Consider the following 72,089-nt stretch of genomic DNA (forward strand, 5'->3'; position numbering starts at 1 on the left):
AGTCATAAAAAAAATAATAAACGGAAATCATGTGTACTTGTCGGGGACAAATTATTTAACCATGCATGTGCAAAATGTATTACAACAGTTATAAACTATATATTTATCAATCACAATTTATAAATATAATATTTTCCGAAACCAATAAGAAAATTTGGAGGATGTATCAATGTCGACTCTGACATTATTTAAGGTTCTGAATCGGCCAATATCAAACGTTCATTGATTAACAAACATTTCATCTTTGACATTTATCAGTGAAATCTTTATTCATTATATCGAAAGTTTGTTTGTCTACCATGGCCGAATGTTTGTTCACACTCACGAAAAAGGAAAACAAATAGTTAAAAGCTTTCACTTTTCTTTGATGTGAGCAAACACTGATGACATAGCGACTCGGTGTTAAGTTAAATGATCTTATATAATTTTGACATAATTTATTTCCTTTTAAGCCATAAATTGATTACATCTTTCTTTCTGGATTTTACAAAGCAGAGTGTGCTGTTCGATGAAAAGGATATATTAGCCCAGCAATTGTCATAAATGGACCGATCTAAGGTAAGGAATTGTATTAAAATCGACCGAGTTTGATAAATTTGTGTTTTCGTGAAAGCTCTTATCATTTCAAGGGATGTAAGGCGTAGCTCTCCGATAGCATAGTATTCATTTAGAAGCCTTTTGAGTTGAATAAAAAACCGCAAACGTTCCTATCCCAATGAGCCTTAGTTTGATTAGATCAAGGCGATCGTAACGAATTTAGCTCCCGAGAATCAATAACAACTACTTAAACATGATTGTACTAGATCTGAAATGTGTTTCAATTATGGTATTGTTCTTTTAATATTGATTAAGAAATGAAATAAAATAAGGTATTTAAAGAGCTGTTCCGGTCATTTTGTCAATGTTGAGGTGGGTTTTTTTAATAACATTATTCCGCGTTGAATAATCAATCGTGGCAATGCAATAAAGGATGTTTAGATTGCAACAGCAGGATGATATGAAACATGATATACAATCGCTTCATTGTATATCGATCTTGTAAACATAGTTACCATTGTCACGATTTTACCCCGATTAACGTCGATTATTGTTGTTATAGTTCAAAATATTCTCGGCATATTCTGATATATACGGACTCCACAAGATGCATGCTGATGCCATCACGTTTGTGCTTATTTCACACAAAAATAGTGTTGTGAATATAAAAACAGTTGAGAAGAGATCGTGGCTCAACTCGTGACATGATTAATTGAGGCTTTATTCTGACTCCTGCAGTTGAGCCATGCTATGCCGCGACATGTGCGTAATGTATCAATTTATTCATATGCGTTGCATTCTTAACTATTCGTTGACAACAAGGACGATTGTTAATGACATTGCTATTCTCAATGTCACAATTCGGGTAACATTCGGTCCTCGATTCAGAAAATCACAACGGAGCAAATCATAGGCACATATTTGACAGTATCTGAGTTGATACTGACCAGTTGCGCATGATCGTCGTCGATAAGGGGCACACATTTATCACAGACAAGGAATACATTTTAAAGAAATATATCATATGATTATGGAATATATTGGCTGCTATTTAGGACGCTGTTTTTGTCGCCATTTTGAAATTAGTTTTGTCTCAAATACTGTTTGAATACAGGTTTTTATTTATAATAGTATCAGTGAGCAAACTTCTGACAAACCTTAAACGCAGTTTGAACAGTAAATAAGACATTAAAAAGAGTTGTAAAATTTGGCAGCATTTTATTAAAAACAAGAAGGTCTGTACGATCGTATCGTAACCAGTAGCACTGTTAAACAACGTTTTAAAATTTAGTTGCATGACAAGATAGAGTTGGATGTTTTAACTTGTATACTTGTCAAAAAATGATACGTTGGGAAACTAAATGTCACTTGAGTATGCTTGAGTAAGAACTTCATTTATAAAGGTTAATATTTTTATTCTGAACCTAAATCATATGCTTTTTGGTGTAAATCATTTAAGTCAAATTAGTTCAACATGAAAATGAAATAGAATTTAAAAAAAAAAATAACTTTTATTGTGCGCCTAGAAAACTTTCGAATACCCTTTTAGTGCCATATGGCCTCGTTTGTATACATTAGTTTAAACTAAATATATACCCTAATGTTAGTTTATAATATAAGTTATACTATATATTTCATCTGTTACAGCATCTTAGATGGATGTTCCTAGCAAAATGTTTGATATGGTTTTCAGACGGCTTGGACATAGGTATATGCGTATCCATTCATAACATGAAATACCCTGTAAACATTTTTAATGATTTTGAAACATTGAATACAAAAATCACAATATGATGTAAAACATTGTTGAAAACTATGTCTTAAAGTTATCGGTAATTTTACAGTAGGGAAAACAGTATCGCAAGAAGCCCAGACTATAACGGTCAATAGTAACTAGCAATTCTTCAAGTTGTAGTAAATGTGAGGCAGCTATTCTATAAACTTTTCTCCTGTCTAGCCAAAGAAACTTCTGCATTCCGAAACATAAGTCGAGTACATATAACAGCATGTGCGCCCTTAAATTCCAGCAAGATGTCAACCTTTTTAAAATTACCTGAAATATAACTATTTTAACATCATTCATAGCTTAGGAATTATTCAGATACTACAAAATCCTAAATTGTAATTGGTCAAACTGTGTTTAATCGAGGATTATAAAATTTGATGTCGATGATACGAGTGACGTAATTTACCTCGCCGCTCTTCAAAAAGACAAATTTAGGGCATTTTCGTAAAATTACAGCGTGAATTTAAAAAGAAACCAATTCATTGGCAATTTGAATTTCAAACAAATGTAAATAGCAAGGTTTATCATTCTTGCAGGCATGCATGTGTGCTGACCACCTTTTTGTAAATCATCTATGAACGGAGATATTAAAATATTTAATCCTTATATTGGTTAATACATTATCGTCTATTGCTAAGGGCGTCCGCCGAAAGGGTAACGGATAAGGTACCGTCCCTGCCCCTCTCTCGTCACTTCTTCCACACAATAGTTGACAAATGAATGAGCAATTCATTTTGGTTGCTAACCAGATTTAAAATTTATGCTTGACTTTGTCGTAAACATCTCAGACATTCTACAGTAATATATAAATATGGCAGTTTTGTTCTTATGTGTGCCATGCTTCAGTCATATCTTACACGCAATATTTGACAAATGAATTAGCAAGTCATCTTGGTAACTTACCAGATTTAACATGGCAACATCTCAGGCATTCTACAGTTATATATATATAAGTATGCCATTTTTGCCAATGTATTTACTTGTTAATCATTTAAATATGTCCTCAGCTTGTCCTACCGGACATATGGAGCAGGTTGTCTGAAGAGTTGCAGATACTGTAGTGGGGAAAATACAACATGCAAATAAGACCGGCGGACATTGTCCACAAGGGTGTGCAGCTGATTATAAAGGATACATGTGCAAAACCCGTACGTTTATAACATGTAATTGTGTTCCTTTATGACTTCTTTCTATAATAAAAAGACATCTAAGACATTCTGTTATATGTTTTGTGTTTAATACACATTTTCAAAATAAACATATTATTATCTACCTATACATTAATAAATTATTTTCTTAAAATCTTATTTAAATAGTACGACAGTTTGTAACAACTTTTATACAAGTTATACTGAGCAATATCATTAGTAATTATAGTGGTAACATTTTACAGTCTGTGACCCGGGAGAGTATGGAGCAGGATGCACGTCTCGTTGTGGCTACCGTGAGTTAAACACAACATGGTACCATGACAATGGGCATTGTCCCAGCGGTTGCTTCCCAGGATACAAACATGACCTTTGCCAAACCCGTAAGCTCACCCGTTGTTGATTTGCATTGAACCAAATTTATGTTAGGACACTATATGTAGTTGCATTTCGTTGGGATTTATTTATGTTAGTCTGATATAGTTAACCATTATGCCTTTTAATGTAATTTATATTAAGGTTGTTACAGTTTTACCCGAGTCGGTGCTAGCTTTAATTGCTGTTATGTTATGTGTAAATATAAACATTGTGAATAATGACGTTCTCAATGCATATATCAATAAATTACATCTCTAATCAATTTAAATGTTTTGTTTGAAAACGACCAATTGTTTTACTGTCATGAAGTACATTTTGAAATAAACTCAAAGAAACACACAGACACATCAATTGGTTTACTCTTACTTATATTGTGTGTTATGTATTGTTTACAGTTTTTATAATATTACTCATTATTCAGGGGGCTTATTAAGGTCGAATGTCTAAAGAAGGGAAAGAACAATCCGATGCATGCATAAAGGGTAGTCTGATGTGTTTCACTTACTTAAAATATTAAAACAGGCCGTGAATGACATGGACCCATTGTCAACTTCTTTGACACTGAACGAAATAAAAAGGGCAACTTAAAACCAAACTGTCCTTGCTTATTAAAACGGTTCATTCATTTTACGATGTCATGAATAATTGTACGCAAAATAAACATTCTTAAGAAACTCTTACGTTTTAAAGGTCAGATTTATAACATAATGCATTTTGATTAGCTTACAGCGGCTAATATTAGTTTGATTTAATAAATGGAAAAAATAACTCAATATGAAACCTTTTGACAATATTCACTATTATAGTTACTATTATAGTTTGAAAAGAACATGGGGAAAGTGTGGTTAAAGAGTTTGCCTTGACCTTTCTTTTCATATTGAAACATATTTTTTTTTCGTATTAATGGAATATATGGAGAAAGAATCATTCATGTTGACAATAACACGGTAACCCTATTAGCAAATCCTATTTTTGTGACTAAGTCATCATTGATTTTGATTGTGGTTTCTATAGTGTTTTATACAATTTTATGTGTATCATTTTGAACGCTTATAATGGAAGACATTATGTGTTGTATTTATTTGTGTCAATATAAAACAATTCTTTTATCGGTTTTGCTTAGTAAATGTTTACAATTTCTGTTTATGTTTCAATGAACAAATAAATATATCCGTTTTCTTGCATACAGTCAAATCAATCTTTTAACAAGGTTCCTTGTTAATTTTTCTTTAATATGCTAGTTGACAACGTGATGTTTATCTACATCAATAGACAACTATATAATATTAGATCGTTAAGCCGATGGTTATTCCAACTTAGAATGACGCAGTTCGGTTTAAAATAAAGTCTCTCAAAAGGTTTTGGAAACGGGAACAAGCCTTTAAAAGCATTTCGCATAACTCTCTATGAGATAAACATGCTCTCTGAAAAATGGATTCTCATCCAGAGCAGTGCGGCATCCTTCCTCAAAACAGTATGGATGAACAACTGCATTCAGTATGGGCTACGTGGAAATAAAAATAACCATGCTTTGATGTCAACATATAAATTTAACTTAAGATTAAGATTTTAAATTTACAGTTTTACGTACAGACTAATTAGTAGAATTATGAATTGCATAGTATGACAGACTTAAAAATATACACAGATAACATATTGTTTATGCAACTGGTATGGTAACTAAGGCTCTTCTGTGCCTCAAAAACAAATATTGCACAATTTGTTTTGCTTTTGAAACTGCAAGGGCCATTTTTTTTTACACAATTTAGCATTAAATAATTATTTCTTTTCAAAAGATGTTTATTCAGCAGAAATTGAAATAAGTAATTATATTACACACCGACTGGAATAAAAGGCTCAAACGTTAAAGATGTTCGCGAAGTTACGACATAAAACGCTGTCCTATTCAGGCATATAAGCTGTAAGCAGCAAAACGACCAACTGTTTTGTGCGCACCCGATGAACCTTTCTACATAGTATCCATTAATAGGACACTATCTCATTTGTACACTTACCCCACCTGCAAATGCTGGAAATTGAGCAGCCGCTTAAGTATCAACATTAATTAATGTCATTGACGATTGGTTATACACTCCTGACACTGAAGGATCTTGAACCGTGACCTGTGACTTGCGGAATAAATGTTACATGACAAGATTGCTCCATGGCGATTGTTCCATGTACTTTTAAGGCTAATCTGTTTATGTTGAATAACTAAAATGCAATGAATTTGGAGTTAACCGTATTAAATAAATTTGATTTGTTTTGATAATTTCTTGTTTGGCATACTTAACGACTATATTATTTTTTTGCAGTGTGCCGATTATTAGCAAAAACACATGTTATCTATCTCTTTAAAGGTCTTTGTTAACATTTAGAGGTTATTTCTCGTGTTTGTGAAAATAAGACTGGATCTATAGAATACTACGTTATTACCGTATATGGAAAAGGTTAATCTGGCTCGGCTTATGACTTTCGACGCCTTGCCACATACACATTCTAAATCCGGTCTACTTACCTAATATAGTCTATGTCTTTGTATATGTTATGCATAACCATACAATTATCGAACTTACCGCTCGAAATCCGCAGCTGGCTCGATTTTCACATCATTTAATAAAGACAACCGAAAAACACCGTAAAATATCCTTTATGTCTTACACCTCGCTATTCGCAAATGGCTTGATATGCGCATTTGCTACATACTCCCATCAGTAAACAAATTCACAAACCAATGTGTGTCTGATTTCTGCATATATTCGAATATCGAACTCATATTTCGATATTCACAGATGGCTCAATATTCACCCTGGGCATTCAGCTATCACAAGCCTATGACTTTTGTATATTGTCGAATGTTGAGCTCACAGCTCACTGTAACAGGCTAAACATCAGCAAGAGGCACTGTCATGCGTATGCTCTGTCTGGTCCTTCGCCATCATCTGAAGGTTACGTCATGCTTGATGTTAACAGACGTTTGTTACAATGCAATATTGAATCAATGTTTGCTAGAACAAGAAAAATATGTTTATATCTTCAATAGATACTACATTCCACGCACTCCGTATTATAACTGCAACTGTACATTAAAAGAGTATTAAGAGACATATATTAACAACATTTCCATATTGTATTATTTTAATAATATACTAGTCTTTAATTGTTATTTGTATTTTCAGTAATTCTTGATGCAAAAGGCATCGGTTAATTAGTGCCCTTTAATTTAGAGATGTCTATTTTAAGAAAAACAAACTTGGATCAGCTTTAGAACTTTCCCCTTAGTATGTGAACATAAGTATCGTGTCTTTTTTATTTTGGAACATGGGTTTCATGTTTTTGTATTTTCTCTATATTGCGTTTAGGAAGGCCAAATTAGTCACTTATATCAGACTCGTTAAAAAGATGTTTTACATACAAAATGTAAATTACTCAAGCACTAAGCAAGATCACAAAAATAAAACCTCAAAAGGCACCACTTATTTCAAGACAAGACAAGACAAGAACATTTTTCATCGTCTTACCAATATCTTCAAGCAAACGTCATAATAAGCACCTCTTTAATGCAATTTATGCAAGACAATGAATTCAACATTTAATTGTGTGAGGCAGTTATGTTTAATCTATGGCCTATAACAACAGTCATTGATCTAACGCTCTACTGATCAGTACAGTACACAGTAAAAAAGTATTTCAGGTGAAAAAATTAAATATTTTATTTTATACAGTGACGAACCAATCATTGTCTTTTATCACCCAAAATAGGCATGCAATTATTGAATAAACTAATAAAGTGTAGATTTCAAAGCATGTTCACTGCATAACTTAAATGTTTCGGAGAGGCATGTACCATCTAACGTCACTCAAGTTGTTTCAATAAAATATAGCAGTAGGGTCTGAAGTTTTTGGTTCTGGTATATTAAAGGTATCTCTCAAAGCAAATATACATTGAATGCATGATAAAGCTCTGGTTAGCGAATAATCGAAATAATAAACCAATCTCATTGTTTTATCCACACAATAATAATACTGGAAACCAAACTGCTCCTTAATTTGGGGTCAGGAGCAGATGATAGCAGTAAGGAATGCTGTAAGTGGTATATGGTATGAATTCTAGAAAATACTGAATTAATATATCGTGCCACCTGAAGTGTAGTATCATTGGTTATCAACAACCCAGTGATTGCTTTGTTTGTTTCTTCTGACCGTTTGTCGTCCCTGTTTCGATGTTCTGTTGAATCGCCGTGGTTGTTTGGATTCTTTGGAACGATGGACGAGTGTCATGTTAATGCTGGTCGAATGCATGCAAAACAATTTTAGGTCCCAGTCAAGTCCGATGCATTCTCAAATACCGGTTGTAAATGCAACACAAGCATCTATTGACAAACAAATTATTGATATTGATGAATTAGTCGCCTTTTGTGCCCTTTGTTTGTTTACTAATTGTTTACTGACAAATACAAGTCGTAGTATAATTATGTGTACATGTTAATACATTTAAAGTTGAAATAAATCACAAACTTCTCAAATTGAAAAAACCATGCCTTTAAAAAACGCAATATTCAACCAAACATTCTAAAACAAACCACCTGCATGTATCACAGTTGTCAATCATATACTATGGAGCTTGATGGGCATAACTGTATTGGACTGAACTGTTTTGATACCAGGATTAAAACTTGTTTAACTTCAAAGGTAATGTTTGTTGCTACTGATTTAAGAAATACATGGTCACAGAAGGTTTCAGTATCCATCCCTTCTCTTGCATCAACAAAATAATTTCCCAAAATATTTTATATAATAAAGTACACATGTAAAAGCTATTCTTCATGCGTTTGGGGAACAATGCTAATTTTATTATAAACTTGATATGTTCATATCTCATATAATGAAACAGTATTTAAGATGTATAAATCTTACAATTAATCAAATTATTTAAGAATTTTGATTTTTAAATCGCGTGAAATCTTTCTCGTTTATTTGATGTTATACTGACTAAATCACATAAACAATTATTTCACTTCATAAGTGCAGATCGCGTAGATTTAAGATTGATTAGATTGATCCAAGTATTTGTTCAACTAAACTTAAAAAATATATTGCACTGTCAAAAGATACCGAAAGAGCTGTAAACATTCAAGTACTGCGGATATGGATTAAATGTTAAATCAATGAAGTACAAGATTAAGACAGGTTTACCAACCCTATCGTGAGGATTTTCTTGTGTTTGTATGTGTATATAATTTATCAATCGACGAACATAAATAGTTTTAATGCTTCCTTGTGCATATTGTTAGGAATTTTATAGTGCAGGACAAGGATTTAAACTGATAACATAATAAGGTAAGGATATTGTTTTAGCATAATGCAATGTAATCTAGGTATATTGCATACTTATTGCAACGGAGTACTTATATTAAAGGATGTTGATGAACATTATATTATAAATTCCTAAAGTTAAAAAAAACATGTTTCTGCTTGAAAACCAACAACTGTACTTTCTAAATTATATGAACGTTTTATGATATGTAGTTTGTTTAATATTTCGAAAAATTATAATGGAGATAGCTGATGTTTGCCATTTAATTTTGGTGTGGGCTATGGGGATATTAGCTTCAGCATAGTTATCTGGTAATGTAGACTTAAATTACGAAGCAAGGTGGAAAAATAATAGCATACATACCTTTTTAAAAGAAATCAATACAGATCTTACGCCACCGAACTGGTTGAAATGTTAGCTTAAGGTAACTCTAGCTAAGACATCTAGCTGTTAAAGAGATATTGATTTTTTATATTGATAGAATAGTGCAAAACAAGATTTTGGCGGATTTATTAGCATAAGAGAAATGCTGAAATAGTTCTAAAGATGGTATAATATGCCAAGAAATGCCAGGAACTGCTCGATTTGTTAAAACATACGTCCGCTGCTCGAAATGCTTTGACAAAATAAGTGTGTAATATGTACAGGTTGTAAAACAAACATTAAAGTAGCATAAAAGTAAAATGAACGTAAAATAAAATAAAATGTCAAGTACCTTTGCTTATATTGACGAATTAAACATCATAAAAATAACAGGATGTATTCAGCCTCGTTTCATAAGATTGCACCCTGTTAGCGAAGTTTCGATAAAAAAAAAGCTTTAAGAAAATGTCTGGACCGGGCGTATTGGTTACTAGGCCGTTTTGCCCCGATCCTAAATCACGTCAAATCATCAGTCATTTAAAAGCTAATGGACATCATGAGTACATGGCTGCAAATCTCATTTTAAGAATGGCATTTAAGAAAACGTAGTATCCGAAAGGTACTTTATACGCAACATATCAGTGTGACTACGTGATGTAGAAATATAAACACGTTTACACAACACACATTGAAATTGAAACAAGCATGGAAGTGGAAAATATAATTTAACAACGTGACAAAACTATAAATGCTATATTTCAAACATTTGTCAAAAAGCAGTTCGCGTAGAGTATTGTTTCCGCAACTGGTTGGTACAACAAGCACAACAAAGTATAATAAACATAGCCAACTTTAGTTTGCATTCATTAAAATGTGTCTAATTTTTATGTAATTCCGGGCAAAAAACATACTCGACAGCGCCACGTCTACTCGACAGTGCCATCACTAGAGCAACAGCGCTACCACCTGAATAAATGTGTGCTTATTTCCTTTTTAACAAGTGCTTATTAGTTTTACTGGGTGTCGGTGTGAGTACTATATAAAAAGTTATATTGTTGACAATTGTAGAACGTAAGCAATGAAGTGACTTAAAATGCTAGCTGTCGCGTAATGCGACTAAAATGTTGAGTATAAATGGTTTAAGCAACAGAGTCTCTTTTAAAGTAAAAGGATTAATTCATTTTATTAAACTAACATTGATTTAACAAAACATCTATTCAATATAACATTTAATGATCACATTAGTACCGATGTTGATGCAGAACTAATGGGTAATAAACTACTAATAAGCGCACATCTAAATTGTCAACAGCATATGATTGTCTAATGGAATGTGACCATTCAGAACAATTGGTAAGAACGTAAAATGTCAAAGAAACGGACTTTTGACAGTTAATTGTAAACATTTGTATAAAGACTTGTTGTTTTTTGTACGGAATATGTCGTTTAGTAACTATAAAAGCTTTAATAAGCGTAGGTTAGTTAATGTGTGTGTCAAAAAATATACTATGGCGAATTGTGTTTATGACAGTATTGACCTATATTCAGAGTATTTATACTCAATCGTTTTGTGTTTAAGGGAGTCGGGAGTAGAGAGTCGGGTGAGTCCGGGGGAGTGCGAAAGTGTTGGACTCACATGTTATATAGCTAGAGTTAGGTTTTGGTAAAGACATAGAGAACGTTATATTTTATCTAAAGTTATATAATTATATTAAGAAGGAACATTTTAATAAAAAAAATAACGTTTGAACAATTATGGGTTTGATGAGTTGGAGTTAGAGTTCTGCTGGTTGGACACTTAGAGTTCTAGAAAGTTCTGGAGAGTTCCGTGGCAATACGTCACATAGCATACCTCAAAATATGCACAAGTCCGATTCGGGAGAAAGGCTTCTGGCACCACAGTTCGCACACTATTCAAACTATTCAAATCGTAGCCAAGTATTGGTGAAAGTGTTCTTACACGGCAGACATTCTCCGATTTTCGAAATATGTCCGTTAAATAAAATGATCATTTTTTTTTAAAATCATACTCACGCATGTTAAGGTAAACACAGGGCACAGCTGCACCACGGAAGTATCGACAGCTCATTATCTTGACACCACCGATAAGTGATAGAGCTGGCGCTAAGCAGCCGTGTTATAGAAATCGATGGGAACTTTTATATTGTGCCTTTGTTCTATATTCAGGGCGCACACATTTGACATCGGTAAGGATGAAGATTAAAATAATATTTTCGATTTGGTTTTGTGGCCAGGTCATTCTGTCAGGTAAGAGTATGTTCAATGTACGAGGCTTATGCATATGTTTATGTGTTCGATTAAAAAGAATAGTTGTGTTTTTTTTATCACTGGCCCGGAAAAAGCCATGTACCTACGTGAACAGTTTTTTATAAATGGTATTTGGTATTTTCAAGTTTTGGGGCTTAACATAAGTCGCTGTGATGTATAAAAGTAACTAAGAATCAGTTAAAACCAATGCTTATTCGTACAATAGATTCGTACGTGTGCGTCTGATCACAATTTCTTTTCAATTATGTCGTGTTGTGTTAGAACAAGAAATATTTAAACAGGGGATACGGTTTACTTCATTAGTCCTTCTTTCAAAAATGGTTTAAATTTCGGCTTGATTGAGTGCCTCTTTCAAACTTATAAGATGCTTGAAAGGGAAATCACAATTCCGTTTGCAAAATTCTTTTGGAAAAGGAATGAATGAATTTGTTGAAGACATTTTCCTAAAGTTCATTTTAAAATTTCCATACGCTAAAAATGAATTATAATCCAACTTGTACTTAATCTTTGTAAAGGATATTGAGAAATGAATGGTGTAAACAAATACTTATAATTTTAAACATTAATTATTTGTCTGAATTAAAACTAATGTTGCAATGTATAATGAACACTCCTTCAGCACTTAATAATGTGTGATAAAACACTTGTAAAACGATAGCAAATTATATTAAACACCGATGTAGTTATGAAATGCTGCTGTTTATCTCGTGATCTACATGGTCAAAAATACATTATCCCTCTGTTTTCATTGAAGATCGTGATCTTCTAAACCAGCCAGGAATAACTCCTAACATCACAAGCTCACGATATTTTGCTGATTGGTCCGCAGACAAAATTCTCTCCGACGTCAGCCAAGAGGCTGACTTATGCCAGTGCTGTGCAGCAATTATAACAACGGGATATATATCCATAGACTTAATGCACAAATACGAAGTCAGCCGAGTTGTTGCACTTGGGCGTCGTGACAATGGCGGTAAGTATCTATGTAACAAATATTATCTTTCTAATAGCATGTATTGATCCAGTTTATTTATTTCAAAGATTTTGATACGCACATCTTCATCATACTCTTAATTTGTTTTAGGTGCTCAATTTGAAAACATTACATTGACAGTCAATGACGCAGAAACTGTGACGTTGACTTTTAAAAACGATACTTTTCTTGTGTCAGAATTTTTACCATACCGTCTCATACGAACAGTAACAATATCTGGTAGAAACACAAGGGCTGATGCTATGACCATATGTAACGTGAAGGTGTTTGGGCTCCCATATTGTAAGTATATTTGTACATAAACTGATGATTTTCAAAACATGTTATGGATATACTTCATAACGATGTATTTCAAATACCGTATTATATATGGGAACCGTTCAACAAGAATGTTGCTTTTCTATTTGGGTCATATTCATTCAAACGCATAACATCAATTATGCGATTGATTTAATATGTATTTTCCGATGAATATTTCAAAAAATATTGTGTAAAGGCTAAGAGCAGTAACACTGTTTAAAACTTAAAACAGTACAACTGTGGTGCATTATTTAGAGTGATTGTCTAAAAAAAAACAAATTCATTTTTCACTTTTCACACATGCTCAACTTTTGTAATAATTGACTGCAACGTTGCAAAGCCTATGCATTTGTTCTCTCTGCAAAACCTGGATATAAAAGCTTTTTAACGTTGTTGGCACCCTTATCCCAAAAATTTACCAAAATATTCCCAGAACGCCCGCCAGGGTTTCCTCGCTGAAGAGACAAAATGTACATTTTACTGTGCTATAGGCAACCACTTAATATCGGCAATTTACACGAAACATATGTATGAGCTTTCTCTGCTAATGTTTCGCATGTTTTAAAGATAAAAATGCAAACGTTTATTACATTCCGGGTGCGCATAGGATATAAATAAGTGCAAAAATGCATCGTTTTAAGACTAGACAACTGCGAGTACTCAAATGATATATTGTAATTCAGCAACGAATTATATCTAAACGGATATGTATACAAGAGTTATTGGATAGCAGTGCAACGTTTCACTTTGCTAGATTGAAGCCAATGTAGGGTTATGTGTTATCACTCGTGGAAACATCATAACACTTGACGTTCAGATTCACTGTAAGACTGTTCACATTAAACAATGAGTGGTTCAGAACAGCATCACACAGAAATTTTGAACTGCCAGAATATATCTGACAATACGTACTTAAAAATAAAACCGTCTCCAAAAGTGTTATTCTAAAAAATAAAAGTACAGTTATATTATTTATAATTAGCAATTTACCAAATACGTATATAAAAGGTTAAAATGTTTTATATTCATAACTGAAATCAGTTTGAGTTGAACTAAAGGTCAATGAGCTACAATTTTGAAATTATCAAATGGAATTTTGAAATTTATAAGTACAAAAGTTAGAAAAATACTGCTTTCAATATAAAAGTTACAAATACATATGTTGTCTTCAGCAGCAGAAATCGTACTCGCTATATTGTGTCTTGAGACAAACCAGTACCTACATGCAATAGAAGTATTTTTATGTTAACGGTGTTCTACGTTAAAGCCATAATTGAAAATTGCAACACTGTAAGAACTTTTGTCAATATTCAGAATGTGAACGTTTACTATTAAACTGAAAATGAACTTACATTTTTTGTTAAAAGGTTGTCACTGTTCTGTAGTAATTTAATAAAAATCGTCCAAATGGCCAAATAAACCAAATATCTATTTCATTATACGTGGTTACAGACAAATACACTGACCTAAGCCGAAAATTGACAAAGCCTCAGGTTGAACGTATCCAACGATTATAGTGTCAAGCACTAATGTTTGTATTGATATTTAACGTAATAACAATTAAGTCGTTTCATTATATTTCAAATATATGTTATCAATAACTAAAAAACGTATTACTAGCATACCACTCTTCCAAAGGTATAAGCTTTCACACGTTGTTACATATAAGCATGTGTCCCGGGGAATAACGAAGATGGATGTCCCTACCAGTGTGGTCAATGTCGGGATGGGAATACAACATGCAACAACGATGACGGACACTGTCCAAAAGGTTGTGCGGCTGGATACAAAGGATACTTGTGCAATACTGGTGAGTTTACACTTACGTAACATCTCGACTGAAATCAGTTGTCATTCGTAAAATGTTATTTTCTCACCACTGAAACCATTATCGTTTCAATCAAGCAACATTCAAATAATAAAAAAAGTATCTCTTTTGTGTGACCCTTGAGAGTAAGGAAGAACGTACGTTGTGGTACGTGAATTGGTGGAGGAACAAAGTACAACAGGGACATTGTACATTGTTTTAAAGTATGTGCACCCGGAGAGTACGGACCAGACTGTAAAGACTATTGTGGTCAATGCAGTAACGGGAACACGACGTGCAATACGGACAACGGCCATTGTCAACACGGGTGTACTGCTGGATTCAAAGGAGACTTCTGTAAAACTCGTACGTTCAACCTTGTCATATTCGTTAGTTATGGTACGATAACGGATTTGTTGCTTTATTCATAAAAAGCTTTCGCCTGGTATTTGTTATTTACTCATACTATTCAAACAAGCATTGATATCCATGTTGGCAACATTATCACACTATGAGTTTTCTTATTTGACAGTCGATCGCAACGAATACTTTATCTGTTTTTACAATAGACCACACTCTAAACAGAGCGTGGAAATTAAGCAAACGCAATAAATATATCGTTAAAAACATAGCGAAAATACTTATTTTGCATTTCATCATCGGCATGATTCAAACATAACCGTTGTATATTTTACCTCTTGAACATTGTAAAGCTACCTTATATAACAAATATATTTTAACAAAAGCAATGCAAAGTCATGTTATTATCCCCCGCCTATGAAATAGGGAGGGGGATATTGAAATGGCGTTGTCCGTCCGTCCTTCCTTCCGTCCGTCACCTGCGTTTTCTCAGTAGCTAGCTGGTAGAATTTCATGAAACTTAAAATAAATATGAACTACTATACTGGAATGATGCCCGTTCAAAAAAAATCGATTGGTCAATTGTCCTTGGAGTTATTGCCCTTGATTTTTTGAAAAATACACATTCACAGCCATTTCTCAGTCACTAGCTGGCAGAATTTCATGAAACTTAAAATAAATATGAATTACTATACTGGGATGATGCCTGTTTATTTATTTTTTGATTAGTCAATTGTACTTGGAGTTATTGCCCTTGATTTTTTGAAAAAACTCTCATTTACAGCCATTTCTCAGTAACTAGTTGGTAGAAATTCTTAAAACTTGAAATAAATATGAACCAACATACTGCGATGATGTCTGTTTATTTATATTTTGGAATGTGTAATTTCTATATGAGTTATTTGCCCTTGATTTATTAAAAGATCCATGTTTGCAACTGGGCAAAACATGTGCCGTTGTGAAGTCAGCTGAATGAATATGCTATCAAATCATTTACATTTATTACAACACTGTCTGATATATAATTATCCATGCATTTTAGCGCCACTTTAAGAAGAGTAAAGATATCTATTGTATTTGTGTCACTGTTGGTTTAAGTAGCAAAACCTAGTATTCACATGTTTCCTGTGTTATTTAAGTAATAATAAATGACATCCCCTTAGTTTTGTAATATCGATTTTTAACCCATTCACCGCATACCTATGTTGTTGAAAATAGTGCAGTTCCAGATAAGACGCCGCTTTTAAAGGTGGCGTCTTATCTTATACTGTACTATTTTGCAATGATTGATGTTTCCGAGAAAGCAGTTTCGGAAAAGACAGTTTTATTTAATCATCCCTCTGATTTATTTCGTTAAAAAAAAAATATCATAAAGTAGTCTCGGTCGATATTTTATAATTTGGCTCGGAAAGGGATAAACCAATGTGCTTATCTTATTCTTTCTGAGATTTTTTTAACCTTCAAGCACAAACAAGCCATCAAGCACAAACAAGCCATCGTTGGCGGGGGATATCTTTTCACCGAGAATGCTTGTTTATTTTGTTAAGTTCCATCGAATGTTTATACAATGTTACTAAATTATTATGCAAGTTTAGTCCATCGCAGACATTAATCTTTAATGCTTTAAAATTTATATTCTGATTTTGATTACAGTAAAAATCAGTATTAAGCTAATTTTGGCGGGAATAGTACGGCTAATGGTGACAGGAAATGTGATGAACACCATGTAAATATACATTGACCTCGGTGTGGAGTGGATTACAAAAAAAAGAGTACTTGTGTTAAATGGAAATAAAGGGTCTACAACACGCCATCTAGATCCATGGCGTAGTTTAGGTTTTTTTTCGACACTTCTTTGTTATTTTACAATTTACATCTCAATATTGAATTTAGTATTTCTATTTATTTCACGTGTATTGTATACGTCTTTCGCTGCATGTTAAGTACATCTCACGTTTTATTTATTGTCTATAACGTTGCAGGTGAATATCAAAATATAGATTGTAAGTGTCCAAATTAATTGTTTTTACCTATAACATATTAAACACAAAGATTCCATTTCAATCAAGAACACATTTCTAAGTTTACCTGCTGACGTTAAACAAATATGTTTGTTTTATCTTAATTTATGTTGTTTGTATTCTATTATATCCATTAAAAGGTAAAATATATATTGCCACTGGGTGATCATTAACGACAAAGAAAGCGTGCACGTTTCTTAAATAAATTCAACTCATAAATTACAAAAATCTGAAGGTCGTGATGAAAATACCATAACATAATGCAGCTATAAGCTACCTCATACAATCTTATGAGAAATGGAGTCATACAAAATAATTGTTTAATCTGGCTCAGAGGTTGGATTTTATAGGTAGTGTTTATTTGTGATAAAACGCTCACTCTGAAATATTGAATGCTGAAACAGTTCTGGATTCTCATTATCAAAACACTGCATATGATTATTGAATTTAAATGGATTACAAAACGATTTAATAGTTCGTTTCATGCAAATCCAATTAAGGTAAATGATATTTTCGCGGCTCAACAACTTAGAATCCTGCAATGTTGATTTTGACTAATTGGCTTGTTTGAAATTAGACATGATGTTGATATCCACCAGCACTTTAATAAAGGGCCGATAAAATGTCCATAGATTGACTTTTTCTGGTTTACTAGTTTGCACATTAAAATTAATATGTCATTGGTTAAGTGTTATTATCGGATTCATTCAACTTTTACCAGACCACAGATATAACAGGCTGCAGATGATAACGACTAACTCCCCGGTCTTAATTGCTTCCACTGGCGAATATCGCATCATCAATTGACATAATAATGATTTCATTAGTAACAATTTCACATTGTTATATTACTAATATTATCAACTACAATACACGAACACAGAACTGTTTAAGAAGTAATGTATTTACCCAAATATTTGTTTTACTGAAATGTATTGCATTGAAGAGTTAAACACTTGAGCTTTAAACATTGGAGTACAGAATGTATTGATTCAGTGAAGATAACATGGTAGTGACAGTTTCGGTCCTATATATCATGGTATTATTTCATGCATATACGACTTTCATATATCTGAGAGCGTTTTAAATCATAAAACCAGATCCAAAGCTTCCTTGTTCAATATTACTTGATCGTTGTTAACTTTAAGGTACAATTGAAATTCTAAAATTGAAAGACAAATAGGAATTGTGATATTGTTTTATAGTATGTGCACACGGAGAGTACGGACCAGACTGTAAAAGCCATTGTGGTCAATGCAGTAGCGGAAACACGACGTGTAATAAGGACAACGGCCATTGTCCGCGCGGGTGTACTGCAGGATACAAAGGAGACTACTGTAAAACTCGTACGTTTACCCTTGTCATATTCGTTAATTATAGGACGGTTACGGACTTGTAAGCTTTGTTCAAGAAAAGGTTTCGACTTGGTTTTTGTTCCATGCTCATACCATTCAACCAATCATTGATTTCCACTTTGGCAACATTTTCACACTATGAGTTTTCTTACTTGGCAGTCGACCGCGACGAATACTTTATCTGTTTCTACAATAGACCACACTAAAACAGAGCGTGGAAATTGAGCAAACGCGATATATCTTTCGTTAAAAACGCAGCAGAAATACTTATTTTGTATTCGATCATCTGCATGGTTCAAACATATCCGTTATTATTTGTTTTACCTCTTGGAAATAGTATAACTACCTAATAAAATAAATATATTTTAACAAAAGCAACGCAAAGTCAAGTTATTGATTTTGTTAAGTTCCATCGAATGTTTATACGATGATACTAAATTTTGATGCAAGTTTAGTCCATAGCAGACATTTATCTTTAATGCTTTATAATTTACATTCTGATTTTGATTATAATAAAAAAATAAGTATTGAGCTACTTTCGGCGGAAAATTATTTATTTATTGTCTATAACGTTGCATATGAATATCAAAATATAGATTGTTAGTGTCCATGTTTCTTGATTTCAACCATTACATATTAAACAAAAATATTTCATTTCAATCATAAATAATCCTATAATAATTGTACCTGCTGACGTGAAACCAATGTGTTTGTCTTATCTTAAATTATGTTGTTTGTATTCTATTATATCTATTAAAGGTAAGCATATGACTGCCACTGGGTGATCATTGACGACAAAGAAAGCGTACACGTTTCTAATAACAACATATAAATTGTACAAACTTACAGAATGCGACAGAAATCGCTTTGGGCTTGACTGCAACAGAACATGCCATTGTGATAAATGTGATAACGAGAATGGATCGTGTGGAATATATCCTTGTTTTAGTGGGTGGTTCGGCGAATCCTGCTCAGAACAATTTCAAAAAAGTACGAGTATATGCATACAAACACATCAAAGAAATGTATCAGTGCTAAAAGAAATGTTCTAATTTTACTTTGTTTGACAACAGTCCTCTGAAGGAGTTTCTTGTTTGTAAGTTTACCATGGGAGACACTACTGTAAACGGGCCGGGATGAAACAACACCTTTAAAAAAGTAATACTTAAAAGACTTATGCACGATATTTACGATTTGTTACTTTTTAAAACTCATGTCTTAACATACTTTTTCAGGTCAGAACCAAACAAAAGATAAGTCGAATCAAAACGGAAATACCACAGCTGTTGTTGTTGCTGTTGTCTCGTCAACTTTGCTGTTTGTTTCAATTGTAGTGAATTTGATCCAGTGTTGGAGAAAGAAGTCAACACAGAGGTATCATATTATGTTTCATAGAGCTAACACTTCACATTTTTGAATTGCATCTACCGAAACCAATTATGCAATCAAATGACAATCGTGCGTCGTCTCAATTGCATATAATGATGAGGTTGTTTGATATGCAACGTGAATGCTAATTTCCTGCTTACAGTGTGAAAATTTATATGAGCTGGGTCATTAACTCTTTCTTTTGAACTTGAAAGATTTTTAAAACATACACTACGATCTCTCAACACATACGATGATCGGTAGTCATTGTATTGGTTATAATGTCACATGGTTGTCATAACATAGCTAGTGACTAGATTTGGGTACTCATGATACTAGTTGCACCCAATGCTATACTGATAAATCAGTGACTGATGTCCGTCTCACAGCGCGTTGGTCGTCATCAACACTTACTCATGTGTGTCTTCTTCCCCCAAGACTTACTAATACTATATTGAACGACAACAATATTTGCCTCAAACTACCGCGGCAATTCTCCTTCTCTAAATATGTTAACTGTCTGTCTTAAATTAATGCCCATATTTTATAATATAATTAAAGTCTCAATAATATATTTTCTTCAAATAGCGTCGTCTAAATAGAATACCGATGGTGCTAGGCGGGCAATGTTGTTGCATTTTCCCGCACTATTCCGAACAATACATTTGATTCTGTGTTCTATGTACAGGAAAGAAATTGGGAAGACTGACACCAATTACTATACAACGCCAGAACAATCTGTTCCATCTCATTACGATAGTATTGACGTAACAGAAAGTAAGACAGTTATTTATTTCATTTATGAACATGAATGCATATATTATTCAAATTATACGTGTTATGTCAAGTTTATATAGTAACTTTGGAAGTATTGGTACATGTATGAATATTCATAACATTATGGTTACGTTGTACCAATGCATTAGCGTATACTTTTTAGTTCGCATTTAAATCCCGCTTTTAAGATATGTTTATATGTGTCTTTTCTTTTTTATGCCCCCCTTCGAAGAAGAGGGGTATATTGCTTTGCACAGGCATGTCGGTATGTCGGTCGGTCGGTCGGTCGGTCGGTCGGTCGGTCCGTCGGTAGACCAAAGCTTGTCCGAGTGATAACTCAACAATTCCTGGACGTATGGTCATCAAACTTCACATGAAGGTTGGGCCTGACCAGTACACGACCCCTATTGATTTTGGGGGTCATCGGGTCAAAGGTCAAGGTCACAGTGACCTTTAATGGTAAAATAATTTTAAAGCTTGTCCGAGTAATAACTCAACAATGCCTGCACCCATGGCCCTCAAACTTGACATGTAGGTTGGGCCTGACCAGTAGATGACCCATATTGTTTTGGGGGGTCATCAGGCCAAAGGTCAAGGTCACAGTGACCTTGAATGGTAAAAGGTTGTCCGAGTGATAACGTGACAATGCCTGCACCCATGGCCCTCAAACTTGACTTGGAGGTTGGGCCTGACCAGTAGCTGACCCCTATTGTTTTTTGGGCTCAATGGGTCAAAGGTCAAGGTCACAGTGACCTTGAATGGTTAAAGGTTGTTCGAGTGATAACTCAACAATGCCTGCACCCATGGCCCTCAAACTTGACTTGGAGTTGGGCCTGACCAGTAGATGTCTATTGTCTATTGTTTTTGAGGGTCAATGGGCCAAAGGTCAAGGTCACAGTGACCTTGAATGGTAAAAGGTTGTCCAATTGATAACTCAACAATGCCTGCATCCATGGCCCTCAAACTTGACTTGGAGAATTGGCCTGACCAGGAGATGACCCCTATGGTTTTTGGGGGTCATCTGGCCAAAGGTCAAGGTCACAGTGATCTGGAATGGTAAAAGGTTGTCCGAGTGATAACTTGACAATGGCTGCACCCATGGCCCTCAAACTTGATTTGGAGGTTGAGCCTGGCCAGAAGATTGTCCCTATTAATTTTAGGGGTCATTGGGCCAAAGGTCAAGGTCACAGTGACCTTGAATGATAAAAGGTTGTCCAAGTGATAACTCAACAATGCCTGCACCCATGGCCCTCAAACTTGACATGGAGGTTGGGCCTGACCAGTAGATGACCCCTATTGATTTTAGGGGTCAAAGGTCAAGGTCACAGTGACATTGAAAGCAAACTCGACAATTCTTGGACCTATGGTCATCAAACTTGAGATGAAGGTTGGGCCTGCCCAGTAAATGACCCCTATCGACTTTGGGGGTCATCAGGCCAAGGTCAATGTCACAGCAACCTTTAACGCAAAAAAGTTAACAAATCTTCCCCCACTGATATCTCAACAATGCCTGAACCTATGATCATTAAACTTGACATGGATGTTAAGCCTGACCAGTAGATCACCCTTATTGATTTTAGGATTCATACAGCCAAAGGTCAAGGTCACAGTGATATTGAATGGTAAAAGGTTGTCCGAGTGATAACTCAACAATGCCTGAACCCATGGCCTTCAAACTTGACTTGGAGTTGCATCTGACTTGTAGATGACCCCTTATGATTTAAGGAGTCATCGGATCAAAGGTCAAGGTGACAGTGACCTTGAAGGAAAAAAAACTTGTCTTGTGATAACTTGACAATGCCTGCACCCATGGCCCTCAAACTTGACATTTAGGTTTCTGGTGACCAGCTGATGACTCTGGATTTTGAGTTCATAGAGTCAAAGGTCATGACGGTCATAACACACTTTATCCTCACACTTTAATGGTCATAATCTTAAAACAGCAACAAATCAGCTGTCATTTCGGTCCATGCATATTTCATTTAATTGTCCATATAATCCTGACAACATGGCGCTCAGGGGGGGGGGGGCATAATGTTTGACAAACATCTCTTGTTCTGTTTTTTATTGCAGTGGATTTAACGCCAAGTAACAGGCGGTAGAGTGCATGGCGAGTTAGAGTTACCTCACTGCCTTCAACATATTTTATAATTTGTGTTATTCCGCGATAGTTACTACTATTAGGTTATATTTCATGTGTTTTGAAAAAATCATAAATACTTGTTTAAGCCTGTAAATACTAGTAATTGATGAACAATGATGTTGTTAAACTATTACGGACTAATAATAATGAAAGAAATCGTAACAGCACTTATATGAAATATTAAAACAGTGGCGTGACATAACAATGCTGAATAATAATTATGATTTAATGATACGGAACAGATGCAAAAGAGGAGAGGTTGAACCATTTTTATTTGCTTGCTAGACACATTTGAGGTGTGTTTAACGTATATGTATGCAAAAAAGATTATGCTGTATAAACTTTTAAAATATATTACAAATGGTTAGCGTTCTTTAAGCTAAGTCGGCATACCCATGATGAATTTTCGAAATATGATTAGGGAAATTGCATTAAACAGGCATTTTTCCATGTAAGTTTCAATGTTGGGATAAAAACCAAAATGAGTGTGAATGTATTCGCTTGTGTTATAAGATGTTATATAATTCAATGACGTTGTGTGTCTCTCATTGTGATTTGCTTTGATCAATGAGCCAGCGGTTTTCCTTGTATTGTTCCGATCTCAAGTGGGAGGGGGGTTGTTGTGACCCTTATCCTGAGTTAATCGTTAAAATATATAAAAGGATAATAATTAAAACAGGGACAAGCCAAGTAGTCGAACATTTAAAACTAACCTCTGTTTAGGGGCACAATGCAAGGGTCCAAACGTAAATGAACTATAGATACAGATCAAAATCACTTACACAAAATAATGCAAACACCAAAAACACACATACAAAATTACAAATACCACAAACAAGCCATACCATCAGCAAATTTTCTGTACCGTTAAATGATGGTATTATCGCCTTGGAACGGTCAATGAAACAAGACTTCACGGGAACTCGAGTTTACTGGGGTGTAAGACATTTAAAGAGAGATAAAAATATATCTTCCCGTCAAATCGAAGGTCTTTTTACCTAATTCATATCAAAAGTATATACAAACAATGTAATTTTTGTCGTTTAAGTTTACGAATTAGACAAAAAATTATTTCCCTTGTTTGTATGCCTCTGATAGGTGTCGCTAGTTTTGTACAGGAAAAGCACGAGGATTTCGTGCATTTGTAGCGTGTTATCTCCATTCAGCCTTTGGGTACAGCCGTATACAGACGTTATTTTTTTTTTGCTTATCGATAATGGAGCAAAACGGTGGTGAAACTCCAACACGTGGTACAAACGATAGTTCACACGAAATTTTGATAGAGTTGCGAGGACTTAAAAGGGACCTTTCGTCATTAAAAGACGAGGTACGTGAAAATTCCGTCTCAGCAAGTGATTTAAAAAAGTTGAAAACCGAAAAAGACATTAATTGGAGGTTTGAAGGAAACCGTTTGCAGTACGAATTTAACTCGGCAATTGACGATAACTTGAAGCAGTTGGATTGGTCTGTTAAAAATAATAAACTCGAATATGCTTCGGAACTGCTTTCTGAGGTACGTGAGAAGCTTCGTGTCCGGAACAAACACATTCGCATCGCCGACGGAAGTGAGGGCGGTTGGACGACCGTGCGTGAATACGAGTCGCACCCTCTCGCAAGTGACACGGAAGATGAATCCCGTCTCACTAAAGCTGAATCTCGAGCCATCAAAAAGAGGAAGAACAAGTCCATCAAGAAGAAGAAATCCAAACCTGCTGTTGCTTATGGTTATTCTGATAGCACTGGGTCTAGTATAGTGCTTGGTTCACAGGTCACCGGAACCGGGCATCCGTTTCTTCTACAGTCTACACAGCAGTACGGGGGGAAGCCTTATTCCTTTCGAGGCTCCTACGGACCCTGTTTCGCTTGCGGAGAAGCCAACCACATCAGACGAAATTGTCCATACACCAATAGGAGCAGCCAACCTGAACTACCCGCTAGAAAGTGAGACGTCCCATATAACAGGAAATCCTGACAGTGAGATTCAAGATGAGTATTCTAATTCAAGAACTTTTACTTATGATCGGGACCGTTTCACGGATGACTTTTTTGTTTACGAGCAAGGTCAAAAAGAAATCATAGTTAGAAAAAGGTTAAAAGAGCATTTTAAATTCTGGGAGAGTATAGGAGCAAGCCAGTTTATTCTAGACACTATATTGTTTGGGTACAAAATTCCCTTTTATTCTTTACCCATAAAATCAATAATGAGAAATAATGCGTCGGCATTGAAAGAGAGTGCGTTTGTTGCCCAAGCAATTAATGATTTATTGGATAGGAATTTGATTGAAAAATGCTTGCATGTACCTACTGTTGTAAACCCTCTTTCTGTATCCGTTCAAAATAACGGTAAAAAACGTTTAATTCTGGATTTAAGAATGGTGAACAGACATGTATGGAAACAATCTATCAAATATGAAGATCTCAGGCTTGCTTTGATGTACTTAGAAAAGGGTAGCTGGATGATTAAATTTGATATACATTCTGCATAGCACTTTTTAGATATTTATTCTGAGCATACAGAATATTTAGGATTTTCATTCACCGATAAAAATGGTGATACCTCATATTACAAATTTTTAGTTTTACCATTTGGATTAGGTGTGGCACCCTATTTATATACAAAATTTACTCGTCCCCTAATAGCAAAATGGCGGGGCGAGGGAAAAAAGGTGATTATGTTCTTAGATGACGGTTTTGGAACTTCAGGTACTTTGGGTAGTACTTGACAGTTAGATTTTGATATAAAACAAGATCTGCTGGACTCCGGCCTTGTGCCCAAATTTGATAAGTCGATCTGGGAACCAGTGCAGATACTTGAATGGTTAGGTGCAATTTTCAACATGATTGAATATACAATCTGTATTCCGCAGCGCAGAAAAGATAAAGCCTTGGTCACACTAAATGAGATTAATCATCGGTCACGTGTCCCTGTTCGGACTGTTGCTAGTTTTATTGGCCAGATAATTTCCATGAGCATAGTTATTGGTCCGGTGTCTCAAATTATGACCAGGTATTTAAGCATGGATGTTTTGCAAGCTCGAACCTGGAATTCATACATCAAATTATCGCTGGATAGCATTTTACAGTTAGAGTTTTGGGAGAACATCATTAAGTTTTTGAATACTAAAAGTCTTGATCATTCGGGTGTATGTTCGAAAATTGTATATAGTGATGCGTCAGGAACAGGTTATGCCGGTTTTGAAGTTGGCACAGTAAATGGGGTATCCCATGGTACATGGTCTGTAGAGGAAAGTGTTCGATCCTCGACATGGAGAGAATTGTGTGCTGTTTACAGGATGCTTAGATCAAGGGCACATAATCTCAGTAATCAGAGAATTAAATGGTTCACTGATAATACTAGCGTCTGCAGTATAGTTCAGAAGGGGTCCATGAAAGAAGATTTGCAAGATTTGGCAATGAAGATTTTTAACATCACTTTAAGGCATTCTATTCACTTAGAATTAGAATGGATTCCCCGTAATGAGAATGAAAGGGCTGATTATTTGTCAAGGGTTATCGAGAAAGATGATTGGGGTATCAGTTTTACCATTTTATCTATGATTCAGGCTAGGTGGGGAATGTTAGAAGTAGATTTTTTCGCCTCGGAACACAATGCTAAGTTGCCAGTCTTTTATTCTAGATTTTGGTGTTATAAATCATCAGGTGTTGATGCATTTACTTATGACTGGGGCTCGGTTTTTGGCTTATTTGTTCCACCTGTCATAATTGTTGCCAGGGTGCTTACAAAAATGCGCGGTTGCAAAGCAAGTGGTGTTCTGTGTGTCCCTGAGTGGAAATGTGCAAGTTACTGGCCTTTGATATGCGATAAGTCCGGGATTTTCAGGTCAATTGTCCAGGATTGGATGTTCTTGCCCACTGATAAGACATATTATACTCCTTGTAGAAACGGAGTAGGTATTTTCGGGAATGAAAACCTAAAGTTCAATATGTTGGCCCTGAGAATTAAATTCACGTGATCAGTTACCAGTTTTTAACGTGAATTGTAAGGCTGCGTTTGCTTTTATAGATGCAATACAGTTACTTTTTCAAGTTTAGTGAACTTTTCTGAAAGACGTATGTCGAAATTTTTGCAATGAGCTGGTATCGGCACATTGGTTTACTATAATAATAATAATAATAATATCTTTATTTTAAGAAGGTGACATATTAAGATCATGTACAAAACTACAGAATCTTATTTTCGATATGGCCCTCTGAAACAGAATGAAAATATGGCAAATAATCATAAGACAAACATGAAGACGATGCTAACAACGATGACGATGATGATGATGATGATTATAAGTATGCTGTTGATGCTGACGATAATGATGCATATGATGACATGATGATGATGTTGAATCAATATTAGACAGATACTCTCAGTTAAATATAATTATGAATAAAACATCACAATTTGTATAATCACAAGTTTCCTATGAGGTACTGTTTGACCTTTATTTTATACGTATTAAAGTTTTTTGATTCTCGTATTTCCAAAGGTATATTATTCCAAACAATTCTGCTGTAATATGTAAACGATGCTTTCATATAATTAGTACGAGGTCTAGTTTGTAAAACAATATCTTTGTGTGCCATTGATCTTAGCATATATACATTATTGTCTGAAACTGTTACTAATTCTGACATATATGATGGAGCCATGCTATTCAACGTCTTGTAAACTAATACTGCTGCGTGGTATTTACATCTATCCGAGAAGTTTAGCCATTTTAGTTCTTTAAATAGATTTGTTGATGAATCTCGTTTAGATTTACCAAGTATGATTTTTGCAATTCGTTTTTGTAAGTTATTTATTTTATTCACATATGAATTGGTTCCCTTGCCCCAGACCAAGCAGCCGTAATCAAAATTTGGCAGAATATATGCATTGTAAAACATTCGTTTTGTATCAGGTGTGAGGAAATATATTATATTTTTTAGAAGTGCAATTTTCTTATTCAGATTTTTACAAACATAATCGATTTGCACATGCCAGTTTAGTGTATTATCTATATACAACCCTAATAACTTTTGCACAACAACATTAACTATTTGAACATCATTAATACAAAGTTCAAGATTCCCAGTGTTTTTTAATTTATTTGCAGACCCTATTAACATGCATTTAGTCTTGGAAGGATGCAATGACATATTATTTAGTTGACACCACTTATTAACATAATTTAAATGATGTTGTAATTTATTTTGAATATCCGTCAACTGATATCCAGATTCATAAAGTGTTGAGTCATCTGCATATAGATCTATATTTAATGTTGGATGCATAACTGCAATATCATTTATGTATAAAATAAAAAGCAAGGGTCCTAGTATGGAACCCTGGGGTACCCCAGATGTAACAGTGAGTTTTTGCGATTTAATTTTGCCAATCTTTACAATTTGGTTTCTATTTTCAAGATATGATTTAAACAAATTCAATGCTATTTCAGAAAAATGATACAGTTTCAATTTATAAAGAAGAATTTCATGATCAACTAAATCGAAAGCTTTTCTCAAATCCAAAAATATCGCACCAACTAGTTTACCACTGTCAACATCTTTAAGCCAAGTATCTATAAGTCTTATTAGAGCAGTGTTACATGAATGGTGTTTTCTAAATCCAGATTGTGTTTTGTGTATGACATCGGTTTTCTCAAAGTACAACTGTACCTGTGTCGCTATATGTCTTTCAAAGATTTTTGATATAGTTGGGAGTATTGAAATGGGGCGGTAATTATTGGGGTCCTCTTTGTTGCCCGACTTGAAAATTGGTATTACTCGTGCTTCTTTCAGTTTATCAGGGAAAACTCCATGCGCTATACTACTGTTGATAATTGATGCTATACAAGGTGTAATAGTATCACCACATTGCTTCAAAATTTTGGGGCCTACTCCATCTATGCCTGTGGCCTTTCCAACATTTAATTTATCAATAATAGTATGGACTTCATAAGGGGTAATATGTTTAATCTCAAACCTATTTGTACCTAGTTTTGTATCTAGAATATGTTTTAAGTTTCTAAAATTTGTATTCAAAAACTTTGTTTTATTTATAATGTTTGAAATGCTTACAAAATGACTGTTTAATTCGTTTACAATATTTGACGGATCTTCAACCGGAAATTCATTAAATGTCATTTTATGAGGTAATGCTGTCACAGTTGATTGATTCAAATGTGAAATATCTTTTAGATTTTTCCATAAATATGTCGGATTTTTATTGTCTTTTATTGCATTGTTGAAAAAATTATTTTTACTTTTCTTTATCATAGAAGTTACTTTATTTCTAAGTATTTTATACTGGTCTATGTTGCCAGTTTTTCGGCATTTATCCCTGTGATTTATTATAGATATAATTTCCTCAGTAAACCAATCAGGCTGATTCTCGCGTTTCACACGTTTATCTTTGACTGGGGCATGTTTAGATAAAATGCCATTTAGAATTTCATAAAATCTTTTCAGTGCATCATTGGAATTTGACAATGAGTCTATTTCATCCAGTCCTGAAAACATCAATTCTGCCTAAAAAGCTTCTTTTTCAAATTTCTTAAAAGATCTATATTGTATAACTGTATGGCTATTAGGGGCCAATTTTGGTAATTTGTCTGTAATAGAATGTGTGAAACAAACGGGAAAGTGGTCACTTAGTGATAAGTGAGACACACACCATTCAGTTACATGATTACTCATATTCGTATATAAATGATCTATTATAGTAGAGTTATTTTTTGAAATTCTTGTTGGTGATTTGATTAATTGTTCCAAGCCATACTTCGTGGTAAGATCTGCCCATTTAGTGTTGTTATATTTGCCACTTTCCGGCGAATAATTGATATTAAAATCTCCAATTAAATGAAACCCAATATTAGAACTATCAGCTATTTCTAACTGCTTATCATATAAGTCAATCCATTTTTGTTGGGAGTTCGGAGGTCGATAAATGAAATTGATTAAGAACGATTTGCAATATAGACCATTAATTTCAAGCCAAATCGATTCAATGTCATTTACCTCGAGATCTAGACGTCTACGGTACTGTATATTATTGTTCACGTAAACAAGAATACCCCCTCCCTTTTTATGTTCTCGGTCTTTCCTTTCAAACGTGTAGTTCTTAACTTGCAGCATATTGTCATGATATCTGCGTGTAAAAAAGTTTCACATAAACCTAATATATTTGGCGAATACGATTGACAAAGGTGGTATTTAATTTCCTCAAGTTTCGGAAGCAAATGACATACGTTTAAGTGTGCACACCGAACACCCTTCTTATCAAACATGAACACAGTGTCACCTTGAGAAGAGGCTGCTGGAGTATATGTGTTTCCATTTGTTTCCATATTTGTATTAATACACTGCGAATTATGACTACCGCCCAACACACTCGTGCAATTTAGTTGACAGCATTTTTGGCTTATTATGGTGCTTACGTTGTTATCGGTATCGGTAATAATTTTATCAGATTTAATATCGGTTCCTATCGAGTTGACGTGACCGTATAACGCAACATTATTTTCTATACAATTTGTGCTAGATCTATTCTCATTTTGCCAGACGTCGTATGTTAACTCAGAATGTATACTTTCGATGTTTTTACACGTTTCAATTTGGTCAACACACATAACTTGCCTAAAAAAACTGCATGAACATATTACCTCATTACATTCCTGGCATATATTAGCTAAATGATGATATCTATTGCAAGAACGAGTTAAATCAATAGAGTGTCTGTCATGCTTATCCTATTGGGAATATCTTCCATTTTTTACCATTCTGAAATGAAAGTTATTCCTAGATTGTCTGGGAAACGTGCCCCACGTCTGCGTTGGAGGTGTGTTAAAGTGTCTCTGTGTTCTGTGTGTCTTCTGGTTACCGTCTCTATCACGAATAATATGAACTCGACTGTTTACAGTCGCAACTAGTGTTCTCGATCCCTGCTCAGTGAGATGAATTCCGTCGCGGGTAAAGTATGGTATCACTGTATCTCCGTTTCCGTAGACGAACGCCTGGTAGCAGTCGATGAGATCGGCTCCTGTTTCCCGGCTTACTTGTCGCACCCTGCTGTTAAACTCCGAAACGTCGGCGTCTCTGCGTGGACAGACGGTACAGAGGTGGACTTTACAACGCTGCTCCTGTAGTTTCTGTGTGACGTTCAAAATTTCGCGGTAAGACGCGTCGGGCTGTTTTCCGTCACTGACGTCATTTCCGCCAACGTGTATGATGACGTCGTTATAGTGACGTGTGTCAATTTCATTCAGCCTCTGAGCCACGTCCCTAATTTTTGCGCCGCTGATCTTGACGAGTTCTACGTTTGTAGATAAACCAGGGGGCTGTATCCCTTTCACAATTGAGCTACCTATTAATAGAGTCTTTGTCCTTTCCGGTATTTTAGTAATTGAACTCTGAGCTGGTCGCTCTGTTGGAACTGTGTTAGGTGAAGTTGGTTTTCCGGCAGTAGAGAGATTTTTGACCGGCATAGTTTTAATCAAGTCTGTTATTTGTTGCAGTCTTTTAGTTAGGCTGTCGAAGTTTTTGACTACATTTTGTCTAATGTCATTTGCTGTGGTATTTACATCATCAATTTGTAACACGTTGTGCTTGTTTTCACAAATAATCTGCTTTTTCACACTCTGGATCTCATCCCGGATCTGGCCAAAATTTATATCCGTCATTTGTATATGGCTTTCAAGGCTATGGTGCAGATTTTTGACGGACTCGGCAATTGATTGGAGTAGGCCGATGTACTTGTCATAATTGGCGTCACAGTGATCGGGGCCATTTTCATTAGAGCTGCCTTCATCATTTTGTGAATCTAAACTGGAGTGATCGGACAGTAATATAACATTACTTGCTGCAGTTGCCGATGGGAGTGAATCACGCACTTGTATAGACAGGTCTTCTGTAGGGGTTTCGGGGACACTGATCGCTTTATACTGATGAAGGAGGGATTTCAATTGTGAGTTAACATCTTCTATAGACGAGTTGCTAACTTCTAAGCAGCTTTCTATTCCTTGAATCAGGTTTGGGAAGTCGGCATTTATGAACTGAGCCACCTGCTTACCGTTCACAAGGCAACTTGACTTCGTGTGGTACATATTTAAGGTATAGATATGAGACTTACCACTGCTAACTTTAAACTTCGTTTCCACAATGTTTCCTTTTTTATCTGTCACTGGAATCTTTTGAAACTGGAACGTGTCGTTTTCAGATGCGTAAAAATGTTCCGCCGACACTTTTAAAAGTTCGTACGCACCAGTATTCAGCATGATCTTTATTCCACCGCCCGTATTTATTATTTCCACATCATTCACTTCGGTCGCCTCCATTTTCTTCCTGATCGCCTTCTTCTTATTTAAATCATAACTCCTTGTTTCCGTTTTTGAAACATGACGGTTAGAGTCTACGTTGTGCGAAAGTTTATTTTTCGCTGTAACTTCCGCAATTTCCATCGTAGATTTATAAAAAGCACACGCATGCAATTGTTATAAAATTTCCTTCAAAATGGTATGCTTTTTCTATAAAATCGAAATTCTTTGACTTAATAATTATTAATTTCATAAAATTTGTTCAGACGTCGAGAAAAACTTGTTTACACGGAAGTGACGTCACACTAATGATGAACTATGAGCGGGTATCTGCACATAGTGTGAATCTAGCGTATTTTGTTGGATTATTATATGCTGACATGTACATGTATATACTTTTTATAAGTTGTATGAATCAATTCGTTTTATAAATCAGGGCGTTTGCTAAATTATTACAATGAGCTGGTATCGGCACATTGGTTATTATGAGTGGGTATCTATGCATTGTATTGAGATAATGAATTATTCATAAAGTAATGAATGTAATAAAGCGAAACAGTTGTTAAATTTGATATTATTACCTTTTGTACATATAATGTATAACTCTTAATTTCGTCTATGAAATACTAATTTGTTTCTTTTCTTTTTTACATTTATTTTTTCAGTGTTATGCTGAAGATATTGACGGGTTACCTGACGTCTTGGTGGACAAGATCTCCTTGCTGCCAGATTTACCCAAAGAGTCTCGAGCAAGAAATACGTGTTCCAATTCCACCAGAGGTTTTAAACGCTGGACAAAATGGGCTTTGAGTAACGGACTTAACAGTAAGAAGACCTTGCCTGCTAAGACGTTTCATGTGGCTTTATATTTAGCTTCTTTAGTTCAGTCAGCAAATACACCTAGTCCGATTGTTCAAGCATACTATAGTATAAAATGGTTTCATGATCTGTTTGATTTCCATTCTCCAACGGATTCTAGTTTAGTAAAAAACATTCTAAAAGCAGCAAAGCGGAAGCTTGCTAAACCAGTTATTAAAAAAGAGCCGGTTACTATTGATTTATTAAGATTTATGAAACATTATTTGTGGAGGGCAATGTTAAAAATCAGAGGACAATTTGTGCATTTCTTTTAGCGTATGCTGGCTTTTTACGTAGCGCTGAACTGTTACAGTTACGTAGACACGATGTTGTGTTTAATCCTGTTTACATGAGTTTGTTCATTGAGTCTAGTTAAACCGATAAATATCACGATGGTGCGTGGATCCTTATTGCTAGAACAGGAACTATTTTATGCCCAGTTATGAATCTAGAAAGATATTTTTCATGGGCGACCATTCATTGTGATTCCGATACGTTTATTTGTTGTCACTTAACAGCAACTAAATCGGGTTACAAAGTTAGAAATGATAGTAAACATTTGGCATACAGTAACCTTAGAAGTTTATGTTTAGATGCATTAAGACCTCATGTTAAGGATATAAGTCAATATTGTTTACATTCTCTAAGGAGTGCAGGTGCTACATCTGCTGCTAATCGTGGTATACCTGATAGATTGTTTAAGCGCCAAGGCAGATGGCGGTCTGAGAATGCCAAAGATGGCTACATTAAAGATTCGATAGAAGAAAGACTAAGAGTGTCTAAGTCATAAGGACTATAAGGGCAAAGATTTTTAGTATTACATACAGTTTGATTCATTTATACTACATTTGCCCGTTCTTTTATGTTCAGCCGGTCTGTTGGCACCCACTAGGCTAATACCAAAAAATATATGCTTTTTTGTTTTGTTTTTGGTTTGAGGACATTGGACGGTGGCGGTAAATGTTGCAATGGTTTACACTTATAGTGTTGTGACATTTACCGCAGCTGGTTTGTCCTTGGGCTATCAGAGGTGTGGCCCATAAGGGAAATGTAATTTTTGTCGTTTAAGTTTACGAATTAGACAAAAAATTATTTCCCTTGTTTGTATGCCTCTGATAGGTGTCGCTAGTTTTGTACAGGAAAAGCACGAGGATTTCGTGCATTTGTAGCGTGTTATCTCCATTCAGCCTTTGGGTACAGCCGTATACAGACGTTATTTTTATTTTTATTTTATTTTTTTAAATTCTAAGTTAGAAGACGAGTGGTTTCACCTGTATTGTGTATTTTCACATTATAAATGTAAAATCTTATATTGAAGATGTATCTTGAAGTAAAGAAAATGCTGTTACCTTTATAAATTTAGTAGATATTTGTCATTAGTAGTCCTGTAGTTGCTAATGACGAGTGAAGATTTGAGAATATGATTCGCATTTTAATATATATAATTTGGCATACTACATTCTCTTCTTTTTGTTGTACAAAGTTATATTTAATATATGTTCAACATATTAGCTGGTATTCATGTTTGTATAACATGTATATATCAAGTTTATTAAACATGTTGTGTCATGTTTGCTTAAGATAAGCTGTTGTTCATGCATAATGACGATAGTTAGTTCATTTTACGTGTTTGCAATGTTCATGAACTTGACAGAATATACATGTATGATATTGTTAATAAATAAATAGCCGGTCTGTTGGCACCCACTAGGCTAATACTGATTATTGAAAAATATATGCTTTTTTGTTTTGTTTTTGGTTTGAGGACATTGGATGGTGGCGGTAAATGTTGCAATGGTTTACACTTATAGTGTTGTGACATTTACCGCAGCTGGTTTGTCCTTGGGCTATCAGAGGTGTGGCCCATAAGGGAATTGAAAGTGCATGCCAAATTTATTGGCATGTTTTATCGACGGATAGATTAAAAAGATTAAGCAGGCAAACATATTTGGTATATTATAATGGGCTTTTTTTCTCTTTTTGTTTTTATTAAAAAGCAAACTGTACAACAAATCCAGAAGGTCGTGATGAAAAAAACAACAACAAAAATAATGCCAACAAATAAGAAATAAACGTCTGACTGCTGGTTTATTACCAAAAAGGAAACCGTTTCCAATTATATTGTTTACAGAATGCTGAGTGATATTGTTGTTTTTTGCATAATTATGTTTTAACAAAAATGATTATAACAAAAACGAAAAACATTACAGTGGCATCCTTATATACTATAACAAGAGATAAACATAGTTTTGCTTGTCCAATTCGAAAGCAAAACTTATTTGCACTATATGACAACTTTTGATTAATTTCCTGATAGTAACAGGTGTGTGATTCTTGATTTTCCTGGAAGTATATATCACGCATATATAAGTAGAATTGGATTAAGAAATCATGTATATTTATGCATTTTAGAATTTTAAATTCAAAGTGTCAAACTTATATTTTGTTTAATGTAATCCGTTGTTGGTTGAGTTTTATTGGCCTTAATTCGTGCGCATTAAACAGAACTTGGCTAGGTTTTAATTTAATTTGGCTTTTCCCTGTATGTTTTGCTGCTTTACCAAAACTATGTTTACGATCCTGAATTCGATTCAAATCGTTTAAATATGTATTATACTTATACTTACTTATACCTATGAAGTTTATCAATAAACATGTTTCCTTTATGTTGTTGTTACGTGTTAGTCATGTTGATGCTTTAGTCATTCGATTTTTTTTGAAAACTTCGAAATTATGTTAAAAAAACAAAAGTAGTAAAGAAACGCTTAACACAAACATGAGTAGGCATTTATCTGCTTTAAAAGCACACCTATAATCCAAATTTTGATTTTCAAAACTGATAGATGCCCAAACGAAGGATGCACATCTGATCTTTAGGCACGAGTTCACTCGAGTACGTGCAAACCAGCAGTGCCACGCACTTGTGATGTTGCGGGAAAAGTATTAAATAAATTAAGAATACACATATAGGCTCACATTGTCGATTCATATCAAATTACTAATCGTTGCAGTAATGAACACAAATGTGTTTTTTTCACAGCAGTTCACGTCGAATAATTGCAACTAAGACATGAAACATTGTTGAAGAAGTGCGGTGAAAATTTAGGGCTCACCAGACAAACCAAACATTTATAATAACTATAATGTTGCAAGTTTCAGTTGATAACCATTTAATGTACGTTATATACGTAACCTACAATTCTACTGAAATCCAATACTATTTTAGAGTCATAATCATAATGAAAGAAATATGTATCAAAGGGATGAAACAAAATGGAAATGATGCAGTACATAAAATTCATGTATCATACACAACAAGAATGATAATAACATTATTGACACTTTCTCTTTTTGGCGGAAATGTTTCATTCTTTCATTACCATAAACACAAATGAATGTCTAACGATACATCTAAAATAAAAGTTAAAACAAATCATTGCATAATTGCAACGGTGACCATAATACGTAGCAGACACTTTAGAGGCACAATTGTCATTTAGTGTTTTTGTTTTTTTTATTAACAGTGAAGGAAAAGGTTTTCTTGATAGCATTTACGCATCAATTCACATAATTAGGAATGATACCTTTAAATGTAAGCACGCAGTTGATATCTCTAATAGATTGTCAATAAACCCCGGTAGTTTAGTTCAATTTTATATCAAGTGTTAAGTATTTCCTTTCGATAATAATTCATTTTTAAAATGTCCTTGTTGTATACGAACGGAAACAAATGTTTTTAGCTGCAGTAAGTTAACCTTTCTGAATGTCACGGAAGGACATTATTTAAAAAAAAAAACGCATTGTTTCTCAGTATACCGCGAATTAACATATGAATCATAGTTGTATTTGTTAAAAAAGCGCAGTTTTTGTCCTTTTATATATTCATTCTACTGTATATGAAGTGCGGCCGAATATCAGTTTGTTTGTATCAGCACGTTTTCCTTTTGCTTCGTCAGTTTATAGGTTGTAGAGCGTGTGCACTTAAAAAGGATACTGTATTGAAAGGAGTTTTCAAATGGCACGTGTACTGGTAAGAACGTTTTTGTATATTTGGTATGTTGGTAAGCGAGCGAATGGTCATTTTGAGGAAGTCACGTTATCGCAATAACACGAGGTTCAACCATCCATGCAGTAGGACATTATGGTGTAAATACATGAATTTTGTTACTCGTTTTGTGAAAATGAGCTTTGAATGCCTTCTTGCAAGACAAATTGCTTTGCAAAATTAAAACGGATGTAGCAATGAATTAAGGTTTGTTCATTGTTAGTGTTGACATTCGAAATAAGAATAAGAGTTCGATATTTATTTAGGAAATAACAAGACAGAACATTAAAATGCTTCCTTTTTGATTTTTTTTTCCTCCCAAATCACAATTAATTGCAATAAGTCGTATTAAGCTTGTCCAGTGATAATGTACCTATATCTTGTTTTTATTCTGATTATTTTCTTTGGGTAAGCGAGGCCATTTCATCAGTCGCCAATATATGTTATAAATAAAAGCATTGACGATCTTGATTTAATTTTCCGGACGCAATACGTTAGACACTATACGACTCGATGGTTTTAATTCATCTATAATACATTTTCTTCTAATTTCTTATAATTTGGGTAAAATGTTGTGTGTTTGAAACAACTATAAATTCATATAATAGCGTTTAATGGTTTCCAGGTTAGATCATATCTGTTTATGAGTACAGAGAAATAAACCGACGCTATTTTTAAACTTACGTGGTAGACACATCCAGTATTTTTTTAAATGGAATAAATAGCAAAAACTGCGAAAAAGGCATGTGTCGTAAGCGATGTGATACATTTTTAAGTAAGATTCAATGCGTTGTAAAGAAAGATTTCAATTTTATGTAAGTTTTTGACAATTTTCATTTTTTCTTGTAATTATAATATCTAGTATCTAGTCCCTTTAATATTTCAACTCATTTAGCAGATTTTATATTGAGATCAAATTCCATACAAGTATACTTAGGTTCATTGCAAACATATGACAGGTACAAAACAACTGATTTGACCGATATCTATACACAGCTGAACGAGAATACTGAAAATGACAGTATGCCAGATAAATAAGACAGTGTTGTAACTGTTGATCGTTCATATGATCAATATATTGCCTATTTGTCTCCATTAAATGGATATGTGGCAAGCTCCTATCCAAAAAATACTAAGTGTTTTTCGCACATTCACGGGGGTATGTCGGCGTCAATGCTAATTATGAATACATTCTTTAAACTGCACACAGGCGCGTCATACTGATCTAAATTCCTTAATGAGCGACTTTATGCCTGATTAAGTGTCAACAGAGTAAGTGTTCATTGCATTTTTATGCTAACCGTAATTATTTTGTAAACAATTTAAGCGCATAGTTTGCATGTAAAGCCACCAAATGAATATTAAGGCATGTTGCGATAACTCACATGTGATAAGAAAAGATACCTTAAGGTTGTCTGTAAATTTATACAAACAACTACAAGCAACTACACTTCAGTAAGCAATTGTATACAACTATAAGTATAATCATTTTGTTTTGTTTAATGCCGTTGAAATGTAAATTGTTGGTCGACATTTATCCAATATTAACTGTTGACCAATTACATCGCATGTGCAAACTAAACAAAAGATAATCAGGGGATTAACTGTCAAGTTTTATACAATTTGCCCCTGGTGGTTAATTGACAATGTGTTCTAGTTCAATTTCGGGAAGGTTCTATTCATTTTTTGTATGTAATACCTCTTGGAACAAATAGTAAAAGTACTATTCAGAACAGTAAACTGCATAGCAAGTTTAAAGAAAGGGATTGTTATTGTATTATATCATTAATTTGTAGAGACTTGTTCATTTCTGAATCATTGTATGTGTTACGATTTCATTTGAAAAAAAGTGAAACGCGTTATTATTTACGACCTCTGCAAACTTTCGTCATTCTCATTGTCCCAATTACTTTTCTAACTGATTTCATGGTTTGCTTATTGTGTTTTGTTACAGTTGGCTAGCCCTTGGAATTTTTATCTGGTTCATTTGATACGCTTTACAGTTGTAAAGGACATAGGTTGGTGTAATTATTAAGCCAATATAATAAATATAAAATACGAAAGAGGTTTGAAATAAACTAATTAGACAAATAAAGACAATAATTTATGCTCTTCATTACTAATACGACGGTTTATATGTATGTTAATAACATGAGTTTAGATTATTAAGGTTTGTTTCATTGTTTTCGTGTGCTCATGCTTGTATATGAAGGAGGGACGACGAGATATTCCATTAAGCGAATATGGAAAACAAGGAGTCGTATATCTACTATCATAAACACGAAAGAAAATGGAATAATTCAGTGTAGTAACATTAAGGGTATTAATCATTAGATATTCGTTAAATCCTTTGCAACAGTTTTGTTATATCTTTACTGAAACTCTTTTGACAATAAACTCAAATTCATAAGGCATTGGTTTAATGATGTCACGTTAATCCAAAACGAGCGCAATACTTACTGGTTTAAACAATAACGTCATAAGGCCTTACGGTATATACAACCGTCAAGTTTTCTCTATACAATACACTAGGGGATGTAACTATAATATGAACAATTTATTTCAGGAAACTTCACAATTTTATGCTGAAGACCTCTACTTAAATACTTTTTGGAATGCATCCAATGCTATTGATGGCATACACAACTGTCCTACAGTCGACCAGACGTACTTTTCCCTGTCCAGTTATGCCCTACACCCTTGGTGGCAAGTTGACCTGGGAAAGGTTTATAACATTCAGAGAATAAAAGTGTTCGGTAGAAAAGGAGGAGAAGCTGACAGTAATACAATTTATATCCGAAGTTTGTTTCATAGCCTTTACCTAATTGATAAACAAGAAATTGTTTGGAGCACAGTATTAACAAAAAAATACTTTTCACTACAAATACAAATTAACTCTTCTTTGTGTTTTCGTTGGTGGTTAAAGTGCAACAATATTCTTCAAATATGTCAACCTTTTGGAAATGACTCGTAATAACCCAATTAAATGGAAAACATTTCTATTCAACAGTCATATACTGGATATGAACGAAGGGTTCACCAGGGTAACATTATTTAGAATGATTTCATTGTTTAAAGACACGAAGAAGAAATGAATTTCAATGTGTATAAGTTGCATATTGAGTGTGGCCTTATATGGGATTTTTCAACTAGTATAGAATAATTTTGAAAGGGTCTAAAAATGATATCTTATTTAAAACGAAATATCATAGAACACAATAAAAAGGAATTGTGTTGAAAAAATAAATTGAGCTATAACAAAATCGAGATTTTTCTACCATTATTATTGTTTACCAAGCTTGTTTAATACTTTATGACTACTATATCATATCACAGTGAAACAGTTATAAACGTTTTTAGTGTTGGTAATGATGACCCGGTTATTTTCAATTAATTTCACAGATATGTATGTATAGGTAACCTTATACCAACCGTCGCGTATGTTAAACACATTGCCGCTAAAGATTGAGGTCGTATTTTCCTGTTGATATTTTTTACCTCGAAGATCGAATTTATTTCACCGATTTATCATAGAAAGCTATAAGTTTACGTTTGGCGCAGCCACAACTGAAATATAATTATCTGTGACAACGTGTCGTTTAAAACTTACACCAAAATTTGACAGATGTTCTTTTATTATTATCCTAGAAATGATCTTAAGTGTCAATTAAGTTGGCGTAAATAGAAATATCCCGTGATAAACATAATGTCGTGATGTAATATTGTTTATGTAACTTTTTTCGTACCATGTTAATTGTACGATAAAAAGTAAAAAGCGTTGTAATTAATCCACACGGTAGTTATAGAACAATTACGCCCATTATATTGGTTGCGGTTTGGATATGGAAGATAATGAGTCGGCAAAAATGAAGAAAGCATGGTACAGTAACATGAATTTTTACCAAAACGCTTAAAATAAAATACAGATCTTCTTACTTAACCTATGTTCATTGTTTTCTCTTACCAGTCCAACTTAGAGGATTTAAAGTACATCTTTACGAGACCAAAAGTGCTTTGAACAACAACGGCAATGTAGTTGCATACGACTCATCAGTATATCCAAGTGACGGTATATTTGACATACAAGTAACAGAACGCAAGGCAAGATTTTGTCGCCTTCAAACAGATGAACCTTTTGGTCCAATCCATCCCATAGTTCTCTGCGAAGAGGAAATCTTCGGAACGGGTAGGCGGTAAGAAGATGGTTTTCAAAGTGATTCGCATTGTCTCAACATTAAAGCGGAAAATGAGAAGTTATTTGAACTATTTTACTATGTCATCAATGAAACACACGATGAAACAGTCATGCGCATATTCAATTTATCTTCTATATACACTCTTGATATGTAATTTAGTTTGTGTGCATATTAAAACAAAGTATACTCATAGTTATGGTTTATTTTTAGCCCTTCTTGGGTGTTGATTCCCTAGTATTAAGGTTTCTCGCTGCTCAAAAATGTGGTTGTGGGAAAGGTGTTAACAATGTGACATAATAAAAAGTAGAATGTATTTAAGAGTGTCTCTGCTTTGGCAATGTTCAGCCTTTAAGGAAAATGATGTGACTGGGCCTACTTGTCAAATTGATCATCATATCTCAATAACATAAGTTGAACCATTCCTTGTATTTGTATTCATCGGGATCAAAATACTCTTGTCTATTATATATTTAAGATAGATATTTACGAATTTTACAACGACGAAACATGCTAGCGATTTCTGAGCCGCAATATACCTAATAAGTTCTCTCTCATAGATTGACACCAAAATGCATTTTCCGTTTCATAAACACCAAACACATACATAGAATGTAAATATCTGTTTTTTCACAATACACTTTGATATTTGCCACATTATTCCATTATTGAAAATATTTTAGCAACTCCAATACAAACTGTTACTGACGTGGTTCAAAGCCAATATCTTCAAAGGCGAGATCATGGAAATGTTATGTATGGTGTAGGTTTTCAGTACCTTAGTTCTTCAACATTCTCACGATATGATTTCGATCCATAAAAACGTATTTCCAAAAAAATCATTTTGCCATATTCTGTGTGAGTCAATTAACACATATCATTTGTGTCAGTCGTTTTCTTAAAAACATATAGGCGTAAGATAAAATGTAAAATGTTCAAACTAAAATGTTACGCTTTGGCGTTAACAATAGAAACACAGTAGAGACAATGAAGTGTGTTATATCGCTATTTTTGGTCCCCACTAAGAGAAATTCTAAGCAATGCAATTGCAGTAAATTGAGGTCTTATCACAGGGTAAGAATTATATTCTTGTTTTATAATATTTATCAATATCGAAATGGACGTTTCTATTAACATGCGTTTAAAACGGATAAAACAAGAACATGTATCAGTATATCTCTAAATTGTTAAACATCTTCTCCTCTCGATACTTTTACATTTTCTGAGAGTGCCATTTTTCTATGGATTAAGCCAATTACTGTGATTTGATTCAAGTACCAATCAAAACTTGTTTGATAGATTTTAATAATTTAAACATGTATTTGTTATGTTTGCTTCAAAAATAGTGTAGTGCTTGCTGTACAAAGGAAATGTTTACATCAGCAACGGTTATAATCCAAGTAATCACCGTTCTTATTACAATCAACGCATTTTTGCTTCAATGTTTAACCCAAAAGAGTGTCATTGTGGGTTAATAAATATATTTTATGTTATACATACTGCACAACCAAGGTTTAAGTTTCATGTGAAAAACATGGAAGTACAACACGCGTTCAGTCTAAATAACTGCTTTAATAGACACACTAATTTGTTAAAATGTTCTATGTATGAATCTTTTTCTTTCAGAACCTGACTTGATTCAACGTATTCGCAATGAAGTTAATGTAACCATGGGTGTAGCTTTAGAATACAAAGGAACGGATTACACGAAAATGAATGCCATCGACAACAAGTACTCAACTTCTCCTAACGCTTGTGGGTGTTGTAGTGGAACAAACAGTGACACCTGGTGGCAGATTGATCTCGGAAAGATGTACCTGATTCAGAAAATAAAGATTTACGGAAGGACTGATGGTACAAAACAATTTAACTATTATTTATCTGTGCAAGGTCGTCAATAGCCTTTAAAACATTCATATTGTTAATATATTATTTGGGGAGTTTTTAGTTGAAAGCATCCACGATATTCCCAAGATGTCTGAGACTTAGGCCTCAAGAGGTGATGTTTATCGTACAACTTTATGATAGGACTATTTTCTCTTCTAGTTCGTTACCAAAGATTAGCAAAGATATGGCTGGTCTCAATATTAAGCTTTAACATATGCATACAATTTATTCGCTTTGTTATGTCATCACCATATTTTCGATTTGAAATACAGTGAATTGGGATCAGAATGGGCCATTGGTAATCAAGGTCGGAAATGATACTTCTGCCCTAGATGTTTTGCAAAACACTCCGATAGACGTCAAAACGTCGTATTCTCTTATATTGCCATCAGCAACAATCAGCCGATATATCAAGTTTGAAAAAAACGATAGTGGCCCAATGATGATTTGCGAAATTAAGGTGTTTGATAAAAGTAAGTATTTTTTTATCAACGTTTAATATTTTCCTGAAGGTGTTACTGTTACAAATTGTTAGAATGTAGTCTAATCTCACAGCGAAACAAAACTAAATGTGAAGTATTTCCATTCTTTAAGAAAACTTTTTATTCATTTAATATTTCCAGCTTGCAATTCTGTTTATTTCGGGAACGGTTGTCTACATGAAGGTCATTGAACGACGGACTACGACATGGCCACAGGAGCTTGTTTATCGTGTCAACAGGGATGGACAGGGGCTGTCTGTGACAAGAAAGGTTTGTGATTCTTTATTTAATATGTTGTTCTTAGTGTGATTTGCATTCAAGCCGATGTTGATTAGTCCTTGTACAGTTATAATTCAGGTGTAGTAGAAGGTAATTGAAGCCAATTGGTCTCCAGTTATCTATATACATGTGTATAATTTAGCTGAGTTTAAGATATTGTTATTGTTGTGGAATATACTATGCTTACATTATGTAGAATATTTTACTGTTCCATGTAGACGCAAAGCCGTAGCCGTTCTTTCAATGTAAACATTATTATCATACGTAATACGGTAACGGTTTTCCAATTTTCTCTTAAAGAGGCATGACGTCATTCATAATGATTAAAACGCGTATATGGAGTTTATCAATTAATTTGCAATGTTCAGTTATATTAATAATGCGATAAACGCAACATCTTAAAAATACCTCAAATAGCGCATACCCTAAGATTGTGGTTGGTCAAAGCACCTTTTTTCATTCAATGTTTTTCGATATAATATGGTGTTTGTAAGTGAACATTACGGTCATACATGTTTTATATGAAAACAACAACATTGAAAATGTCAATTTTTACGGCAAACTAAGGAGTAAAAATATCAACTTTAAAACCTACGTTCAGTCAATTGATATATTGATGAAATGAGTGTGACGTTGATAAAACATGTGACGTCATTCACGGTACTGTTTTGAAACAACCAATTTAAGACGTTTATATATATTTGAGGTCTTTATTAAACATTGATTGTTTACGAACTACAGTTTATTAATGTTTGAAAACAATGCATATGTGCTCATATTATACTGACTACGCCCCCGGGAAATTTAAGCCGAAAAGTGCATATGATGTATGTTATACATGTTTTTGTACCATATTGAAAGTAAAAGTTAACTAAATCAAATTTAGGGAGCCTGTGTCGGTTGAGCAAACTTCTATCAAAGAAGTCTCGCGACTGTTCATATTTTAACACTACGTATGGGTTTTGAGCGAAATGAATTTTAACAGAACTATTAATTATATTCTCCGTTACATTTAAGACGCATAAGCACTAAGGTTAAATGTCGACCCATATGTTTTACCCATCCAAAGGATTGTTTGATCTTAATAAAAAATGAACTTTACGAAGGTATTAATATTTGGCCTCCCGTACATACTTAGTGACGAAGTGAGGTAAAATTCCTTCTGTAATGCTAAATAAGGGTTAAGTCACATAAAATGTAATATTATATATATGCATGAAAACAACTGCAGCCCACTAATGATTCCAAATTATGTTCTTAAAAATCCTATTCAATAGATAGTGACTTCTTTATTCAATGTTATCTGTCACACGATTCTTCTACTTATGAAATGAAAAGCAAGTCTTATTGACGTCTATCTTCTTCTGGCAGTTATCGGCATTTCTAATTAATACTTATGTATCTTTTTTTACCCGTCACAACTGCTCTGTACCTGGTCGGCAGCCAATCTGTATTCTTATTATGGTCTGTCTTGCTGCCTATCATAAGTATTCTATAAGTGTACAAACATAAGCTTTTAAACAGTGTAAAAACATTGCAATTATTATCAACGTGTGCATGTTTTAAATACCACTGATATTTGCATTAATTTTTAACCAAGTAGAATACAAATTATATAGATATATGTATCATAATATAACACAACATGCAACACGGACACTGGACACTGTCAACTCGGGTGTGCTGCTGGATATAAAGGAGAATTGTGTAAAACACGTAAGTTCCACAAGTATTTTTGACGGATGTTCTTTTTAATGCAGTGAAGACTTATTGCTTTACTCTGATACAATTATGAACGACAAAGTGTTAAACTCTAACAACTTTGTTCATTGAGCATTAAAGTGTAAACATGCATTTCCCATGCATTGAGTTGTTCTTTAACGTTCAGTATTCATCAATTAACTTTGAACAGTTCACGCCGCATACTGTACACTTCTTTAGCACGCATGTTACAGTATGTTTTCTTTCAAACAAAGAATTTCATTGGAAATTGAATAATGTGATCGTGTTACCATTTATACAATCGACAATGCATAGGAGTTGTAACATTGGTTTATTTATTATAGTATGTTCACCTGGAGAGTACGGACCAGACTGTACAAGCTATTGTGGCCAATGTAATAGCGGAAATACGACTTGCAACATGGACAACGGCCACTGTCCACATGGGTGCATTTCTGGATACAAAGGCGACTACTGAAATGTCGTACGTTTAAACATTGTAGCGTTTCGTTGTTGAGTATATAGTTGACGGGTAGGTTGTTTTGTTTGCCAATATATTTGTTAAATGCTCATACGTTTTAACCAATCGGGGATGTCCATTTTACAACGTTATCATAATTTGCTTTTTCTGATCGGACGCTTGTGTACGATTACTATTTTATAATAAGCCCACACAACAAACAGGGCGTCCAATTTGAGCAAACTTGTGATAAAAATCAATAAAAGAAGGCCGAAATTCATTGTTTAACTTCTTGGGAACGTCACCAAGGATCAAAGAAATCATTTTTAAGTTTGTTTACCATATGCTATGCAATGTAAACATATTGTGTGTGTGTGTTGTTTTTTTATATTTGTTCTAGAGAACTATTTTATTCTAATGACATCATTTGTTGTTTCCTACCTTACATTAAATCAGACAAACCGTGCGGTCCCTTGTAGACATACATCTTTGATGCTTAACAATTTACATTTATGTCTTGATTTCAAACATTACTCAATATTGATTTGTATTTGGCGGAATTTTACGACCGAAAACATGGTCACCGTGTTAAGAAAACATTGACCCCAGTACTCAACGGCTTACAGACAATTGCACTGTTGTGCAAGGCATAAATGGTCTAAACACTTGAGTATCGATGAAGGTCATATGGACCTATGACATAAACGTGTGTTTATCGATATTTCTTAAGTAAATACACATGTTAGTTGTTACATTACGTTTTCCTTCCTTGTCTATAATTGAGAATAAACAACTATTGTAAACGTTGAACAGTATTGTAATTTATTGTTTGTATTTGATTGTCTATTCATTTGAAGGTAAAGCTCAACATTTACGTTTATATACATATTACTGTCACTGGGTTATGAATTATATAACAGTCTAAAGTAAAGCATAGAAAGTACCTTGGAGAGCCTTTTTTATTTATAAATATTGATTTATACGTCATTACAGAATGTGACAAACATCACTTTGAAATCGACTGCAACAGCACTTGCCATTGCGATGAATGTAATAACGAGGATGGATCATGTGGAGAACATCCTTGTTTCAGTGGGTGGCTCGGCGATACTTGCTCAGAACAAATTCAAACTAGTACGTGCAAACATACGTAGAACATTCAAATGTATTGATGTTTTTGTTTGCAAATGTGTATATCCGATAACAAAAATAAATATAAGACCTCGTCCGTATGCTTTATTATACTTCATATTTTCTTCACATAATTTTAGGTCAGAACCAAACTAAAGATCATTTGGCAAAATATGTAAAAATCACACTTATTGCTGTTGCTGCTGTTGCTGCTGTTGCTGCTGTCTCATCAATTTTGCTGTTAATTTCAACCGTAACAAATGTAGTACAGTATAGGAGAAAGAGATCAATACACAGGTATTATAATTTTATCTTACACTGGCCACCTCATACGTTTGAATTTTATATTTACCGAAACCTGGCAAACACGAAAATGTTGTTGTCCGAATTACAATTAAATGTCAGATGTTTTAAAATGTGCTTAAAATGTTAAAGGAATTATTTTGGTCATTTTTTTCTACCTAACTCGATCCTCGGGCTGTATTTATCTGATGCTTGAAAATAAAATACCGCCGGTGGTCGGGGGAAATTTTCTGTATTACACTTTCACCGTCTATACGTAATGCACAAATCCTTAACAAATATATATACCATGTTTTAATTTACAGAAAGGGACAAGAGAAGACAGACACTAATTATTATACAACGCCAGGCCCATCTGTTTCATCTGATTACACAAGCCTTGACGTAACAGAACGTAAAGCATTTAAATTTCTTAAATGGATGCCACTTTGTAAACCTATGAAAACATCTTGTTCAAACAAAACGTGTGCGTGTAAAGTTTACATTACCAGAGGGTGAGAAGTTCTCGGACACTTTTTGAGATTTAAAAAAAAAATATCTTGAATGTTATCTGAACATTTTTTTTATTTTACTTAGCTTTCAATTAATCCAAAGATAATTTCAGGTTTTATAAATTAACAAGATGTTTTACTTGCTTCCAAATGAACACCTGCTCGAAGTGTCAACAAACCCGGGGAATATTTTCCTTAGAGTTCTCTGAACTCGAAATGTTTAAAAGTTTGAACCTATTTAACCCGTACACTTGTTTTGAAGCATTTATTTGTCAGCAGAGCATATAGATACTATAAACAGAACACAGCATGCTATTACACTAATGACCTGCTTTGTTCGTCTGATAGTTTTTGTAGCACAGTGAGTGACATCTGGATATGCTAAAATATGTGTACTGTAAGATGGGCTTTCCTTTAACTAAACTATACGATACCTTTCAGCGCATGCGCCCCACACTTGAAATTCCCAGTGAAATCATTATGTGACTTTGTAAATAGTTTTCAAACATTGATCAACTTTTGGAACTGAATTAAAAATTGTCCTTACCTGTTGCGAATTTTGGTACCTAGAGACCTAGTAACAAGAGCTTCTCACCTACTGGTATGGGTTTAATTATGAAAAATTATTTTTATATATCTACATTGTATCAATGTATTATTGTTATACTTCAGTCCAATATTTGCAGTCAAATACCTTTCCCTATTCAGATGTGTGTTTTAATTTAATTTGCAGTGAGCTCAATCCCGGACAACAGACACTATTGTAATATGGGCATGATGTGAAATTAACAACACTATCTTCAAAAATAAGTTTTGTGTGATTCAACGTGTTATATTGCCCTGTTAAATGGCCTGTTTCAGTCTGGGCATCCTACCTTTAACCTTAAGCTTACTTATCGAACACTAAAACAAAACAGACACCAGTGGTATGTACTGTTTTTTAACGGTGTTGGTCCGTTCACTTGACGTGCGGCAACAAATCAAAATAATCTTTTTATATCAGTAAGTAATTGTTGCTTTGTTAAAAAAATCGTTTCAAAGTTTTTAGTATAATATGTATAGCCTTAAACTAAATACTAAAACAAGGATTTATTTTACATTGATTAGTGGTAAATATATTGTAATTCATTCTTGTTAAGTATTCGTCTCAAATATTTATATGTTTTAAACATTAAATGTGGACCACGAACAGAGTTTCCGTATAACTGCATTTCATGATTCCGTATAACATCGTAGCCTAGTGCGCATGTGCAAAATTTGCTTCCACAATACCGCACGAAAGAAAAATATTGTTATTTTATTTTAAAAATACTTTCTAGGTATGATAAACAGATCATACGTTGTTAGTGGATTACTTTGTCTGATTCGATCACGGCTTTCGGTCTCGTGCGATATTAAACTTTAACCAAGCAATCTGAAGTGAAAAACATCAGATTAATCAATTTATATTTTTCATACATAAATGCATATAGCAGTTGGACAATTCTTAACTTATAAAACAAATGTTTGAGTTGATATATCAGTCGAAATTGTTCAATACACTGGTCAGGTTAAACAAATATTTGAACTCATTTATTGTGGTTATTGCAGTCTAGAAATTTTTCCGGGTCTATAAACTTTGGTTTCCGTTATTTTCATTGCATTAACTGAAACATCTTTTTCTAGGAAGTATAATGACTTAAAACTATAGCATTTTTCATTTGTTAAACCACATTCCTATCTTACATATTAATTCGCATAATACTACAAAATGATCTACGTGTACTATATTATCTTTATTGCAAAATTTAAGTTGGCAAGTGTCCTTATTTGTAAATTCTATGAAGCATTTTTATTCAAATAGCCCTTCGTTTAGAGAATTATTGTCGAACAAATATCCAAGAACAATGCTATTTATACTTGACATTTAATGTAGACTAATGCGTTCTTACAACATATCTAATAATAATGAATAAGTATTTTCATTGTCCAAAATGTTTTGCTGTTCTAAAACACCTTTTCTATGAAAGATCTCTCAAAAGGTATTAAAATAACAGTACTAATCAGGCTGAGACTGAATCGGTCAAATGATAGTTGTGCTGCGTTCAACACTGTCAGCAACCCTAGTATGGCTTCATTAGTTTTTTAAGTCATAGCATAGCTATTGGTTCGGTTAATCATGGCTGTAACTTGATCTTGCAGAGGGAACTGCTGTTGCTTACATATGCCAAATATTGCCAAGTATGTTGCAACAATTAAATCATAATAATCAGAAATTTAACCAAAATTGAATGCAGATTCTTTACAATTATACTGACTTATTGGCGTTTAACTTTAAGAGGATTACCCCTTCATATGAAAAAGGGTTTTTGTCATATCATGAATTGGTTGCTTTAAAATGCGAAATGGTTTATACTAGGGAGTACCAGATTTTTTTTTATTCACGTTTTGTATGATACATGTATATAAATGTATTTAAGATCGTTTGGGAAGACAACCGAAAGCTTAACTTAATCATTCTCGAGTCGGTTTCCTTGGCATTAATCAGTTATTTGTCCATTTATTGGAATCGAAACAACCACCTTGTTAGTGAGAGGTGGAGATCTATACAACTATACCTATTTCGTGTTTTCAAAACACAAGAGCCGGTGCTACAAAAGCGAAGTCAACAATAAACGTAATTGACAAATCTTACTTACTTGAAATAAGACAAGAAATAATCCATTTCAATTAATTGTTTCTATGAATATATGCCAAATCAAATTTTCCACAATATACGTATGCTAAACATCATTCACCTTTTAAGTAGTATGTTATCCACTGCATATTCTCTGTTGTATTGCAGTGAATCATATCCCTATTGACAGACGCTATGTCAATGTGAATGATAGATAAAGTGACCAGTCCCACACAAGAGAAAACGTTTAAACATATAGCTGACTTACTGAATTATAAACCAATCAAATGTGTATTCAAGTCACATGACTGTTCGAAATTTAATTAATTGATAAGTTGATTAGGATAAATTAACACATAAATCAACTCTTATGGTAACACAAAGTACGCATATATACTTTCCATGCTTAGAACTTGTCATACATGTTGTACGCAATTTTCCAATTCTCAATATTCGAAAAATCAAAGAAACAGTTCGGGCGAAAAACAAATTTAAACAGCTGTGAGGTTTTAACAATTTCTTTGGGAATATTTGTGTTTACCAAATTAAGATTGATAATTATAATTAGTATTTTACACTCAAAGTGTCCTATTACGTTGGTTTTGCCTTCTGTTGTTTGTATTTGTTTGGCCTAATATGTGTGCCTTAAACAGGATATTGGTTATTTTTAAGCTATTTGACTACGCTTGTTTTGTTACAGTTTCCATTGTTCATTGTTATGCATTATTCTTGGTTTCTTACATTTGTTGCTATTTGCTTTGTCTTGTTGATGCCCTTATATTCTTTTTAACAAGAGTTTACTATATATTTTGATAAACATAAATTTAATATGCTTTAAGTGCATAACTATAACCAGCGCATAGATATCAGCAATTATGTGCACCATAACATTCGCATATACTAGCATATTTATGCGCTTGTTATGTTGCTAGAATAAAACCGTAAGCATTTAAATTTTCTAATTGTTTTTTTCTGCCACCATAATCTACCTTTACTTTATTAACACCATACTACCATTGAAGTAACTCCCATTCCAATGGGCAATAGAACTCGAAATATTATATCCAACCTAACACTATATTGACTGGAAATTAATCTTAACTTCGGAATAAAAAGTCCAAGATTATTCTGTCCTCAACCAAACGAGTAGGCGGAGAACACCAGTGCAGTGGGATTCTCGATTTTACACCCTTTTAGCAAGACTAGGTTGACACCATTGTGTTATAACTTACACGATGATTCAATGAATGATGCGCAATGTATACTAATCTATCATATGCATGAATCTTTGAATTATATATTTGTCACCTAAAATGAGCTTTATAAATATTTGATGGCCAACGGCTTAAACATGGGTTATTATAGTATTCAGAAATATATGTCTTATGCAAAAAAGCAGAGTATGGGAATGTAATACGGTTACCAATAAAAACACATATTTACACCTCAACTCTTATTTCTTAAATGAACTGGATTTCGGCAATTGCGTTTATCAATCGATGAACGTAACATTTTCGGATATGTCCGGATCGCAATTCATTGCATAACAATATACATGAAAAATATTGATCTTGTTATTCTTTGTATTGTGTCAGCAGGTCCCGTAAAATATAAATCAACATTTTAGAAAGTGTTAATTTATTATATTTTAAATGTATTGTTCCATACGGTCAGAGTACTGGTATTTCCTTCATGTCTAGCCATTTGCAGCTTAGCAAAATACATTTACGCTTTCGAGTGTCTGTATACCGAGCATTGCAAACAACATGTTTCTGCGTACCGCGAATCGACCATTTGAAACTCGAGTAAAAAGCCCTTAAATATTGCATACTAAATGGATATATTTTTTTCAAAAAACCTAATTTAACATTTCACCTACACATAATCATTTAATATTAACATGTTATTTTTAAACACATTATCATTTATCTCGCACTTGTTTCCTTTTATGTTATGCGTATTTCATTAACGTGCAATTTAAAACATATTTTTGTGTTTAAATAACACCGAATTTTGTTTAGTTTATTATCTATTAACAACCGGGGAGCATCCTACTTAAATGGAGTGATATCTAGTGATAAAGCTTCGTTTTAGATAACGCAAAATATGGTATTTTATATGGGGATTTAAACTTCATTGTTTTAAAATTAAGTGTTAGTTTGGAGGAATAAAAGGGAGAGTTCACGGAACAAAGACTGACATGGCATCGCCTGCGGTAAATATTTTAAATTTAATTATAGATATACTTCAAAGTGTCTTATTTTTGTTATGCTATAATACTTTCATTTTGACAAATATTTAGCAAAACAGCTATTTGCTTTAGTAATAACCTTTCTAAAATATATTGATAAATCATTGCATTTTACAAAACCCTTTATTGCTTCTTTACTTCTTGCAAAAACGCATACAACTGCAATAGTATATAGAACACTAGAAGATTTACACTTTCATTGATGTCTCAACCAGTCTATTAAATATCATTCAAGCTGTATCTTCGATTTGTGAATAGAGTATGTATATTTGATTATGCAGTTGTATAATTTAGAATAAAATAATCATAAAACACACACTAATCTTACTCAGGGTAATTTTTTAACCTTTGGGGACGCAAGACGATAAACAGTTAGTTTCTATGAGTCCTTTACCGAAATTGAAAAAAAGATATATAGAGAATACTCGATTAGTGCCGTGGATGGAGGAAGTTTATCTTGAAAAGCGAAGGAATTTATCGGACTCCACACTTTGACCAGCTCAATTGTGTTCATACCCCGATAATGACATCAATTCCGAAATTCATTCTTTAAATGAATTACCTATACACAAACAGATGTGATCTGGCACCGCGTTTGTTTATACGATTAAACTTAAGACTAAAATTAATTTCAAATTTATAAATGTATGGAAGTTATTCATGCTTTTTAACAGTTTAATATCAAGGAGGTGAACGTGGCTTTCCGATTTTTGAATTCGTTGTATCAACATTTTACTTAAATTGCAAGCGTGATTGCCAGCGCTTTCAATCGTAGATGGAATTTGTTTATCACATAGAAAACAATTGTACAATAGAACATGCTGATATAGATAAGGAAAAAAGAATATATCCACAATTATACTTAAAACTTCTTTAAATGGCTACATCCTGCAAGGTGCATGTATTTTTTCATATTAAGCCAAATGCTATGAATGTAAATACTCTGACTATCTTACGAATGATAGGTATACATTTATATCGATATTTGCTTATTTGAATCTCTCGACGCAGTGTGGAAAGATAACAGAAATGGGAGATACCACCACATCAGATAAAATGTTCGAAACATAAGTATCTAAAACACAACTGAACCTTATAATCACATGTGTTTATTTCTATGTTTAAAGACTTAAAACTGCTGAGATTGTCCATAAAATTAAATGCGCTCCACACGCTAACGTTTAATCGGCAGTCATCGTCATTCCGTTTTTTAATAAAACAGAATTAGGGCAACCATCAGCTCTTGTGTCAATTGTCATACTATTTATATTATCATTCAGTACCACAAAGTAGTGGTGTTTTTCTTGAACGTAATAATGCCTTTTGTTGTCATTTCCGGCTGTAACTGTGGCCTTAGTTATAATGTTTACATCATTTAAAAGCACTCTCATATTTCTCAACTTATCCATTTAAAATGGAAAGCTGGCGGACTTGTTGTTACAATTGTATCATAAAACAAGAACATTTTGTATCAGACTTTCTTGCCCAACAATACAAATGGAAGGACATTATTAACCTTATAATTTAGTTTGACTTATCTCTAAAATGATAATTGGCCCGAGTGTCTCATTTCGTCAGAGTCGTAGTCGAGGAACGTTATGAGCACACGAGTGTCCATGTATATACCTCTTTAATACAGAAGGCATGCTTTTTTGTATTTGTTTTCTCTTGTAAGTCAACTAATACATTGTATATTGTAAGTTAACATCTACTCCAGTTGTATTCAATGTCACCTTCAAGTTTGACGATGAGTAAACTTACTTTAAAATTAAATATAGTTTGAAAGAGTCAAACAAAAGCAAACACAATTGTGGTACCAATTTGTGTTTTCACCAATACCATTCTTTGTTAACATTTACACGTTTATTGCAAGCTTGAACATTCCACAACTCTTTCAGAATTTTTTCTGTACGAATCACTGACAACTTTTCTTTTCATGTTATAAATTTCACAATTGTTCTATGTTATTTGCGTTTGCCCTATGCCATTAAAAAAGGTTTATGTTTGAACTTTATGCTACAGAGATAATTTCCGTAGTTTTTCTTATAAGTATTTAGAGAAATTAACTTGTAGCAAGTTTCTGCTCTTTAAAAAAATCAATACCTGATATTATTGAAATTATTGATATATCAGTATGTGTATAGTTTATAGCAAGTTAGAAAATACAAATTTGCCATCTCGTTATTTTTTATTTTTTCAATGTCAACTCCGAATAAAAAACGGCACCCTATCAGTCTACAATTGTTATCGATAACAAGCATACTTTCCTAAAATGCGTTGACGTTTGCTTCCCGTTTAATATAAGTATTCTGTTTGAAGAGATCAGAACATGGTGATCACAAACTTAATACAGTTAATACTACAGTCTATGATTTCGCCGGTCACAATTTTGAGAACGAAAATGGAATTCATTTGCTCATGTTTCGCATACGGGCCTCAACTTGATAATGGATTATCGGCCCGGTTAATAAGGTAAAATATATATCAAACATATATACACTTCCAACTGACAAATTTTTAAGTCTGCTTCGTCAACATTTTAGGAAGATACGCTACAATCAGATTTAAAAAACAAAACAACAATAACATTTCATTTAAATTGGGCCATACTAAAACATTCTAAAAAACATTTTACCAAAATAATAGTCTCTTAAACCATATCGGAAATATAAAGCATATTATTATTGTGAAATGACGTTAATTGATTCTTTACAAAACCCTATGTTCTTGTTGTTTTACTGTTTAAACTAATCTGAATACCCATCGACCTCTTTTACTTTGACAAACTTTGAATGTCTTGAGTATATGTATAAGTAGAACAAAGATTATTGGGTGCAGAGATAAGCTTATTCTCACTTACTTATTGAATACGGTACAATCGATTAAATTTAAACGGCAACCAAATGTGGCGAACGTAAGGTAAATTCGTGTGTAATTTTGTAAGACAGAACCCAATAGAAGTGGGAAAAACACAGCTTGAATTTTACAAATTTCGTTTTATCTTAATTTCACCTGAGCATCATATGTTTGCCAAATTGTATTTCATCAGCAATGTATATGAACGTCTAAAATGTTTGAATATTTTAGTTCAACATCCTTAAACTTTGTGCAACAAATGGAAATAGTTTGATCATGTTCTAAACATAAATGTATCACCTTTGTAAATTTTCCCCAGATGCTAAAATATGTTTAACAATGATCGTCAAGATAAATGTACCGATAATTTGGTATAAAGCAGTTGAATGATATTGTATGACCATGGTCAAGATTAATTTATTACATTATAATGTATTTGTATGTTGGATGGTTTTGTCATCGATATACCACAATATGGTTAATTTCCGTCGATATATTGACCATGACATATCTATTATCTTAAAATAACAACAACTGACAGAGAGACTGTTCACGCTTTGAGTACTTTGTGCTCAGATGAGCTAAATAACTCCGACGTTTATCGCTTTGCGCCAATTTCTGTTTAAATACCGAGTCATTTAGATTGTCTAAATTAATGGTAAACATATAATATTTACAGCTAATTAAACTGTTAAGGACAGTAGTGTAACTCCTTTCATTTGTTTATATTAATATTAATATTTTATGATAATGCAGCAATCGCCAAATAAATATTTTCTATACTGTGAATCTGTATATAATTAATATTATAAACTTTCTACAACTTTCTTCTCCGTGTGTGGGATTTACACTATATTTAAAGGTGGTATGTATATGTAGTGTTCAGATTGTAAGTTTTTATAACATACAAAACTTCCAGAGTAATATAACTTCTATACACAAAATACTTGTGAAACAGTATACAAATGTCAAAAATATCATTCCTTGGTTGCGCTTTAATTCCTCTTTATTTCTTTTTCTTCAGTCTCTCAATTACCAAATAATGAAATGGGGTTTATCTGTATAGATTATGATGAAAACCTCAACTTTAGCAAGTTGTTCTGGATTCGTCTGAAATATATTCTTATTCAGACTCAGTTATGTTGTTCCAGACAGTGTCCAAAATAGGCCTAATGAACAATTTATACGTAATTAAGTTATAGCAGTTTGAAATGCCTCATATTGCTCCATTGCCTTGCCTTTATGTCGTGGCCCTTATTTAACCAGATGATTGTACAATGGTAAAGTTTTACATTCCCGACATGGTCAAAATATATATCATACAAGCTTGATGTAATTGGAAAATGAAATTAAGCTAACCCTGAAATTGAAACGATGAAAAATCATTGTCATGTGATTAAATGTGTTATTTACTTGATTTAGACAGATTGTTTTGAATTTCATATTTGCCATGGTCATGACATACCTAGCACACGATACAACTGTAATGTTGTTAACCTTAGTCTGAATTTCAAACACTGCTCAGCTATTGCAATTTAGATAAACCAGTTAATAAAGAATGAAAATAAATACAATAATCCCTTTTGCAAATTATAAATAATAATTGTTGATTTTTCAGACATGGTGCATATTATTACATAGTATACTGATTGCGACGCCGTTTGCTCAATGCTTTGACCTGGGTAAGGTCATAAACGAAATATTAATAGAAACATAGGTTTCTATATCGAAAATAAGATAAATGTTTTTAATATGAATGCGATCGAAAAAACTAACTCCTACTCTTACATATTTAAATTCCTTTTACTTCCTTTTATGTATGCCTAAAAAGCAATTTTGTAACAGGTATGTATGCTACAAGTACAATTTCTCCCTTTAAGGAATCAATGTGGCTTTGAACAAGAACGCAACACAGTACTCGCAAGACCTTTTTCATGATGGGCTTTGGTCTGCGGGAAACGCTGTAGACGGTGACAAAACATGCACTCCCGTGATAAGCACATACTTCACTTTATCTGGGCGAGGAACCCAGCCATGGTGGCAGGTCGATCTCGGCTTGATATATAATATCGATCGGATCAAGGTCTACGGTCGCCGCGATTCAGTTCACGGTACTGTTTTGTGATTTAAGGGTGCAATGCAGTGGGGATATTTGTTCAATGTACATTTTTTTATATATAAGCAAACCTCTTTAGAAAATGGAATAATAAACTTTGAAAGGGTAATGAACATTTATTATTGTTTTACCAGAACATTTCTTAATGTTATTGGATTCGATTAAAGTAGTCTGTGAGGATTACATGTAAACTCTTATTGTAGATATTTTGAAAGTGTTTTTTGATTTGAATATGGCTCACATAATGTGTTTAATATATCATCTGGATTAAGATATGCGGACAATCAAATTTCAGGATTTATATATATTTCAACAAATGACTAGGACAAATCAAAAGAGTGCAAAATTTGAGGATTTTTTTTATTCGAGAATTCACCTGTCAATAACCGTGCAACACTTGTTTTCCTTTGTTTATCTAATCAACAATATAATATATCTTCGCTTCGGGTCTACTTCGACAATGCGTATACTGATTGATTCACTCAGAAGAAAATGATATGATTTGATTATTTCCAAAAAATCGTTCTTGTGACGTGTATCTGTTTCTATTTCCTTAAAACACATTCAAATAGAAAAGAATAAAGAAAATATCCCTTTGGTTTGTTTCGATTCCTTTCCTGTACATTGCAGCTATAAGCCACAGTCCGTGGAGAAAAACATGAAAATGGTATTATGCGTATAAATAATAAAATCAGTTTATAACTTTAGTGACTCAATTATGATTTGAAATCCATTACGGAATGACGTGTAAACTATCCTCTGTACCGTTTAAATCAGGTTAAAGCCAAAAGGAAGTTTTCTTCTAAAAGAACATAGAAACAACATCACGGGTCTTCGCTTGTCTTGAAAATAGCTTTAGTTTGTCTAGTTTTGGTGTTTAATAGATATTTAATAAATGTTGCACTTAAACAAACAATGTTTTTGATTTTAGGCGTGCCAACTCGATTGGAGACATTACATCTTTTCTATCATGATGCCAATCATAGTTTGTCCGAACTGTGTACGCATTGACGTTTGATTTCAATGACTTTAACTCTTTCCAGCACAACTACAAGGATTTCTGATACATATATCTACTACTGCTATAACAGATAACACATTCACATTGCCATTTAACCAGGTACCGGATACTAACACTTACCCTGCAAATGGTGTTTTCGACATCCGCATTTCTGTTACCCAAGTCAGATATCTGCGACTTATTTTAGAAAAGACAAATATAACACCATCAAATTGGGAAACATGGCCTATAGTTATATGTGAGGTTGAAGTATTTGAACCAATTGGTAAGAATTAATTAATATATAAAAGTAGAAATGTAAAAACATTTTATATAGTCATTAACACTTAAATTGCAGTTTTTTCCGTATCAAATCAGTCGCTTTTACTTTAAACATAACTCAGCTTTCGTTGTTGGTCAAGTACATGTCTTATTATTGATAGATCCGAGTTATTGTTAAGGATAAACAGTATGCATGTTCGCGTTAAACGTGAAAATACGGGCATCAATTTGTTAAACTATACAAACGTGAATACCCGGTGTAATTAAACAGTTTTTATAACATACAAAACTACCAGAGAAATATAACTTCTATATAAAAAATACTTGTGAAACAGTATAAAACGACAAAAATAGCATTCCTTGGTTGCGCTTTAATTCCTCTTTCTTTCTTTTTCTTCTGTCTCTCAATTGCATTTACTTCCTTTTATGTATGCCTGAAAAGTTATTTTGCAACAGCTATCATGTTTGCTACAAGTACAATTCCTCCCTTTAAGAAATCAATGTGGCTTTGAACAAGAACGCAACACAGTACTCGCAAGACCTTTTTCACATTGGCCTTTGGTCTGCGGGGAACGCTGTAGACGGTGACAAAACATGCACGCCCGTGAATGGCACATACTTCACTTTATCTGGGCGAGGAACCCAGCCATGGTGGCAGGTCGATCTCGGCTTGATATATAATGTCGATCGGATCAAGGTCTACGGTCGCCGCGATTCAGTTCACGGTACTGCTTTGTGTTATAAGGGTGCAATGCAGTGGGGATATTTGTTCAATGTATTGGAATATGTTTTTTTGGATATATAAGCAAACTTCTTTGAAAAATTGAATAATAAACTTTGAAAGGGTAATAAATATTTAATATTGTTTTACCAGAACATTTCTTAATTATATTGGATTCGATTAAAGTAGTCTGTGAAGATTACATGAAAACTCTTATTGTGGATATTTTGAAAGTGTTTTTTTATTTGAATATGGCTCATATAATGTGTTTAGTATTTCATCTGGATTTAGATATGCGGACATTTAAAATTTCAGGATTTATATATATATTTCAACAAATGACTATGACAAATCAAAAGTGTGCAAAATTTGAGAAATTTTTAATTCGAGAATTCACCTGATAATAACCATGAAACACTTTTTATCCTTTGTTTATCTAATCAACAATATAATTTATCTTCGCCTTGGGTCTAATTCGACAATGCGTATACTGATTGATTAACTCAGAAGAAAATGATATGATTTGATTATTTCCAAAACATCATTCTTGTGACATTTTTCATTTTCTATTTCCTTAAAACAAATTCAAATGGAAAAAAAAGAGAAAATGTTTCAATTTGGTTTGTTTCGATTCCTTTCTTGTACATTGCAGCTATAAGCCACAGTCCGTGGAGAAAAACATGAAAATGGTATTATGCGTATAAATAATAAAATCAGTTTATAATTTTAGTGATTCAATTATGATTTGAAATCCATTACGGAATGACGTGTAAACTATCCTCTGTACCGTTTAAATCAGGTTAAGGCCAAAAGGAAGTTTTCTTCTAAAAGAACATAGAAACAACATCACGGGTCTTCGCTTGTTTTGAAAATAGCTTTAGTTAGTCTAGTTTTGGTGTTTAAAAGATATTTAATAAATGTCGCATTTAAAGAAACAATGTTTTTGATTTTAGGCGTGCCAAATCGATTGAAGATATCACATCTTTTCTATCATGATGCCAATCATAGTTTGTCCGAACTGTGTACGCATTGGCGTTTGATTTTAATGACTTTAACTCTTTCCAGCACAACTACAAGGATTTCTGATACATATATCTACTACTGCTATAACAGATAACACATTCACATTGCCATTTAACCAGACACCGGATACTAACACTTACCCTGCAAATGGTGTTTTCGACATCCGCATTTCTGTAACCCAAGCCAGATATCTGCGACTTATTTTAGAAAAGACAAATATAACACCATCAAATTGGGAAATATGGCCTAAAGTTATATGTGAGGTTGAAGTGTTTGGACCAAATGGTAAGAATTAATTAATATATAAAAGTAGAAATGTAAAAACATTTTATATAGTCATGAACAATTAAATTGCAGTTTTTTCCGTATCAAATCAGTCGCTTTCACTTTAAACCTAACTCAGCTTTCGTTGTTGGTCAAGTACATGTCTTATTATTGATAGATTCGAGTCAATGTTAAAGATAAACAGTATGCATGTTCGCGTTAAACGTGAAAATACGGGCATCAATTTGTTTAATTATTCAAACGTGAATACCCAGTGGTATTAAACAATCTTACAGAACATTAAATTCAGAACATTGAAATATTATGATAAAAGGTTTACTGTTTAGTTTCATTGTATACGTAAAACAAAGTAGATACCAACACAATGACATTTAAGTGCGTAATAACTATCATGTTATGTTTAAATGGCTTGATATTTGATACAAGCGTATACAAATAAGACTATATGGTGCACTCTATCCGAGTTATGGAACATACACACAACAAGTGCGATATACGAGTGTACAGTATAAATCACAAGGGCACTTTGTTTGGTTACTGTTTTGTAATGTTGTCAGTGATAGCGGTAAATTAGCAGTGAATATTGAAATATTAATGTAAATTATTCTCACAATACTAAATACAAGGTAGTAGCTCTGCCTACTGATAACCGTTCTGATGAGTGAGTTAATAAGTGACTAAAAAACCAAGAAACTTCTCTACTTCTTTCAGAACGAATTTCCGAGCTAATTCAAACCATTCGAGGCGATGTGACAGTTTCGATGGGAATTCCTGAGACAAATGAAGGTTTAACGTTTTCAAAAGATAAAGCTATAGACCATAATACCCGAACTGATCCAAATGCATGCGATTGTTGTAGTATAACCACGGACGGTTGGTGGATGATTGACCTTGGCAGGAGGTATCTCATACATGCCATACAGGTTCTTGGAAGATCAGACGGTAACTGATTAAATTAAGCCGGTCCTTTGAAGAATGGGCGTTTTGAGGCAATTGATTGCAAATATAAACTGTGCACGGAACAGTTTACTTTACAAGTATACAGGGAAAAATGATTGAATAGATAGCTTAGAGCTAATATTAGGACTTCCTTCCTTACTTGTGTTATTAGATAAAAACTTGTCTAAACATTTTGACAAAGATATGCGCAATATAAAAGATCTGTCCCCAAATTTACACAAACGTTTACAAATACAAATCAAAATATAGATAATTATATCTGAACTATCTCGTTACAGCTCATTGTAACGAAAACAAGCCATTCACTGTAAGTGTTGGAGATGTGAAAACAAATTTGACGGAAATATACTCCGGGAACCCAAACCAAGGAAGTAAATCGTATTTCATCACACTTAACCCTGCCAAGGTCATACAAGTGATTAAAGTGTGGAAAAAAACACCAGCAATGGTATGTCTTCAAAATATATTCATATCTACGAATAAACTAAACTGTAGCGGCGATTTTATTTTAGCCACAATAGATTAATGTCGAAATTGATGAAAAACCACAGACACAATCTTTCACGGTTTCTTTATTTATACATGTTTATTTTTTTTTATATAAAAACAGTTCACAGTAAATATCCTCCATAGTGAACAGTAAGTAATTAATTTATTTCCGTTTGTTAACAATTTCTTAATATTATAATCCAACTGTTTGTCACTTATCCAATTTTCAATTGTTAGACCGATGTTACCCTAGTTCGGTTTTTTAACCCTTTCATAAACGCCTTAAAAAGGCCTTTTATACTATGATTTTACCGCCAAACCCAACATGAAGTGCACGAAGTATTGTGGATATCACAAATTCAACATAAAAAATAATCTCATATGTATTCTTTATTTAACTTATTCATATTATTGTATAAGTAACAATCTAGCATTTCGCGATGTTTGCAAAAGAAAAACTTTTTTTTTTAAAACTAACAATCTTAAGAGGCATGAAGATAGTAGCCCTTAATCCATTTTAACAATCGAACAGTAGCATTTCGTTAAAAAACTATGGCAGATGTTGTATAACGGAAATGGTTACGTTGACCATCTCTGCATTCTCCGACAAGTGACGTTGCATTGCTGTAATTTGTATCATGTAATATCTTCAAAAGAATTTAAGTTTGATTGATTATTTTAATTGATTTTAATTAACATTATCAAGCCAAACCTGTACCGGTAGATGACCAATGCGCCGTGCGTTATACAGATTTTGGTTAGTTAAATTTTATTTGTATACGTCTTTGCAAAAGAAAAAAGCCTCCTTATGAATTATCAGTATTTAATCCAACATTCATTCAAGAGTGTCTTGACGGTCAATTTGGACAAGGATGTCAACATAAGGGATTTTGTAACGGTACTTACGACATGGCGACCGGAGAATGCTTGACTTGTCTCGCTGGGTACGAAGGCCACACTTGCTCAAAAGGTAGATAGAGTGTTATACAGAGACTATAATGGCAGAAATACTAAGTTAATGATATATTGACGTCATTTTGCACTGCAGCTCAAACAGAAGTTAATGCAAAATACCACCAACTGTAATTGTATGCTAAAACATGCAAAGTACTCTTCAGACGTTTCATTATTTTATGTATTTTGATATTGATTAAAACAGACGGTATTTTTTATTTTCTGTTTGATGATTGAACAGACACTAATATTATGCAGCAGCAAAAATTTTATAATGATATACAATAATCACCTTGTGGTAATTCAGTTGTATACCACGTTTGTATCACACTACTGCGATGTAAGCTAAGTTGTTCCACGTCAATACGTAAATACGCTTGTAATATGCATAACTTAAAAATAAACTTTCTTGTCAGCTTTACTCAAGATGTTATAGTTGTGTTATTTCTAGTATCCAATTTGGTGGAAATCAATCCTACATTTTCAAGATAAGCTTTTGGCTTTATTATTGATGAATACTAATAAAGAATTATGCTATTTTTAGTTTGTATATAAAATACAATAGCTTAGATCTGTTCAACGTTTGTTATCCAATTCACTTTGCTTTTCTTCACACCAAACATACTTGTTAATATCATATCTTATAAAGTAATGTTCGTTATTCTGGACAACGGAAACTTTAACATATATTTACTGGTTTTCAATTAGTAACGTCACAAATTTCTGTAAATAGAAACATTCACAATGACATCTGATTATGCAAAGAAATGAATACAGTAAAACTGCGGTCGTTCGAACAGGCGGTCTTTCGAGAATCGGCGGTCCTTCGAGGTCCCGAACATTAATCCTTCTATTTTCATCATGCTGTTAACCTTATGGCTCCCTCGAGGTCATAATTTCACACTTTTTCCCAAAAGCTTGTTCTGATATAAACACACACTTGCTTTGCTAGGTGTTAAACTTTTCATAGTTGTAAAAATTGCAATGACAGTTGAAATGAAATTTCATAAGGTGTGAAAACCGTTCATCATTGTTTCCGCATGACCGCTATTAGTTGATAAGGGCATTTGAGAATCTAATTATCAGAACAGAACAGAACAGAATTTATTACATGTAAACTATACATTTTTTGTGTGTTTCATATACATAATAAATATAGTACAATTCCAATTATACAATGTTGTGTGAAATATTAAATCAATATTATAATCAATCATCGAGTATCTCGGTAACGGGATATCGCATAAAAATTAAGCCCCGTCCCCAAAACACGTATGATCACTACAAAGTATAATCCTCTTATCAGTTTAAACAGTTTCGCGAGACAATCAAGATGCTCCAATTTCGATTCTTGATTTTGCGAAACTTAATTCATACTTATGTCATAATATGTACTGTCATATTTTAATTTTGCCAGTTTAGAGAATATTCTTTTGTAAAAAAACAACATTTATTCATTTATATTTTTTCTTTTACATTTAGTATACGACAGCCTTTGAACATATGAGCGATTTCAACAACGTAACAGTCGGTTTAACGACTTCAAACTTAAAATACACTGAAAAATATTTCATAACAGACTGGAAAATTGAAACTCGTTCGAAACATCAGTTCTCTCGAGGTTTCAACTCGGACCCCGGCATCCTCTAGCGATCGCAATTTTACTGTAGAACCTTTGTTTGTTTGTATGTTAGAGAATTGTTTTTCAATGATTTTAGACTAGCTTGTAAGAATATATCTTAATCTTAAGATTTAAATTTATTTTATGAAAAAATACATGAGTTTATCGACTACGGCAATATAATAATGAGTATGTGTGTCTTTTTTCAGCTTGCGATAAGGGATTCTTTGGACCTGACTGTATATATCAATGCGGACATTGTTTGACTGGATCACATTGTGATGCACAAACAGGAATTTGTCCACAAGGATGTGGCAATGGGTTTAAAGGTTTATTTTGCAACCGCGGTAAGTTATTGTATACGATAGGTAATATCAAATGCATTTACAGTGTATTTGAGACGTACTATTATGTGCTCCGAAAAGGTATTTTAGTTGAAGTATATGATATAAACTAAGGTAATACCGCGTATTTACTATATAGTTATATCATACTGCATATTTATCCAGGCTACATACATGACGACATTTCTTATCAGCGAACGTTGTTATACATTCTAAAAGAGCAACATACGTGCTTTTTGTAAATACAATATGAAATTTATTCACACATAAGATTTACCTCAGTTTAAGGGCGGTACTTAAAAATCCTTGATATATCCTTTATGTATTATATATAGATGTGTTGTTTGTGACGTTTTTGTTTTTAACCCGTGTTTCTTTGTTTTTGAATGTTTCTTTTTCGGTTCTGTTCTATTGGCGTTGCCACTGTGCCATTAAACAGGGTTTATGTGTAATATTTCGATTACTTGAACTGTTTCTTTAGCTTTCCATATAAATATTGGTACTATGATGCTAAAATGTTTCACTATACTCAATGATAATGATAATTGTGGTAATCTCATTACTGGCATCACATGCCTTTTCCTAATTAACATCCGGCCTATCCATGGGCGTCGGCCTCAGTGAGAGTTTAAGTGTTTTAAATTGCTGGATAAACATGGAAGCTTAAATGAGGAAGCAAACCCGTACATATCAATATATGGTATTGTCGTAGTTATCTTTCTTAAATATTCAATAAACTAATGACTAAAATACTCTCAATTAGTGTAATTTGTTTAAATCATGCAAATGCATGTAATTTGTAGCAGCTCCAATTGAACATTCCGGTATAACAAACAAAATCAAAATCATTGAATCATTGGTTCAGTTCAGTGTAAAATCATCAGTTTCCGGTATAACAACCCGAATAAAATTAAATGCAAAACTGCTTGTGTATGAAGCCATATCAGGGTTTATGAGTAATGTGTTAAATGCCTAAACAACTTAATTTATTTCGTATTTAATTTTGTGAATTAATTTTGTTCTTTAACAAATCATTTCTTTATTTGTTAAATGAAAGAAATTCCTGTAGTACTAGTAAAATGAAATGCACAACTAGGTCTAAAATAATGGATAGCTAGCACTTTGCTAGAAAATGGTTGAAAGGTAAAAACGATATCATTCATACTATGACATGATGATTGACCAGCATCAAATCCAGTACCCCCAAAAGAAAGCATCTCGTTTGACCCTTCGCTTCAAAACAATGCTGGCCAAAAGAAAGCACTTGGTCAAGATGGATTAACTAACGCTCCATGTGTAGAGTACGTCAATATATAGAGCATCGGGTTATAATGGAGATTTTTAAGGTAAATTACTTTTCAGAAAGCAAACTGAAAGGTAATGATGTTTTCTTTTTATCTGTATAGGATACGTGTTAAGAAGAAATAGCATGCATTGCTTTTTTCAAATACTACAACTGACGTCAAACTCATGACGTCAAAACAAAAGTACATTTCTGAAATGGCATTCATAATTGATTTATCAATACTCAAACTAACAAATGCTATTATGCTTTATCCTAACACGGATTTGTTGTATGACTCAAACGTAAAAACAATTTGCAAAGTGTTATTATTTGTATTATAATTTTATGAACAATCAGGCGGTTAAACAATACATGTACGAAAAAAGTCGATGTATCAATGGTAACAATTATGTCCGAAAACTATGCGGCTCAGATATATGGAAAGAGAAATGCTAAACGTCTTTATAGTAAAATACAAATTTAAAACAAATACATGTTATGGAGAGCAAAGTAGTGCACATATCCGTGATAATCATTTATATGATAATAATCTCTCAGAATCTGCTAATGAAAGTGTCCACACAAAGTAAATTCGCAAAGAAATCGATCGGTTTTAAAACAAGTGTTCCTATCCTTCTTTCTTTATTCAAGTTAAATTAAAATTCAATACAAGTCTATACATACGAGAGTCATTTAAAAGGTTGGAAATAACACTCATTCCACAATAGATACTCTCACTTGCCTTGTTGTAGACCCAAAAGCATTCACGTATTCCTTCTAACCACTGACACATCGCGTCCGAGTAGTATGTCCTTTGTTTATGTTTTAGGCATTAATCTTCAAGGGTCATTTCTAGCATTCTACGTTCGTCCGCCAACGCTTCAAAATCACGTATTTTAGATTATAACACAGGAAAGCATTGACACCTGTTGAAACGTTAGCACAATTTCGTTTGTTCTTCGTCCAGAACGAGTTCCATCTTTTATTTTATTGGCTTGAACTTGCATTTTGACTGGTAGATGACATTTCCAAATTCGAAATTCTTAGTCCGAATGATGAATATTCTTCTTTTTGAAACACTGTCATAACATAATAATGAGATACCTAAAATTGTTTATAGCCCATTCTCTTCTACATTTTCTTTCACAGAATCATCATAATATATAGTTAACGGTGACCTTTCCGTCCATTATGGTTGCTATCAAACACTTTGCTTTAAATATCAGAGTATTATTTTCATTACTGTTTTGACTAAAGCAATTATTACAGACAATATTCGATCAATATGAATTAGCAGAACAATTTGTCAAAGACTAAAAATCATATTTTATTACACATTCCAAATATTGGTCAGTGTATATAAGACACGTGTTTATAAGTTTATTTAATTTAACAATTTATTAATTCGGAATATTTTTTTCACAAATCTTTATAGAAGAGACTGTTGATTAAAATGAAGCCGAAGATAACAAATATTCTTGAAGTACCCTCATACCATATGTTGCTTAAGAATAAGTCGAGGTCCACTCAATTCTTGCAATAAGACATTTGAAAATATAAATGATAGTACGGTTAAAATGCTATTGAACTTGCTATTTTCGCAAAACTATGTACTGTTTGTGTTTTGAACTATCAATCTAGTTGGTATGGTTATTATGTAAGACTCTCCGATTTGGTGTAACGAAATATAAGATATGTATTCCTTGTGCATATTTGGTTTTACTACATGTTTCATATACATATCTGGCATCTGACTGCATGAAATGGTTAATACAGTCCCGATGAAATCATATTGTAATTTTCGTCTGATAAATGACTCCAGGAAAAGCAAAAATAAATTTACCAGAATGAAATAGCATGTAGTCTCCAATATTTGGATAATATTAACAACCCCTTGTATTAATTTAAATATGACGGTTAACTGTCAAAAATATATTTTAAAATGTATTTACTTAACAAAAATCTACATTTATTTCTCATCTAGACCCTCTTAACTTGAAAAAGGTGCACTGTTTCATGCAGTCAGAAATGTTCTGAAATCATTGCCCAAACATGGGCACTTTTTTGTTAAGTATAATCGGGATCCTGTTACTTGTTAATATCATATTGTACGGATGATAATTGAAGGTTGTGACCACAACACCTATGGAGAGAACTGCACCAGCCACTGTGGACATTGCAGTTCATTACCTTGTGATTTAGTAAACGGGTATTGCAGTGGGCCTGCAAATGTTTGCGAACAGGGTTTTTTGCCTCCAAAATGCGATACAGGTTTGATAATATTAATCTTACCTCGCGATTAAGTTCGTAATTAGTTCTACTTGCAAATTGGAGTATTAAATTGTACCGTATAGCTTTTAAAAGGCTGAACGATACGCACTACTCGTTCAAGCAACCACATAGACTACTAGTTTTTGTCATACGGACCAATATTCCTTCCAAAACGTGCAAAATGAGTGAGAAAAACAAATCAAGCGATCGTTTCTAGTTTTCATCTGAATATTCTAAACAAATTTTCAGTTTAACTATTTTGACGTTTTACTTTAATGGGAAGGTTTTTGGAATATATGTTTATTAAACTAAAAGTTAGTCGGCCAATACTTCTTTTTAAATCGAAATAAAAACTAATATAGCTTTCCCATGTTTTAAATTAACAAATGTACGTGTTAAGATGTACACTTCGAATATACTATTTAGAGTGTTTGGATGGAACCTTCGGCGACGAATGTAGGAGGAACTGTAGCAAGAATTGCTCTGGTGGCGACATTTGCAACAAGAAAAATGGTCTTTGTCCAAATGGCTGTCTGCCAGGATACAACTTTACAGGAGATCGTCTGTGTTTCACAGGTTGATATTACCACCATAGAGCAATATATAGTTTATATGTCAAGTCATCATTTGGCTACATTTAATGTATGTAATTGTTGTTTGTTTTTGAAAGTACGTTAATTTTTATACCTGTATAAAGTTATTATTTTTTACCACAAGAATGCAGGCTCGGAACATACGGATTTAATTGTGCAGAAAACTGTGGTAACTGCAGGGATGGTTTATCTTGTAACACACATAATGGACAATGTATGTCCGGCTGTGACCGGGGTTACCAAGGCGGAGAATGTCAAAACGGTACGTCGCATTTCAACTCTGACGTAAAAGCATAAAATGTGGAATGTCCAGTACATTTCACAGGACTCTCGTTATAGTATTTCAAACGGTCATTCTCATCATTCAGATGTATTATCATGCAATTATTGAATGTTGCTGGTGTTGTTCTTGTTTTCAATAAAATGGTTGTATTAAATTAAATATTGATTAATCAAAAGAAACTTCTAAACATCTGTAGGATTTGCCTTAAGAAAGTCTGCTGAATGCAATCTACCTAGACTGTATTACACTTGAAATTATTTCATATTCATATTTCTTGTTTAAATAGTGTTGTTCTGCCAGTAAATTATTTTAAAAGATATCTTATCTATACTTGCAAAGTAAGCTTTAAGCTGTAGTTTTTAGTGTAGTTTTGACTAAAAGAATATTCCAAACCTCAGCATTTAAACTTTGGGTGCGTTATATTGCGGCAAAGGGGAACCACATAATTTAAAAACTAATCATGTTTGAAAATATTTAGTATATTTAATCAACCGCAAACCATTTTTTGTAAATGCTAAAACAATAATGTTATTTTTACATGAATTCGTTAATAATTGCATAAAATGTGTGTTTTCAGTCCGTAATCGCGGTGTTTTAAAACGCAAAACCCGGACGTTTTCGGTATTCGGTTTTCGTGCATTATTCAGTTAATTCATGTGCCATTAATAACCAGTTTTTTGTTTCACATAAGCACTTTCAGGGCTCGCATCATAACAATGGCAGCTGAGCGACCTGGTTTCTGACCGTAAGTGGGTTAACGATGCCAACGATGCAAACAAATTTCAGCATATAAAGCTGTATACAAATATCAACAAAAAGATAAACTGCATTTAACTTACATATTCTCTTCTGAGTTGTTTTTTCCTGGCAAGCTGATGTGTGTTTACTTTCTGCAGTTGTTCTGACAATTTATTTGCTTTAAAGCACTAAATTAAGTCTAAAATGTTAAACTCTTCCCAACTTAAGCTATTTGTGTCGATTTTATTCAGAACAAACGACTTAAATGGACATGATTCCATTACGTCGTATGCACTGAACAATTTCTAACAAAACACTCTTTCCAATCGACTGAACACTTACCGAAATGGCGTCGAAACAAAAATGTAACTGTCGATTTCAAATGTTGCGGCCCTATTTATGTTATCCTAATTACTTATACGTATATATAAATGACTGTGTGCATACATTTGATTCAAGTATGCTTAAACCAATTGTTAGACCAGAACTGTAGTTTAAATTGCTTGTGAATATTGGTAGCGACTGCCAACGGCGTTTGCCGAACGCATGGACTTTTTTCAAACATTTTAAATCTCTAATTTTGCAGAATGTGAAGATGGTTGGTATGGAGGAAACTGCAATATGACGTGTGGATTCTGCAAATATAACGCTGTTTGTGACAAAGTGAGTGGAAACTGCAAAAGTGGTTGTGACAGGGGATACCGTGGAAAGCAATGTAAAACTGGTAAGTCTTTTGGAAAAGTAAAAATAAATAGGTTCAAAAAGTTTACATATATATCAGCCTTTTACTTCCTCATATCTCATACATTTACTTTTAAAATCATTTTTTTAAACTTATTTAAAACATATGACATTGAATAATGCAACATGTCAAAATTTATATGCAATCAGTAGTAAATTGAAGTATCTACACCGTTTAAAATCGAACTTATAGCGGTATATTCATGTAATGCTCCTTATAAGTGTTAAGTCATTTCAAACTCAATCATACTAATATATCACAATTCGTATGTCTTTTAAGAGTTATGGTTTGTCCTTTTGAATTATTCATTTTCTTCTGCCATAACACCTATATATATATATATATATAGTATATTTGTTGTGGATTTGACAACACACATCTACAAATGTATAATAACAGTGAAAACGGGTTAAATAAAATCATTAAAAAACTGAAACACTGTTGAATTTAATATTATGAAGAATAAAACAAACCAGGGCTAGTCCCTTTATCATAAGCGGATATAATTATGATAGAGTTC

General features: G+C 33.4%; 2 protein-coding genes and 1 long non-coding RNA gene across 3 annotated transcripts; all 3 read left to right on the forward strand.

Annotated features, from left to right (window-relative positions):
* Window positions 1-9,113: 9,113 nt before the first annotated feature.
* LOC128225827 (uncharacterized) lies at window positions 9,114-14,942 on the forward strand. Its single transcript, XM_052935724.1, has 5 exons — window positions 9,114-9,189; window positions 11,717-11,797; window positions 12,573-12,791; window positions 12,903-13,094; window positions 14,782-14,942. Exons 2-5 carry the CDS (start codon window positions 11,743-11,745, stop codon window positions 14,940-14,942), a joined length of 627 nt encoding a protein of 208 aa, XP_052791684.1. The 5' UTR covers window positions 9,114-9,189; window positions 11,717-11,742.
* Window positions 14,943-19,520: 4,578 nt separating this feature from the next.
* On the forward strand, window positions 19,521-20,030 carry LOC128229118 (uncharacterized). Its single transcript, XR_008260034.1, has 2 exons — window positions 19,521-19,645; window positions 19,891-20,030. It is a non-coding gene; the product is annotated as an uncharacterized LOC128229118 (long non-coding RNA).
* Window positions 20,031-24,152: 4,122 nt separating this feature from the next.
* LOC128225828 (uncharacterized) lies at window positions 24,153-24,888 on the forward strand. The gene has a single exon (XM_052935725.1). It carries the CDS (start codon window positions 24,160-24,162, stop codon window positions 24,886-24,888), a length of 729 nt encoding a protein of 242 aa, XP_052791685.1. The 5' UTR covers window positions 24,153-24,159.
* The last annotated feature ends 47,201 nt before the right edge of the window (window positions 24,889-72,089 follow it).

Source organism: Mya arenaria, chromosome 3 (assembly GCF_026914265.1).
Source record: "Mya arenaria isolate MELC-2E11 chromosome 3, ASM2691426v1".
NCBI classification, from domain to species: domain Eukaryota; kingdom Metazoa; phylum Mollusca; class Bivalvia; order Myida; family Myidae; genus Mya; species Mya arenaria.

Coding starts and splice junctions, on each gene's coding strand:
- LOC128225827 (XM_052935724.1), top strand. CDS start 11,743: ATGAAGATTAAAATAATATTTTCGATTTGGTTTTGTGGCCAGGTCATT. Junction 12,792..12,902: donor TGGGCGTCGTGACAATGGCG/GTAAGTATCTAT, acceptor AATTTGTTTTAG/GTGCTCAATTTGAAAACATT. Junction 13,095..14,781: donor GGTGTTTGGGCTCCCATATT/GTAAGTATATTT, acceptor GTTACATATAAG/CATGTGTCCCGGGGAATAAC.
- LOC128225828 (XM_052935725.1), top strand. CDS start 24,160: ATGGAGCAAAACGGTGGTGAAACTCCAACACGTGGTACAAACGATAGT.